The sequence below is a fragment of the Rosa chinensis genome, chromosome 5 (genome assembly GCF_002994745.2).
Source record: "Rosa chinensis cultivar Old Blush chromosome 5, RchiOBHm-V2, whole genome shotgun sequence".
Taxonomy (NCBI): Eukaryota; Viridiplantae; Streptophyta; class Magnoliopsida; order Rosales; family Rosaceae; genus Rosa; species Rosa chinensis.
In genome coordinates, this window is record NC_037092.1 from 14,117,354 (window position 1) to 14,182,300 (window position 64,947).

At 36.7% G+C, this 64,947-nt stretch overlaps 4 protein-coding genes and 1 long non-coding RNA gene across 6 annotated transcripts; all 5 read right to left on the reverse strand.

The window, feature by feature from the left end:
* Positions 1–2,720: 2,720 nt before the first annotated feature.
* LOC112165001 (E3 ubiquitin-protein ligase HEL1) lies at positions 2,721–6,319 on the reverse strand. 2 transcript variants are annotated; one of them, XM_024301377.2, is made up of 4 exons: positions 6,084–6,319; positions 5,221–5,835; positions 3,978–4,738; positions 2,721–3,401 (listed from the first exon to the last, which is right to left on the reverse strand). In XM_024301377.2, exons 2-4 carry the CDS (start codon positions 5,626–5,628, stop codon positions 3,011–3,013), a joined length of 1,560 nt encoding a protein of 519 aa, XP_024157145.1. In that variant the 5' UTR covers positions 5,629–5,835; positions 6,084–6,319; the 3' UTR covers positions 2,721–3,010. The 2 variants fall into 2 exon arrangements, with proteins under 2 accessions (XP_024157145.1, XP_040362258.1); XM_040506324.1 differs by lacking the exon at positions 6,084–6,319 and adding an exon at positions 5,950–6,077.
* A 12,744-nt stretch (positions 6,320–19,063) lies between these two features.
* Positions 19,064–20,755, reverse strand: LOC112201500 (fe(2+) transport protein 1). Its single transcript, XM_024342383.2, has 3 exons — positions 20,078–20,755; positions 19,590–19,739; positions 19,064–19,496 (listed from the first exon to the last, which is right to left on the reverse strand). The coding sequence occupies exons 1-3, from the start codon at positions 20,705–20,707 to the stop codon at positions 19,191–19,193; spliced, it is 1,086 nt and encodes a 361-aa protein (XP_024198151.1). The 5' UTR covers positions 20,708–20,755; the 3' UTR covers positions 19,064–19,190.
* A 6,866-nt stretch (positions 20,756–27,621) lies between these two features.
* Positions 27,622–29,393, reverse strand: LOC112166938 (fe(2+) transport protein 1). Its single transcript, XM_024303874.2, has 3 exons — positions 28,701–29,393; positions 28,213–28,362; positions 27,622–28,127 (listed from the first exon to the last, which is right to left on the reverse strand). Exons 1-3 carry the CDS (start codon positions 29,331–29,333, stop codon positions 27,822–27,824), a joined length of 1,089 nt encoding a protein of 362 aa, XP_024159642.1. The 5' UTR covers positions 29,334–29,393; the 3' UTR covers positions 27,622–27,821.
* A 12,247-nt stretch (positions 29,394–41,640) lies between these two features.
* Positions 41,641–43,295, reverse strand: LOC112167375 (BOI-related E3 ubiquitin-protein ligase 1). The gene is made up of 3 exons (XM_024304389.2): positions 43,054–43,295; positions 42,583–42,940; positions 41,641–42,373 (listed from the first exon to the last, which is right to left on the reverse strand). The coding sequence occupies exons 1-3, from the start codon at positions 43,116–43,118 to the stop codon at positions 41,807–41,809; spliced, it is 990 nt and encodes a 329-aa protein (XP_024160157.1). The 5' UTR covers positions 43,119–43,295; the 3' UTR covers positions 41,641–41,806.
* Positions 43,296–54,123: 10,828 nt separating this feature from the next.
* On the reverse strand, positions 54,124–55,150 carry LOC121049564. Its single transcript, XR_005800745.1, has 2 exons — positions 55,002–55,150; positions 54,124–54,889 (listed from the first exon to the last, which is right to left on the reverse strand). It is a non-coding gene; the product is annotated as an uncharacterized LOC121049564 (long non-coding RNA).
* Between the last annotated feature and the right edge of the window lie 9,797 nt (positions 55,151–64,947).

Here is a 64,947-nt window from a genome sequence, read left to right on the forward strand (position 1 = left end):
AGATGGGCTTCCTCCTCTTGTTCCCCACCGTCTCGTTGTTCATGTAGTTCTATAGCCAGAGGAAATGCTGCTATCACCTTCTCCGTCTCATGTCCCACAGTGGCTGCATAACTTGTTTCCTCTCCCAGACTTGCTCCAAAGTTTGGAGTTTCTTCCTCAACTTCTTCTTGTGCCACTCTGGGTGTAAATGGAACTACCTGAAGCTGTGCACTTCTGCTGCCTCCATTCAATCTTAGCTTTTTGGACCTCCTTCTTCGGTTCTTCCTTCTTCTTTGTCCCTTTTACTGCCTTCTTCCCTTTACTCTTCGGCAGTTGAACATTTCTCCTCTCCCTTGTTTCTGCTTGCCTGAATTAGCTTCTTCTTCAACTGTTTTCCTTTTTGTCTGTTGTCTTGTTTTTATGATAAACCTTTTCGTTGTCTGTTCACCTTGTGATTCTGATTTGTTTTCGAGTGATTGCTCGGAACCTTGATTGACCCCTTCTTCTGCAGATGCTTCATCGGTAATCTCTTCTGCCTCTTGTCTCTTCCTCTTTCTAATTTGGTTTAGTTTCTGCTGAAGTGGCTGGTTAAATGTACTCTCAGTTCCTGCATCGGAACTCTCCGAACTGCAGACAGATTCTTCAGAATCATTGAACAATGTGAATTTAGGTCTAGACATTCTGCGCACCAAAAAAAAACCAACATTATAAGATTTCTGGCCCTAAATAAATACAATATTGAGGCGCAATAATGTGTCTACTGCCCCCCAATAGGCCCCAAAGAAAACAGCAATTTCGATGGTTCACAGAGTGTTGCACATTTTTACAAGCAAAACAACAGATAACTTCTCAAATCCACAAATTTTTGGGAGTCAATAATGTGTCTATTGCCCCCCACTAGACCAGCAATAGACACACCATTTCAATCACTCACAGACTACTGCTATTTAATAAATGAAAAAACAAAAGAACACATTCCAAATACCTAATTACATGGGATAAATGAACCACATTTCAGTCATTAGTGGTTGGCAATAATCTCCCTATTGCCCCCCACTAGACCAGCAGATATATCTCCTTTTACATTCAAATAGCGGATTATAGTACTGTAATAAACAGAACAGTGATCATTGACCCCCAATACAAAGTCTACTGGGTGGTAATAGAGTTATGTTTTTATGGTTAGGACTTCAAAATAGGGTTTCAATCAGTCTGCATTACCACTCAATGGAGTGTTTAAAATCAATGAACAACTTCCCGAACAGTATTCCACACATGCAAATCAGAAACCCTAGTTCTCACGGATTTTCGTACATGCCAAGTCAATATCACTGATTTCATACATATGAACCAAATTGAAGCCATCAACAAGTTGAAATGCAACAAGTATGTAATAGATTCGGCAGAAAACATGAAAAACTGGAAAAATTAGTCGGAAATCGAATTTTTACCTCTTTCGATATTTCCAAAGCCGGAGGAACGTGAAGCGTTGCCGGACCGAGAAACTTGCTCGACCGTCTTCTGTGAGAATCGAGGTCGTTTCTCCGGGATTAGAGAGAGCGAGCGATCGAGAGGGGGGGAGAGAGAGAGTGAGTCGTATATGGAGGGACTTTGGAGTTTCAAACCGATTTGACTTGAGAGAGAGAGAGAGAGAGAGAGAGAGAGAGAGAGAGAACAGACACGATTTGAGACGTGTATTTAGTGGTTAGTGGCAGGTTTGTAAATCGTGATTTTTTCGGAGCCCATATGCGTCGTGTCACTGGTGGTTTGGGTAAGTGGGCACAAATAAAAGTAGGTGGAGTGTTTGGGGAAATGTTGGGCCAAATTTGGGTAAGTGGTCACAGCCCTTTCTTAATATACATGTATGTGTATTGAAAACCATAGTATATAAAGCTAATATTTAGATAATCAGTAGATTCGGTATTTACCAAAATCAAACCAACTTTTTTGGTAATTTTCGATTTCGGTATTATTGATCTCGATTACTAAAAAGTCGGTTTACCAAACCTAAAGTATCGGTTAGTATTCGGTCGGTTTGGTAATTACCAAACCAAGTGGCAGCCCTAAAAATAACACAAGCCATTCAATTAAAAGATTGTCTTATACTTTAGTCATGCCGTCTATATTTCCATTATAACATTAGATCGAGTGGCTTAAATCTCACCAAAGAATAGAAACCTACATGGGAGAAACACAAATACCACTCCCTAACCGAAGCCTTTGTAAAAGCTTAGACCCTATGGATTGTGGGGTAATTGCAGCAAGAGGAGATTGGCTTGTAGGCTTGTTCACTCGGATTTGACTTGAATTGAATTCAAAAATGCTGTAGTGCCAAAATATATGGGAGAAAAAAAAAAAAAATTGCAGATATGGTTACTGTCTACTTCAAGGTATCATAGAAGCCACTGCTCCCATTCCATGACAGAAACTTCCATGTAAATTTCATTGAAGCACTATTATCCCTCATCCAAAATAAGAGGTGTACTCCATTCGATTTCTTCAAAACCAATAACACCACCTAATAATCATAATGATGAATGGTTGTTCCAGTTGTTAAGTGGGGGAGGGTGGTCCTTTTCTATCACACATAATGTAATGGGGGGCAACTAAAGCTCAGTTCACATTATTCAAGCAACCATGATAAATGACATTTCAGGGACTTCTTGGTAATCAAAGAGAACAATCAAGTATTGATTTGATGAGTATTTACAGTGTTTCCAATCTATCTCACAGAGAGCAGCTTAAAATGAAAATATGTCTTTTCCATTCACTAACATGAGAAATGTTCTTCCAATTCACAATTTTTTTTTTGTGCTCTTCTTTCAAGAAGAAAGCGATTGTCAAGAATAGATGCTTCTCTTTGAGGTAATACAAGGGACCTTGATGGTCATGATGATTATGAATCTCAAGAGGACGAGAGCCACTAATTTCTCTATCACCATGCACTAGAGTTAATAGAGCGAGGAACTCTTTAACCACGTTTACAGTATTGTTGGGAAGCTATGCAGATTATTGTTGGAAGTCCTATTATTCATTGGATATATTCTTCATAGTAGTTATCACTTATAACAGAAACAAACCTCTCGAGCCAAGGAAGCTGATGGAGATCTTTCATGGCATCTACATAGGCATCTGTACAGCGAGGCGGAGATTGGGCTGGTTGGTAAGGGTGGTGATCACTTAAACTGAAACCCCCAGCTAGGAACCTTTGGATCAGTGCCAGCTGTGATCTCTCTTGCTCTGAGTATGCATCCATGATCATAGGAAGTGAGTTGAATGTTTCCCATGCCCATTGCTCAGATTCTTGCATAGACTGAGTGACCAAGTCTTCAGGGTTGTCTTCATCCCAAAAGGCACATTGACACGTCTGTTGACCATCTCTATATTCAGCACCACAAGCATAACAGAACTCATGGCCACACCTGAAATGAGCAAGAGGTTCAGTATAGATTCAAGAACTTCTATTTGAAAGTAAACTTTACACTGAGCATATCGACCATTGGTTGATTAGAGATGTGGTCACAGAAATATCACAGCTACTATGAATTAATTCATATTTCCTTTTTATGCAAGTGCCTATGCATAAAAGCATTGGATATTCCCAAAAGTTCCTAGAAGTTAAATCACTTCATCAAAATGATGCCATCCAAAAGAAAGACAGATGCTAACATGTATTAATTAGTTTCCATCTTTCACTACCCGTGTATTTGACTCTTTCAAGTGTAACATAAGAATTAGGACCATAGTAAATCGAGCCCATATTGCCCGAGTCTGCTCCGATTACAAGCTTGTACATCTGTGTGATCCTTTAAGTAAAGTATTTGCAACACATGCTGCTTAACATCTAAGTAACACATTACCACAAGCTACTAATTTCCGTTGCTCAGTTAGAGAATGATTCATTACTGGACTAACTTAACTGTCCCGATCTCTGAATCTGAATTCAGTAAATCAGTTTCTTTAAAGAAATCTTCGTATGTAAAAGATAGTGGTCTTACCAGCATGTCATGTGGTAGCAACCTTGAGTAAGCTCAATCATCCTACGGCACTGCTGGCAACGCCTCCAGCTTTTATTTTGGGCCAGGCGATGTAAGGTAATATCTGCAGAATCTCTCTCTTCCAGTGGGAGGTTTTGGAACTCCTCACAACTCATAGAAGAATGCCAAGGAACCCCACAATCTACACAGATGAACCTCTTGCAAACTGGGCATTCCATGCAGCTGTTATCTGACTGAATTGATGAACTTTCACAAGCTGAAGAACATTCAGAACGATCGAGCAGGACAGAACAATTTGGAAATGGGCAGTAAAATCTATCCGAATGTAGAATATTTGCTTCCTCAAGGGCTTTTTCCAATGACTCGAAAGAAGTGAGTGGAAGAAAAGATTTGCATTCAGCAGTGGAGATGTAATACTTGCATCTGAGCTGAGGGCACCTGATGGGGACTTGAGAGGCTTGTATCTTCCCATCAACATATGTCCTCATGCAATGCGAACAGAACTCATGAGAACATTTCATAGTGATCATCATTATTGATGGTTTATCATCACAACAGATGGAACAGTATTCAAGTGATTCAACGCCTTTAGCAGGAAAAGAGACAACTCCAATTGCCACTTGGGCCAATTTTGATGGTCGATCAAGATCTACAGTAGGGACAAGTTTCAGAACAAAAGCTTCAAGATTACCGGCATGTTCTAGGATCCTTTCCCTCAGTGCTACAAGGAGGGGAATATCAAGTTTCTCCTCATTTGATACCTGTCAAAAACTCAAGCCACTAAAGAAAACTTGACAAGCAATAAGAAGATTTGAATAATGTTGGCGCTATAACTCAAATGAAGAAAGGTGTACTAATCATCAGGAGCAATCACTCAAATGCCCTTTGGTAAAGAAAAAGGTATTACCTATCATTTCTACCTAGAAAAGTTTCTGCTGTTAAACAAGTATGAAAAGGATAACAAACTGATAAGAAGTAAACTCTTCATTTCCTTAATTAATGGACTCAAGAAGTGACATTACTGAAATTGCAATAGGTAATTTGGCATTAAACTTTTGAAAATGGGTGGACCGACAGTCATTGAAAAATTCCAAAATTACTTTCCAAAGTAATCCAAGATAGAAAAGAAACTTATGTAGCTGTAAGATAAAAAAAAAATTGGGAATACTCTTGGCTTCAAATTCCACAAAAGGAACCGAAAAATGACTGAACATACATAACTCCTTAACAATGAAGGACTCACCTGGTCATAGAGAAGCTCAGAATCTGTGAATGCGTACACCCGGCGAACATTATTCTGCACAGCTTCCACTAAACCATCCATCAGAGCTAGATAGTCAGCCACAGGCTCCTCCACATAAAAATCAAGCTTTTTCTGCACCTGAATTACAGGAACATGGGCTGCTCTTTCCATAACAACTCCAATACCAGAAAGCCCAACACTCGAGTCCCCAAACCCAGTTACAGAAATGCCCTTGAAGAACATGTTCACCGAAAACTCATCAAGATCATCTTTTGACTCCACCTTCACAGGTTCATCGTTCTCCTTCCAAACCTCATCATCTTCGCAACAACTTCGAAACTCTTCTTCGTCTTCCTCTCTAGGCAAATTCACAGGAATCTCATCACCAAATAATACCTGACCCTCCATTTTCCCACAACAGCTCAGCAATTCTAAAACTTAAAGCTGTAACTAATACCAAAATCCAATCAATCTGAAGCTCTGTAATTCAGAAGCTAAATCCCCAAAATAAAAAATGGAAAAATGAAATCTTTCTGGGCCTAACTACAAATAATCATACAAGAAAGACCCATCAAGGAATCGATCCAGAACTGCAAACTGTAGCATCAGATCCTCCTGAAAAAGTACCACATCAGACACCAATACTTCAGCTACTAATACCAAATCAAAAACCCAGAAAAAAAACCCATCAACGAATCAATCCAAAACAACCAAAAATCCGTGCTTTACCTTGTAGATAACCCCAAATCCCCACAATCAAAAAAATTTCAACATAAAAAAAAAAACAATCAATCGAAAAAGAGAAAATGAACGCTGATTTTTAATTGTTTTCTGGTTAAGGACGGACGGTCATATATACATACATGCAGAAAGAGTTGCAGGCAGAGAAGGGAAATGTGAAGCTTCCGAAGGGAATTAAAGTCTGTGGAATCAGATTCTTTTTGGGTTCTGAAATCTGAGAGACTGTGTTGCAATGATGAAATTGTAGAGAAGGGTATAATAAGAACCCTAATTTAACAAAGTTCAATCCTTTTGGTGCCTCAGAAGATGCTGTTTTTATTAGATGGAAGATTAGATTTATTAAGGGGGGATGTGAGAGCTGAGAAAGAAAGAAAGGAATCCTCAGTAAATTGCAGTTATTGGCGTAAGAGAAAAGTAACCTTGCTTTGCTGGCATTCTCTTCCTAACACATGTCTAATCCAACTAAAACTTTTTCTTTTGTTCTATAATTTTTTTTCTTTTTTAATAAGATACCGATTTTGGCATTTCATACTCTATCACATATTAATACTTACACTACACTTTAAAAAAATAGGTAAGTGTCAAATTCGCTATGATGAACAACAAAGTGTTAAATTCGTTATAATGATGAGTCAGGCCGTTTTACATTTTTTTTTTTTTACTTAGTTGTGATTTTAAAATCTTTTTGAACGATCTGCAAATATTATGAAGAGTGAAAATGATGATATGCTTCCATATATCGGAAGACGAAAACAAAGACTTGCAGATCTCATCTTCTTTGAGAAGTCAAAAAAAAGTATACCATTATCTTTTTCATGATTTCATCCCTACCATCTCTTATGAAATGACTAAAATCTGAACCGAACATTGATCAGTCAAGTCTTAAAAAAAATTGGTCCTACTTGGTAAATATGCACAAAAATTCAACAATTAAAATTCAATGTATCCCCCAATTTTGTCTATCGAAACAGTTTGGATTCAATTATTTATGTTTCGGCAGCTCTTGAACAATTTACTTGATCAACATCTTAAGTTGTATTTTTAGGAGTTTTTCTCTGTCATTTTTTTTGTGATTTTTTTTACTAGCACAATTTCAAGCAGTGTAAGTGTTGACAGAGTTAATTGTATTAAAATTTTAACAAATAGAATATCTTGCATTTGCCTCAACTATAAAAAGAATTGGGAATATATTATACATAGTTGTATGGAGGACTGTCTTAAACCGTACCTATGTTAGAATTCCATTAAAGAACCTAGCTTCCCAGCTTATGTTATACAATTCTTGATCAGTAAACATAAACTTTGAAGAAACAGAACCTCTGATTAAAACAAACCCCCAGTTGAGATTCTCAGCCAAAAAGCTGGCATGACTTGAGAAATCCCCTTGAGAAAACCTATGCAGGATTTATCTTGGTGCTACAAATCTATGCAGTCAAGCACATGGTGTTTGTCTCTTGGATGTGGAAAATGTGACTTTGTTTTTGACTTTTTTCAGCTTCCTGACAATATTTCTTTTGAATTGAAATTGTTAAAGATTCACCGCAAAAGTAGTATAGAAAAGATCAAAATGTTAATGATTACTAACCCTATCCTGTTAGTTGTTATAACTTGACTAATTAGACAATTAAACAAAAGGCACTGTATAACAGCATGAACAGATTCAGTAGAGTTTATTTGCTTAATTATAGGAATTTGGATTTATGGATATGATATTTAAGCCTGCCTTACTGAGTCATCATGCATCCTGGAATTGGGAAGCAACTCAACTCTGTTTCATAATAAAACTGTACTTTAGTGGGGCACTAAGAATAGTTAAACCATTGTTGGCAATAATTTACCAGAAATTAATACAATGTGGGCTATTATACTGGCAGAATATGAATGCCAATGCCTGGGAATGCTTCTCTTTCTGCTCACCTAATCACTTTCTGGTCCAGCATTTGCAGGCTACAATATTCATTCATCATGTTATTATTAAATAAGCCTCAGTTTGGTTATATTAGTTGGCTTTTGTCTCTAATCCCATCGTTTTGTGAGGGTTAGGTTTGGACGTTTGGTAGCTAAGGATCGTTGGACTAAACAAACACGACAAAAATAGGAGAAAGCAACTTAACTATCCCATTGCTATGTAAACGCTTGCAAGTCACAAATAAGTACTTGACTAGAATTGAGGTGTTTAAACAATAAGCAATTACAACTAGAGCTTCTTAGCTTCCAAGCTGCATGTCTCTCATCAATTGCTATGAAAGTGTCTATCTCCAATTTTATTTTATTTTTTTGTCGTGAAACTGATATTCATAGAGCCAAAAGGCATAAGGAGGCCCAAACAACACCAAGGGCAGGCAACATACCCCTCAAAGTCAGAAATTCATAAGAATTAAGACATGAATAGGATAATAACTAAAAACCAAACTAAAACTTAAAGGCCCAAGCAGCCCAAAAAAATCCAAACGCTAATCAAAGCTTCTTCTTCATCTCTAACTTGCAGCCGCCATAGCATATTCGTCACCGGAGCTCCGACGGAAATCGCGGGCGATAGAAAGTGTCTATCTCCAAGTGACTGGTCAGTTTTTTGACGAGTCACTTATAGCTGGATTGACCATTTGCCCTAGTATAGATTTTTTAGGTAATTTGTTGAACATCTTGTTTTGGTATTTTTGCACTCTTCTTCTTCCATATTTCTTTCAATGCAAGCTCTAGTCAAATATTCACCATTGGGAAAAGAAAAGAAAAAATCACATCAAGTTCTTATTATTAATCAACTTAAATTGAGGGAAGAAGTGGCGTGACAAAAAGTGTTTGAGCTGGTATTAACTAACACCTTAAAATTATAAAAACTATTTAAATTGTTGGGTTAAGCCTCCAAATCTCCCAAATGAGATTGGTCAACTACCTTATAAATCTTCTTTTTATGAGGAAAATAGACCAAGTAAGGTGATCAAGGTACCCTTTCAAATTTAGCACCTCTTATGAGACTATCTAAAACTAGAAAACTAACTGGATATATATATACAGATCCTATCCAGAGCGGAGCTCCGCTTTGAAAATTAACGTGTGAAGTTCGAGTTTTGGGTCACTTTTCGGTCGCATATCCACATCTCGACCGTTCAGTTTTTAGGTACTAGTGTATAGATCGTCTCTGCAAATTTTCAGCCAAAATGATGATCGGTAAGGCATTGATAACTGCCTTAAAGCTAGTACGGTTCAGGCCAATGGACGGACTGAATCTGTCAACCTGAACCGTACTTGCTTTAAGGCAATTATCAATGCCTTAACGATCATTATTTTGGCTGAAAATTTGCAGAGACGATCTATACACTAGTACCTAAAAACTGAACGGTCGAGATGTGGATATGCGACCGAAAAATGACCCAAAACTCGAACTTCACAAGTAAATTCTCAAAGAGAAGCTCCGCTTTGAAATTAATGTGTGAAGTTCGAGTTTTGGGTCACTTTTCGGTCGCATATCCACATCTCGACCGTTCAGTTTTTAGGTACTAGTGTATAGATCCTCTCTGCAAATTTTCAGCCAAATTGATGATCGTTAAGGTATCTAACTCGCTTAAACCAATGGACGGACTGAATCTGTCAATCTGAACCGTACTTGCTTTAAGGCAATTATCAATGCCTTAACGATCATTATTTTGGCTGAAAATTTGCAGAGACGATCTATACACTAGTACCTAAAAACTGAACAGTCGAGATGTGGATATGCGACCGAAAAATGGCCCAAAACTCGAACTTCACAAGTAAATTTTCAAAGCGAAGCTCCGCTCTGGATAGGATCTGATATACAGATCCTATCCAGAGCGGAGCTCTGCTTTGAAATTAATGTGTGAAGTTCGAGTTTTGGGTCACTTTTCGGTCGCATATCCACATCTCGACCGTTCAGTTTTTAGGTACTAGTGTATAGATCCTCTCTGCAAATTTTCAGCCAAATTGATGATCGTTAAGGTATCTAACTCGCTTAAACCAATGGACGGACTGAATCTGTCAACCTGAACCGTACTAGCTTTAAGGCAGTTATCAATGCCTTAACGATCATCATTTTGGCTGAAAATTTGCAGAGACGATCTATACACTAGTACCTAAAAACTGAACGGTCAAGATGTGGATATGCGACCGAAAAGTGACCCAAAACTCAAACTTCACACGTTAATTCTAAAGCGGAGCTCCGCTCTGGATCGGATATGTATATATATATATATATATATATATATATATATATATAAAAGAGAAAACTAACTAGCTACTAATTGAGACATGCATCAACTAGACAACTAGTATATAAAAAGATGAAATGTGCATGTCACATTCAAGTTGGACTAAATCATTTGCTTTCCTCAGTAAATATTGGTTCCACTTCAACAATCCAAAATGGTAAAATCTTCGTAATTGCTAGTAAAAGCTCCATGGAAGCTAGCTAGCTGCTAGCCAGGTCAAGTCAATTTGTAACAAGCTCTACACTTCCACATTATATAAGACTTGTCCTTCTTCCGATTCTTCATCCGTAATTTAGTCTCGAAATATTTGACTGATGCAACAGACCGGCAAGTTTCTCATTTTGTCTGCCAAGGCCGGGTCAGTCAATATTATTTTCTAGCTACAACTTTGACTTTGATTTATTTTATTTCCTCCATAAGTGCATCCATCGATCTTTACAAGCATATTAGCATCATATAGGGTTCCCAGTGCACATGAATTTGAATTTGATGTTGTTTAACATAACTTGTTCAAAGTTAAATTAATATATGTGATTTGATACACATTTACGCAAGCGTACGTAACATTGTCAAGATAGGGAAATATTATGCCCAAAGTTTATCGTACCACGGGGATTAGTGGCTAACACATAATCTTTAGGTAATCGGAAATAAAGACACTTAGCAAACAACGAAAAGAAAAAGAAAATAAATAAAAATGTTAATCTAAGGCACCAAGCCTTAGCAATGCTTGGCTTTGATTTTCACCAAAATCTAATCAAAACTAAGAGCCTAGTGATGAATATTTACAATGAGTTGGAGTTCAATATTTTGAGAGTTGATTTTAGATTAACAAAATGTAATGAAATGTAAAGCAATTAATAAAAATGAAAATAAATTAATAAAAGTGTAACCAAATAAGTGGCAATGTCGGGTGTTAGGGAGGTTCCTTCACCCAAATTTTATGTGTTGGAAGCTAAATATAATATTATAATGTAGATGCAAATCCCTACTTTGGCTGTAGTTGTATCCAAGGCGGGTCAAGGCTCAAGTACCGAAATTCTCTTTCGTGGTATTCCTACTCCGGTTCAAGGGTCATAGGAACTCATTTGGCATGAATTAGAGCCGGTTCAAGAGTCACTAATTCACATCAAGAGGCGTAGAGATAGAAGAATTAGACTACTAAGCGACTCGCCCGCGCAATCACGCAACGGGTGTAAATCACCATGCTTATAAGAAATTAAAGGTTTCTAGCTTAGGAATTATAGGGGGTCAAGCCTCTAACTCCGTCCTAGACATGCTCAAAATACACACCCTAGAATTGACTATGCTCCTAGACATGCATTTTAACCCAACAAAAATAGACATAAGCATTCATCATATGAAAATTGCATCATTACATTAAATTAAACATCTTTTACACAAAATTTGAGTTAGGGACACAACCCTAACCCCCAACAAGGAAATTACTCACAACTCATAATTATGAACATCAAAGATACAAAATTCAAGGGGAAAAAAGTATAGAAGTGTAGGAGAAAACAAGAATAATCACAAATAGCTAAAAAGCTAGCATGACTAGTCTTGAATTACAACTCCCATAATTACCCAAGTCTTGAATCTTGTAGAGGTAGAAGATTTTGATGAATTCTTGAAGCTTTGGGTGAGTAAATCCTTTAAATCTCTAAAATAAAACTAAAGAAAATATGGAAAATGGATGAGAAGAGGATGGGAGAAGAGAATGAGAGCTGCCCCCTGTTTTGGTGTAGTGGGGCTGCTGTAGGTCTAGGGTTCTCCTCTCCATGAGAATGTGTATATATATATGAGCAGTCCTGGACTGTTTGTGAGAGAGCAAGAAAAGTCAAGAGTTGGTGGTTAATTAGATGAAGACCACGTGTGCTAATAACTTTGGTAAGACAAGGAGACGAATGCCACATGTCAAGAAACTAATGGCCTGAACATAAACATAGGCAACCAGCCCATAATTCCTCACGTGCTGCATGCTTATGTATTTGTTAATTAACCAATCAACTTAATTAAGCTATCTCCAATTTTGTCCTTTTGTCGAAAGAGTAGAAAATAAGAACTCAAAGTATTTTGGAATGCTTCAATGATATTTACCTCACAGAATAGGGTTTATAAAGTGATACAAGAGTTTTCCTAATAGGAAACGATCTCCTACAATTATACAGAGAGATGTAATCTAAATGTACAAGGAAAGTAAATATTTACAGAATATTCTACACTCCCCCTCAAGTTGGTGCATAGATGTCAATCATGCCCAAGTTGTCAATCGAGTTGTCAAACACTTTCCTTGACACTCCTTTCGTAAGAACATCTGCTAATTGATCTTCTGTATGCACAAAAGGAAAACGAATAATCTTTCTGTCCAGATTTTCCTTAATGAAATGTCGATCTACTTCCACATGCTTAGTCCGGTCATGCTGAACAGGATTGTGAGCAATTTCAATAGCAGATGTGCTATCACAATGCAAGTCCATAGGTTTCTTGAGTTTAAAACCCAAATCTTTCAACACATTACGAATCCACAACATCTCACAAACTCCATGTGTCATACCTCGAAATTCAGCTTCAGCACTTGACCTAGCAACAACCTTTTGTTTCTTGCTGCGCCAAGTCACTAGGTTTCCTCCAACAAATGTAAAATACCCAGATGTAGACCGTCTGTCTATCTTATCACCAGCCCAGTCTGCATCGGTGTATCCCACAACTTCCAACTCTCCCTTCTTTTCAAACAACAAACCTCTTCCAGGTGCCATCTTAAGGTATCTCAAGATACGATATACTACATCCATATGCTCTTTATTGGGACAATGCATAAACTGACTAACCACACTCACAGCATAAGCAATATCAGGCCTAGTATGAGAAAGATAAATAAGCCTCCCTACTAGACGTTGGTATCTTCTTTTATCAGTTGGAACTTGATCCGGAAAGATGGCAAGGTTGTGGTTCATCTCGATCGGTGGCTCAATAGGATTACAGTCAAGCATACCAGTTTCAGCTAACAAGTCAAGCACATACTTACATTGGGACAATGAAATCCCCTTCTTAGACCTTGCGACCTCAATTCCAAGAAAGTATTTCAATTGCCCAAGATCTTTCATCTCGAACTCCTTAGAAAGATACTTTTGTAGAGCCTCCATCTCTTTTAAGTCATCCCCTGTGACAATCATCATCAACATATACTATCAGAGCGGTAATCTTACCCTGACTACGCTTGATGAACAAGGTGTGATCCGAGTTACTTTGTTTATATCCAAATGTCCTCATGGACTTGGAGAATCTTCCAAACCATGCTCTCGGTGACTGCTTCAAACCATAAAGAGACTTCTTCAATTTACAAACCTTCCCAGTATCATATGGCAAATTTTTTACTCCTGGCGGCATGTCCATATACACTTCTTCCTCCAAGTTACCATTGAGGAAAGCATTCTTCACATCAAACTGATGCAGAGGCCAATCTTTAGTTGCTGCAAGTGAAATCAAGATTCGAACAGTATTTATTTTTGCTACAGGGGCAAATGTCTCTTCATAATCAATTCCATAGCGCTGAGTGTAACCTTTGGCAACTAATCTGGCTTTGTACCTGTCAATACTCCCATCAGCTTTAAGTTTTACTGTAAACACCCATCGACATCCAACAGTTTTCTTTCCAGCAGGCATAGTCACAATATCCCAAGTCAAGTTTTTCTGCAAAGCCTCTAGTTCTTCATTCATTGCTTGAGTCCACTTAGGATCCGCCAAAGCATCCTGTACACTACTAGGAATAGATACAGTGGATAATTGATCAACAACAAGTGCATGTGACCCAGACAACCTATGGTTAGACATATAATTAGCTATAGGATACTTAGCTTTGGTTTTGATATCTGGTTCATATTGTTTCTTAGGAATACCCTTGGTAGCCCTCTGTGATTTCCTAGACTCAATATTACCTACCCCAGATGATTCGTTCGAAATTAAAGGTACCTGAGAAGGAACTCTCGCAGCGGATTCTTCAATTGATGATGTAGAGAGGGGGAAGGACTCTAACAGATGAGGGCTCTGAATTTTTTGTTCATTGGGTGCATCACAGTCGGACCGGTCAATGAGTACTTCTTTAGTTCGTGATGTTCCATATGTTCCAGAATGCGTGTTAGTCTCCTGGCGCGTAGGTTCTCTGTTTGACAAGTCAGTAGCACTTTGCGGCTGTACATTAATATGTTGCCGTGCTGCATCTATTCCTTCAGACAACTCATAAAAGTGGCTTGCATCATCAGCACTATTCAACCTGCTACTCGGTCGGCTAGAGCCAAGAGTGTGGCTGGAGCCAAGCCGTTGGTCATAAAAAAGTCCATCCAAGGACCCCACGGGTCCACCAACTTGTCTATTGTCTATCAGTTCACCTTCTACACCTCTATTGTCCATCAGTCCACCTTCTACACCTCTATTGTCCATTAGTGGCCCCACGGGCTGTTCACCATCCCCTAATTTTCCAACTTCTTTTTCGGTTCCTGCTGTGTCTTCTTTTTCAGTTCCTTTTTCTTTTTCGTTCCCAACTCCAAATTTTGTTTCCAACGCCTCTAATTCCTCGAATTCTTCAAATGCAAATTTTGTTTCAAATGCAAATAAATCCCGAGGATTTCCTTCACAATCTCTCTCCCCCTGAAGGGAACACTCGGAAACTCCCCCTAAATAATAAGGCTCAGATTCGCGAAACGCAACATCAAGAGAAACATGCATAGTGCCAGTTAGAGGATCATAACAACGATAACCCTTTTGAAATTCCGCATAACCAACAAATATACACTTACGGGCACGGGGATCAAGCTTGCTGCGTTGAGGCCTGGGAGTATGAACATAGGCGACGCATCCAAACACACGAGGTTCGAGGTTTGGTAGTGATGGAAGTGACAGGAGGTTCTGAAGTTTCTGCTGAGGATTTTGAAATTCAATGACCCGAGAAGGAGTACGATTAATGAGGTAGGTGGCGGACTTGACAGCTTCTCCCCAATATTCACGGGGTACATGCATGCCAAACAAAGATGCACGGACAACTTCAAGTAACTGTCGATTCTTCCTTTCTGCCAATCCATTCTGTTGAGGAGTATATGAGTTGGAAGTCTGATGTCGAATTCCATGAGATTGCATAAACTCCTGCATAGGGCCATTAACATACTCACCACCATTGTCAGATTGGAAGACACGAATGGACTGTTGGTATTGTGTAGACACCATTTTATGAAAATCTTGGAACATGGAACACACATCACTCTTGTTCTTTAACAGGGATACCCAAGTCATACGAGTGCAATCATCAATAAAGGTCACATAATACCGAGCTCTAGAAAGAGAAGGGATCTTGGCAGGACCCCAAACATCCGAATGAATCTTCATAAATGGAATGGGACTTTTATTAAGACTAGGAGAATACGAAATTCTATGACTCTTAGCCAGTTCACATACATCACAATGAAAATCTGAATCACTGACAACCGAAAACAAATGAGGTTGTAGTTTCTTAAGATAACTAAAAGATAGATGACCCAAACGACGATGCCATAGCCACACTGTTTCCTTAGCACTCTCTACTCCATTGACTTGATTCACTTGTCCTAACAACTGTTGTTCGCCACTATCTGTCAGATCCAAGTAGTAGAGCTTCCCCCTTCTAACACCATAACCAAGAATCCGCCGAGTCAGAGTGTCCTGAAACACACAGAAAGAGGGATAAAAGGTCACAATACATGCTAGTGCTAGAATAATTTGGCCAACAGATAGGAGATTATATGCCAAAGAAGGAACAACCAACACAGAATCAAGGGTTAATGTATTAGATAGGACAACAGAACCTTCCCCGGTAACCGGAGTTGGAGTACCGTCAGCAGTAGAAACAATATTTTGAGATGAGGGTTTGAGCTTTTCTAAGAGACTAGGATCATTAGTCATATGGTCAGATGCACCTGTATCAATTATCCAAGAACTATTCATAGATGTCTTACCCTTCATACCTGACTGTGCTACATTAGCGAAGGCACTAGATGGCTGCGTTTCCTCTGTAGTAGCCACCATAGCTTTTCCAAGGTTCTTTCGCGGTTTCTTGGTGAAATCCCACCAATCAGGGTAGCCAATCACTTCATAACACCGTTGCTTGCTATGACCCACTTCTCCACAAACCGGACACTTTGTATTTGCATATGAATTTGTTTTACCTAGAGTGCGACGTTGTGAGGGAGTTGAGAAGCTTGTGGAAGACCCCTGTTTGCGTTGGACGGCCATGGCAGAGGATTCAGAGGCATGTCCCATTGCCTGTCTCTCAGAATGCACCTTTCGAACATATGCATAGCTTTGCTCCAAGTCGAATTTCGGGTCTTTGCGCAGAATCTCACCACGGACTTGATCATACTCTGAATCGAGTCCACTAAGAAACATGTGAACTCGCATTCGTGCCATGGCAGTGGTCTCTTGAACAACTGCAGCCACTATATTATTCTGAGAGGCCATACGCTGATCAATCTCCTGAAACATCCCCACCAATTCATTATAGTAGGTAGGAAGAGTCCGACCGTTTTGTTTTGCTCCAAAGCACTTCTTGTTTAATTCAAAAATCCTAGTTTCATCAGAATCATCATAAAATGTCTTCTCAACCGCTTCCCACACATCTTTGGCTGTTGGGAGTCGGATATACTGATTCATGAGTGATGGTTCCATGGAATCAATTAACCAACTCTTTACTTTTTCGTTCTCTGTGGTCCAAGCTTCAAATTCAGCAGAATCTACATTTGGTGCAGCTTTAGCTCCAGTGAGATAGCCAACTTTTCCTCGTGCTCCAATCCTCATCTTCATAAGAGGTGCCCATATGGTATAATTGGATTCATTCAAGGCAACGCCAGTTGGAAACGCCGAGTTATCTTGAGCAGTAGTATGATAATGGTTAATAATTGGTGGCATGTTGTGGAGTGCAAGGGTGGCAGTGTCGTCCTCCATCTAGCAAATAAGGGCCTGTATGAAATCAATAAAGAATATTGTAGTAGAGCAGAGTTACTGTAGCAGAGCAGACGCAGAGTTACTGTAGCAGAACAGCAAAGTTTGTCAACTGCAGCAGTCTTTTCAGCTAGGAGGGCTACGGCTTGGCTCGGCTGCAGCAGGATTGTCAGTGGGGCAGGGAAGCTTGTCGGCTGTGCAAAATATGGTGGTATAAATTGGTCCCCACTTGATGTAGCTATGCGGCAATTTCAAGGTTGTCTGGTGTGGTGTTATTTCGAAATAGAATTGTGATGGTGGAACAGATAAAAAAAAAAACTAGGCTTTGATACCAAGTAGAAAATAAGAACTCAAAGTATTTTGGAATGCTTCAATGATATTTACCTCACAGAATAGGGTTTATAAAGTGATACAAGAGTTTTCCTAATAGGAAACGATCTCCTACAATTATACAGAGAGATGTAATCTAAATGTACAAGGAAAGTAAATATTTACAGAATATTCTACAGAAAGTCTTGAATTGCTTTAATTTCGTCCAATTTTCTCTCATTTCCGCAACTCCGCTTATTTTCTACAAAATAAATAAAAATATATTTATTACATATTAATTGACTCGAAGATTAGCTTAATTCTAGTATTTTAGATATAATTTCACGTATAAAAATGCGTGCAATCAATATGTTCCGCCTAGTCTCATTTGACCTAGTGACGTTAGTGTTTATTGTGTAAGTGGAATGGTCATGAATTTAACTCACGGATTAATTGTTGTACATTTTCAGTTGTTTATTGATGTTTCAATTGACTTTGCAAGACCGATGGAGAAATGGTGGAAAAATCCAATTGTTCAATGTTTTTGCAAAGACAACTTACACTCAAATCATGTCCAGCTTTGCGGATTATCAACAATGTTATTTTTGTGATGAAAATTTAATAACGTTTTAAAATGGAGTTCGGACTACGATTGGTGATGGTGGTGGCCTCTGATATAAGAGCATGTTTAGCAATGCTAGCCATTTTTGAGTCAAATTTTAGCTAAATTAGCTAAAAAGTCATTTTAGCTAGCCACTTTAGAATTACGTCTGCATCAATGCTCTCTATTTTAGCTAGTTTTGAATTTATATTATTTTTTAAATGAATATTAAATAGTTTAAATGTATTTATAAATTACATAAAATAACTTAAAATGAATGTTTTAAATTATAGAAAGCCTCATCCAGCTCTCTATATTTAGGAGCGAGATAGCTAAAAGTTATAATAGAGAGCCACTTAGGAGTCTGGTGCAGCTGCTAAAATAGATAAAAAGCTAAACATGCTCTCCAAAATAGCTAAGGAGCCACAATAGAGAGTTTGCTAAAGATGCTCTAAGACTATGATTTTTTATGACACATGAATAACATTGTGAGTTATCCCTATTCACTGCTACATGAATGGTTCGCGACTTTGAGCTCTTGATTTTCTGAAAGAAGGAATTTAAACCAATTTGGGCTTGGGCTTAAGAAAGTAGTTCAGCATCATTATAGTGTAATGTGGTTTGCAGCTGTTGCTTTTGTGTTCTAATCATTTGAATGAAAAGAATGATGCAAAGCCCATCGGCCATGTCTGGATATCTTGTCTATTTTCTCTCATTTCGTTTCAGTTTCCAAGTTTGTAATGATTATGATCCCCTTAAAGGCTTAAAAACATATTTGGGCCTCTTACGAGATAGAAGGAGAGCCTTGCTATATAAATAACCTATAGCCCACCAATATATTGCATGCATTCATATTGGAGTAACACGATTCAAAACTGAATAACAACAATGCTTATAAGTGATAGAATCAAAAATTCCAATGTAACAAACTGCAAAGAAAGGGATGAGCTTGACCACTTGATCCAGCAGAAAGTTTAACTATTTATTTAGTGCCCCTGAGCAAACAACATACAATACAAGATTAACAGAGGAAAAGATCGGATCATGAGCTTCCATAAGCTTGAGGAAACATGATCGATCTAGTTCATACGACAACAGTACATATGGTTGATGACGAAGATCTTTGCTACTTAAGCCCATTTTGCCAACAGAGACATGCCACCGGCACCCAAAAGAACCGCCATGTAAGACTTGATCTGGAGCTTGATGCTGCGTTGCAACTTTGGACCCATGAAGTCAGCAGAGAGAAGATCAACCAAAGCCATGTAGATGAGGAGCCCAGCTGAAGAAGCATTCAGCAGTCCTACTGTCACTAATGCACTTGGACTGTTTTCTTTGTACATTTTTGAAATGGCCATTCCCAGTGCAATTCCAAATGGGGTTGTTGCTGAGAAGAAGAACACCATTATTGCCTTCTTCATGAACTTATACTCAGCCTGAAACATTAACCAGCAAATGATGCTTTGAGTAACTGGAGGTGAACGAAAATTATATTTGTTTAGGAACTAATAGGCTGGATATATATGTACCTGGAGAATGCAACCACCAAGGCCCATGCCTTCAAACATTTGATGGAAGCAAAGGGCAGCTACGAGACCTTTAATGGTGCAAATGTTGTTTGAAGCTCCAAGAGAAAGCCCGATAACAACCGAGTGAACAATAATTCCCAGTTCCAACACCTGCCAACACAAGTTTTCAATTCATAAATATGCATACCTAATTTATTTTTTATTTTTTTATTTTGCAAAAGTCTGACATCTTATGTCACCGAACTCTATAACTTTTTTGCATAATCGAATATGTTGCCGAGTACACAACTACACTACGTATATATATACACCTATACTACGTATATATAGATTTATAATTCTTGTTGGTCAGTTAATTCACAAGTGATAATGTTAGATTATCAATTAATTGGCATATACTGATCTAGATACATGTCAAAAGAAAATCACTCCTCTTAATCTCTTATAATTGTTTGACATCGCCCGGCTAATATATATATACAACTTACCATGGCAACAACGCGATAGCGTGACAGCTGTGGCTCGCTTCCTCCTTTGACTTGATGATCATGTGAATGAAAATGTGCATGTCCGCCACCCGCCACAGCCATCTCTTGATCTCCCTCAATGGCGGCAGCACCAATAGTATCGGGGTTAACTCCGGCTCTGGATCTCCTGCTGTATATGCTAGTAGCCATGGAGTCCACCATCATAGTCACAATAGCGGACAACATAGCAAAAAATCCAGTGAAAGGGAACTTGTGCCACGGTTTCTCATCCAAACAATTCGAGGACAACATGTCAAAAGAGTCTGGCAAAACGTGCATGAACCCCGTGCCAAGAATAATGCCACCGGCAAAGCACTTGACGACCACGAATATGTCTCGATCGGGATGCAAGGCGGGTATGGTGCGAGTGACGAGTGGCAAGGACACACCGATCATGCTGGTGACCAGGATTGAGGCAATGGCTATGATTTTGAGTGGCACAGCTCCTGCCTTGTCGTGGCAGGAGTTGGTAGTTTCAGACTCGCATTCATCACTCTCGGATTGAGAATGAGCTTGAGGAATGAGTGCGGAGACGAGGATTATGACGAAGATTGGGAGGAGTACTTTGGAAAGTGAAGTAGTAGTGGCCATATTTGACTACCGTGATCTCCCTCTTTGGTGACCACTGAAATGTTTGTGTTGGAATATATTGCTGGGATACGTTTTATGATTTCCTCTAGGTTCATTATATAGAGGATTGTGACTGTTTTTGTGATGGTTGCAATGTGCCATGGTGCATGCAGAGGGAATGAAAAAATGATTCTTAATTTTAAGTTCCATATGTAGTGAAGATCAATTAATTTGATAGAATCCATGTTCACCTATACTTGGGGATTAAGAAATGTAATTAAGTTCACATTGGGAGATCATTATCCAATTCCAAATAAGACTCTTCTAGTAATGTTGAATCTTTGATTTTGGTGCAATTTTTTTTTTCGGTTGGTTATTCTTTTCGCTTGTTTGTTTAGAATAAATTTTAGTTTTCATGTCTCCCTCTCCTTTTTGTTTTTTTTCCTTCTTTCTTCTTTATTTTCTCTCTTTAGTAAAATATTTTTCGTTTGACTTTTGTCGGATTCAAATTTGCTCACCACTTTTATTTTGTGGTGATATCACCATCTTATTAAAACTTGTCACGTCATATAGAATTAATTGAATACTTAAATTATATTTTTTTAATAAAACATTATGATTAACTATAATTATATTTTATAACACATAACAGTTTTATATTGAGTGGTGGTGAGCAAATTTGAATCCGCTTTTGTCTTATGTTTTTCCCAAAAGGGGTTCCCCCCTCCCTCCTTCTCAATCTCAAGTTAATTAATCAAAAATTGCATGCAGCGGGGCAAAGAATATTTTGGTGGTAAGCAAATTTGAATCCGTTTTTATCTTATATTTTTCCCAAAAGGAGTTTCCCCCCTCCCTCCTTCTCGATCTCAAGTTAACTAATCAAAAATTGCATGCAGCGGGGCAAAGAACTTATTGCTACTGATATCAAAATATTCGAGTAGTAATAAAACCTATACTACGTGCCATTGAAGAATTGCAGTACCTCTACCGTACTTGCAATACCCATGCAATCATGTAATTGGGTTGTTTTGCAATTGTTAGTGATTTGATAAAATTGCAGGTCAACAAAATCCGTAGGAAAATTAAATGGTCATAATACTATATAGTTGATATATTTAATCTTTCTTAACAACAAAGTGATGTATATTTTCTTTTTGGCAGGAAAAGAGATTTCATTGAAGAATTGCAGTACCTACCCATGCAATCATTCAAATGTGGTATTTTCAATTAGTAGTGATTTGGTATTTTGGTAAATTTGCAGGTCAATAAAATCCATAGGAAAATTTAATGGTCATACTATATGGTTGATATATTTAATCTTTCCGAACAACAGAGAGATGTGTGTGTGTATTTTTTTTTATAGGAAAAGAGATTTCACTGAAGATTTGAAGAATTGCAGTACCTCTACCGTACTTGCAATACCCATGCAATCATTCAACTGGGGTGTTTTCAATTATTAGTGATTTGATAAATTTGCAGGTCAATAAAATCCATAGGAATATTTAATGGTCATACTATATGGTTGATATATTTAATCTTTCCGAACAACAAAGATATGTGTGTGTGTATACATATATATATATATATATATATATATATATTTTATATAGGAAAAGAGATTTCACCGAAGAATTGCAGTACCTCTACCGTACTTGCAATACCCATGCAATCATTCAACTGGGGTGTTTTCAATTATTAGTGATTTGATAAATTTGTAGGTCAACGAAATTCATAGGAAAATTAGATGGCCATACTAATATAATTGATATATTTAATCTTACTTTAAAGTGATGATGTATATGAACGCCGGCCATCTTATCCTCTTTTAAAATTTCATAAATTCCTTACCGAATTTTTTGTATTACTTGAATATGTCACTTGCGTATAGTGTTGAGTCACAAATTACTTATGTAATTGTGTCCCATAATTATGAAAATTGATTTGTCTTCCATGCTATTTTGCTCTTTTTAATTCATTTCCTTTTATTTGTAGGAAACTTTGCATTAAGAAAAAAATAACTATTTGAGGCTTAAAATGTGGAGATTTGAAGTTAGGGGAAGAAGACACGGAGATTGGAAGAAAATTGCAAATCAACTTTTCCGGCGATTTTTTCAACCAAACTTTACCGGTGATCCGCCACTCATGGAAGGTCTTTTCTCCAGCAAAGGAGAACCATGGTGGTGAGAATCTCCCATCACTTGACATTCAAATATCTCCCTACACCTTGTCCTTTTGTCACCTTGCCAATTTGGGACCATTTGGGAGACAATGGTGTAAGAGCATCTCTTGCACACTCTGGGACCAAAGAGGACACACATAGCTGATCAAAAACATGCCAAAGACTAATTCTTCAGCATTCTTGACTCCATTCAATCATTTTCATCCTATTCTAAGATCCATTTTTCTCTCTATAGAATACATCACCATTTCCACCACTACAACCTCCATTTTCCTCCACTACAACCTCCATTTCCTCCACCACTCAACACCACAACTCACCTTAGAGATCCCAAATTTCACGATTCTTTCCAATATCAAGAGCTTGGAGTAAGGAGAAAGAGGTGACTACCACCACATCATGTTCTTAGAGACCCATCTCCACCACCTCTTCCGACATCATCAATAGTCACCCTTTACTCCCTATCTTTTTATGTATTTGATGTTCAATAGAATGTTGAAGCTTGTGTATCTAGCTATGTGTGAGTAGTGAACTAGTTGGGGATAGGGTTGAAAGCCCTAGCCAAACTTGCTTGGATTGATGCTTTTGTTTATAAATTGATGCAAATTCATGTTGTCATTCTCACATGCTTAGTCAATAGTTGAATGCATTACTTAGACCTAATCAATTTGAGTTATGTGTTTACCATGACATGAAGTTTTTCCTAGAGATTGATTACCGTTAGGAAAAAATGGAGCATGAAAGCACACTATGTGTGCATGTGAGGGTAGTGAGCTAAAATCACCTAGAGATAGGATTGGTTTGCTTGCTTGGTTACCTAAACTCTAAGCTTTATGCATTTAGGGGCAAAGGATTGAGACCTATCCGTTAATTGAATTTGTCTCTAGGTAGTTAGCTCTAAACTTATCCGGTTAGAGTAAATAAAATGAAAGGGGTTTTAAGCCTTAGTAGTCCTATCCGGATGCTAAGAGGGTAGTTGGACAATTAGCTTTGCATCATTCATATTCAATTGCTTTAATTCTTGCAAGGGAGGCAAAAGGTGAAACTCGATGCCCTAACTCTCATCCATTTGATAACAACTTGTTTAGTTTAGCTTAGTTTATATTACTTGCTTTCATTGTTTCAATTTGAATATATAGAAACCAATCTCAAAATCAAAATCAAATCTCTACACACCATCTTGCACATACTCACCATGAACTTTGGTTCACTTGTGAGCCTTTGTTTTTAATTGTACATTTGCATATTCTTCTAGTTAATTTTTCCTTAGGTTTTCCCTAGTTAGGAAAGGATTTACCAATCCTCGTGGATTCGACATCCTTACTTAATCCCCTATTCTATAACTTGTACCTCTTGCACTTGAGGGTGGCTTTAATGCTAACATATAGATCTCAATTTTGTGTCTAGCCAGATCAATAAGGTGTGCATGCATCCCGCAAATCTATGGAATAAATGTTTCTGTATTGCTAATTAAGCCTAAAGGTTCTGATATATATATAGGGTTTGTTCAGTGTTCTATGTATAAAGGATATATTTCTATATATAGAAGTACTAGGGCTTCTATATTATTACTATTGCTTTCGTTCCTTTCTTCTTCTTTTTGGTCGAATAGAACTTCATGAATGATGAATATAGTGCATGCAACTTTATCCAGGGTTTGTTTAACCAGTGCTTCTTTCATGTAACTTTGTAATTCTCATGTAACTTTCTAATTCTATAGAAGCTCTGCGATGAAGTTTTAACTTTTAAGGGGAGAGAGAATGAATTAATTGCCTATATAGCTATCTAAGAAAAAAGTAGATCAAGAATTCAAGATCACTCAGAACAAAGACTTAGAACTATATGGAGAATCACACACACTCAATACTATCACTATGGAAGGGGAATTATTTTACTACAATGATTACATGCAATAATTAACATTTAGTACACTAATAATAATTCTAAACTAAACGTATCTACACATACTTAATCAACAAGAGGAACCCTTAGCACATAAATTTTCTTAATCCTCAAGTATAGGTGAACATGTATTCTAATCAAATTAATTAAGCTTCACCATATATGGCACTTAAAATTAAGAATCATTTTTCATTCTCTCCGCATGCAACATGGCACATTGACACTATCACAAAATCTGTGTGCTCATAGTCAATCTTCTCCTCTATATAATAGCCACGCCATTTCTTCCGTACAGCACCCAATTTCTCCTTACACATTGTTTTCTCTCCCTCTAACTTTTCTCTATATTTTATTTTTGTAACTTTTCGTAGATCATAATTTTTTATTTGTAACTCTGATTTTGAATCCGCAAAAAGCTACGGATTCTTCTTGATACCCTATTACCATTTTTTGAGGTTTGAGTAAGATTGGATAGTTAATTCTAGAAGACTCATATTAGGAGGCTCGGTTTTTTATTGGTATTCTGGGAGGCGATTCGTATTATTGAGGTGAATGAGTTATGATGTATTACAAATCTCACATTTATTTCTAACATTCTTCTCTCTTTTTAAAGTGAACCATGTTTATTCTTGAGATGAGATTTATTGTATATAATGTTAAGCAAAATTTTTGTTGTTGAGATTACCCATGAACTTCTTGAATGGTTATGACAACTTAAGGATGTATCACACGAAGGCCGGTATATTATAAATCTCACACCCATTTCTAACCTTCTTCTCTCTTTTTGAAGTGAAGCATGTTTGTTCTTGAGATGGGATTTATTTTATATATATTAGACTGATTTTGGTGGTTGAGATTATTCATGGAGTATGTGAACTTCTTGATTGGTTATGCCGACATGAAAATGTGTCACACCGAGGTATACTGCGAAAATTGCCAATATAGGTGCCCGTGGGGATCACAAAATTGAAGAATAACCAATAAGAATGGATGATGAGATATGATGCTATTTGAGATAATATATATTATTTTTATGATACGCATAAAACTACATGGCTTCACTAGCATATTACATAGTTTACTTACTAAGCGCGTGGTTTTGCTCACCCGCTCATTTTTAATATCTTTTGCAGGGAAGTATTAAGAGTTTGTCGAGCCGAAAAGGGATTTGACCAGCCTAAGAGGAAGAGCTCATTTACATTCTGCTTTGTCACACTCACATCCACCTCAAATTCGGGGTTAGATGCTTAAAATCTACTAGCACCTAATCCGGGACGTGACAACTATTTTCAAATTCTGACTCTGTTTCTAGTTATGGTAAGTTAATTACTAGACTCCGTTGTTAACTATTGATTGAGTTGCGGTCAATTATTAAGTCTTTAATCGAGATTAGGTTAAGTAGTGTAATCTAGGCATTCATTTTTATTCAGGAACACCACATACTATATTGTTTAAAAGTAGAAGAGAAGACTACTGAGGATAAATAAGGATATATAGCTGATGCTAAATAAGACATATCAACTACAACGAGTATATAAAAAGATGAAATGTTCAGGTCGCATTCAAGTTATTAGGATTAAATATAGATCTTATATAATTAAGTCAATTCTTGAGGGAATGGTTAAATTTTTGAAGTACCATATATGCCCTCACATACTATAAATATTAATAAACACATTATTTCTATATGAGGATAAGATAGTCAATAAACTATATTATATTGGAAAAAATCTTATATAATTAAGTCAGTTCTTAAGGGAATGGTTAAATTTTTGAAGTACCATATATGCCCTCACATACTATAAATATTAATAAACAAATTATTTCTATATGAGGATAAGATAGTCAATAAATTATATTATATTTGAAAAAATTGCAATACCATCCATGAAAAAAGGAGAAGCTTCCCCAAAATTAGGAGAGAAATTGCAATAACTTTTTAATAAAAAAAAACAAATAAAAGCCAATTGACATGTGCAGAGCACATGTTAAGGGGCTTAGTATCATCCAAAATGAATGTAATTAAATATTTCATAGTAAACTAATTAGTAATATGATTTTTTTTTTTTTGAAATATAAAAAAGCTGTAATATGATTTAAATTTACAATAAAGCAATTCCCATTAGCTGCTGCATCGAAAAATTTGAGTGCAACTGCAATTTTGATGAGAAGTAATGGCCTACAGGCAAGACGAATTGGCTTTTGCCTTTGGTTCATTAGTACATTAGGATATAGAAGGGCTTAAAATTCCATTCTATAGCCTATAACCCACCATAATGTTACATCCATATATTGATTTTTAATCAAACCGACATGAGAAAGGTGGATTCAAATTCAAGACCTCAAACCACGTGGTGTGGTGTGTTGGTCGAACGGCCTAGTCTGGAACCCCCAAGTCTAGCGTTCGAATCCCAGCCATCCATCCCGTGGCCAGCAGATTTGAGGGACCCTTTGGGTTCGTGTGTTTGCGGTGCAGTGGATTAGTCTAGCTTCGCCGCAATGTCGATGCAGGTGTCTTGGGGCTGGGATATCACTGCATGGGTATGTGAGTTACTAACAGCTAACTACCTGATCAAAAAACAAAAAAAAATTCAAGACCTCAAGTAAATAGTAAAAATCCTCCACTTGAGTTGATCTAATTGTGCCTATGTTTAATTAGTAAAGGGATTGATTCTTAATTAGTTACTGGAATCCGAGAATACTTGAAAATGAACCGCTCTTTCCAATTAATTCTTCTTAAGTTTTTATTTATTAATAATATGTGTTTGACTGTTGGAGCTACGAGAAAACGGGTTAAGATAGATTGGTTCGGTTAGATCAGTTGCCTTCTATTGTAACAAAGAAAAAGATGAGCTTGACTATTTGATCCAACACACATATAAAACCGACTTGAGCTAACCAAAGATTTTGTGAAAACATAAGGTTCATGATTTTAACATTCGAAAAAAGGATCATGAACTTCCATAAGCTTGAGGGAGACATGATCTATTCAAACCAAACATATATATATATATATATATATATATATATATAGTTGATCACATATGATCTTAATTAAGCCCACTTTGCCAACAGAGACATGCCACCAGCACCCAAAAGAACCGCCATGTAAGACTTGATCTGGAGCTTGATGCTGCGTTGCAACTTTGGACCCATGAAGTCAGCAGAGAGAAGATCAACCAAAGCCATGTAGATGAGGAGCCCAGCTGAAGAAGCATTCAGCAGTCCTACTGTCACTAATGCACTTGGACTGTTTTCTTTGTACATTTTTGACAGGGCCATTCCCAGTGCAATTCCAAATGGGGTTGTTGCTGAGAAGAAGAACACCAGTACTACCTTCTTCATGAACTTGAACTCAGCCTGAAACATTAACCAGAAATGATGCTATGAGTAACTGGAGGTGAACGAAAATTAATTTGTTAGGAACTAAAAGGCTGGTATGTACCTGGAGAATACAACCACCAAGGCCCATGCCTTCAAACATTTGATGGAAGCAAAGGGCAGCTACAAGACCTTTAATGGTGCAAGTATTGTTTGAAGCTCCAAGAGAAAGCCCTATAACAATTGAGTGAACAATAATTCCCAGTTCCAATACCTGCCAACACAAGTTTTCAATTCATTAAATATGCATACCTAATTTTTTATTTTTCATTTTTTTTTATTTTGTAGATATCTAATATATCGTTCATGTCACCGAACTGTAGAATTTCTTTGCATGAATATGTGGACAATTCTTGCCAAGTACACAACTACACTGCATATAAGTGTGTGTGTGTGTATAATTCTTATTAGTTAATTAATTTCACATTTTATATATTATTTGACCAGTACTAATAAGTAATTAACATATACTAAGCGAGATACCTGTGAAAAGAAAATCACTCATATAATTGTTTGACTTATTATATCGTCTGGCTGATGTATACAACTTACCATGGCAACAACGCGATAGCGTGACAACTGTGACTCGCTTCCTCCTTTGACCTGATGATTGTGTGAATGAAAATGTCCATGGCCGCCACCCGCCACAGCCATCTCTTGATCTCCCTCAATGGCTGCAGCAACACCATCAGCATCGGGGTTAACTCCGGCTTTTGATCTCCTGCTGTATATGCTAGTAGCCATGGAGTCCACCATCATAGTCACAATAGCAGACAACATAGCAACAAACCCAGTGAAAGGGAACTTGTGCCACGGCTTCTCATCCAAACAATTCGAGGACAACATGTCAAAAGAGTCTGGCAAAACGTGCATGAACCCCGTGGCAAGAATAATGCCACCGGCAAAGCACTTGACGACCACGAATATGTCTCGATCGGGGTGCAATGCGGGTACGGTGCGAGTGACGAGTGGCAAGGACACACCGATCATGCTGGTGACCAGGATTGAAGTAATGGCTATGATTTTGAGGGGCACAGCTCCTGCCTTGTCGTGGCAGGAGTTGGTAGTTTCAGACTGGCATTCATCACTCTCGGATATCGAATGAGCTTGAGGAATTATTGCGGAGACGAGGATTATGAAGAAGATTGGGAGGAGCACTTTGAAAAGTGAAGTAGTAGGGGCCATATTTTACTACTCGATCTCTCTCTTTAGTGATCACTGAATGGTTCTTAATTCTTATGTTGGAATGTTAAGTTCTGCATTTCCCGTATGTTCTTTATATAGAGGGAAAGCTTGTGACTATATGTACGCTCAAATTATTTGGTGATAGTATTAGTGCCATGGTGCATGCGAATAGAACGAAAATATGATTTAATTTATTTTAAGTGTAGTTTATTAATAGAATACAGGGTTCACCCTACAGATGAGGATTATCATATATAAGTTCGCATGCCTCAGCAGTTGATATATTTCGTCTAAATACTGTATGTACGTATTTAATTCTACCGTCAAGCAAAGATAAAATATAGGGGAAATGATCATTTACCTAATTTTAGCTTAAAAATTGCCAACTTGCTCCACTAACAGTTTTTTAACCCCATTTACCCAAAACACTCTAAGGGATTATTTTCCTAATACCTAATTAATTCTTTTTCTTTTTTTTGGGACTTTTTTGCCCTCTCCTTCTTTCTCACTTAGAGAGAGAAGTCATCCTCCACCTTACTTTGCTCCGGTGACCAGCGGCCGACCGCGGTCTCCGGCTACCGGTGACTGGAATCCTGCAACCGATGACCGGAATTCGGCTACCGGACTGGTGACCTGATTCCAGCGTCTGAATTTATTGCCCCCTAATAATACCCAGTAACCATAGTATTATCCCCCCCCCAAGTAATCATATTATTGCTCCCCAGTAACTATATTATTGCCTCACAATAATCATATTATTGCCTCCATTAATCATATTATTGCCCTCCAGTGAATTGCATAAACTCCCAAAACCAAAATGAATACACTACAGTCACAATTGATCAATTTATATGCATATTATTGCCCACCAATACTCATATTATTGCCTCGCAATAGACATGTATAACTACTCAATGAATTTTTTTTTTTCATTCTTCTTTCTTCTTTCCTTATATCCTTCAGCCAAATTTACCAAAAAAAAAAAAACATCCCAGAAACTATCTTGATGACATCAGCTAACACCAAGTCATATCGGAGAAGAAAACGCATTCCGAACCGAATCTGACACAGCAACTATCCAAGCCATGTCGGAAGAAAAGGAACCACAGATCGGAGAAGAAGAGGAACCACCGGTGGCTGAAGAAGAACACGCAGCCACGACCCGATCCGAATCCGGTGAACGAAACGCAGTCGGTCCAACCGAGCAGTCGTTGTCGATGGCGGGTTTGGTCTAAGTCGAATGGCAGATGATTAGTGGTTTTCGATGGTGGGTTCGGTCTGGGTAGAATGGAAGATGATTCGCTGCTGCTGAGATGCAATCGACGGGCTCGGGTCGGTGGTAGATCGTCGGAGAGGGAGTCGTCGGCGTCTGGGTGGTCGAGGTCAGCTTGTACAGGTGAGATCGAGGTCGTCTCTGGTGGCGGTGTGTAGGTGGAGTCGTCGCTGTGCAGGTGGAGTCGTCGCCGATGCTACGAGATGATCAGGTGGAGTCTTCACCGGTGGGTTGGAGTCGTCGTTGAGGCCACTGAGATCGCTGGTCGGCATCTAGATGGCCGGAGTCAGATGAGCTGATGGAGTCTAGGTCAAATCTGGTGTATGGGTATGGATATGTGTATGGCGGAGAGAGAGAGTCTGATAGGAGGAGGAGGAGAGAGAGAGAGAGAGAGGTGTTTGTAGTTTATTAATTAGATTGGGGGTAAAAATGTCACTTGGGTTTAAACTGGGTAAGTGGGAGTAAAAAAACTCTCAATGGAGTAAGTGGGTAATTTTTAAGTTAAAATTGGGTAAGTGATCACGACCTCTAAAATATATTGGTGAATTGTCGTACACTCGTACCACTTCCTTAATTACACTACATATTTTTGTAATCTAAAAAATAAAAAATAAAACTGGGTTTTTTTAATTACAGATTATGATCAGTAGATTCAGATTAGCCTAACTTTTTGTTTCTTAGTTATAAAGTCACTTTCAGTTCAATTTACATGTCAACGAAATTTATAGGAAAATGCAGTATATAATTGTTATAACTTATTACCCTAACAAAACAATAATAATAATAATCTATCTGAACATGTCATATCCACTTTTAAATTCCAAAGATTCCAAATCGAATTTTTTTTTTAATTCATGAAGTATATATGTCACTTGCGTGTGTGTGTGTCTAACACTCTTAACTTCAGTACGGCATGCATTTGCATTTTTGTCATATTTGGGGAAAGGCATGCATTTCGCCATATCTGGGTAGAAATGTGTCATGCCCGTTTATGCTTGTGTTTTGGTCAAGCATCGAATGCACGTGCGTGACTACTAGGGTTCTGAATTTCCTAGGGTTTCCTTGTATAAATCACCACTATACCTATTGCATGGGTTAAAATTAGTCACACACGAAAACCCATGCATTGAAACTTCATGAAGATTCATATTGACTCTTTAGTGAAGTTTGGGAAGAAACTAACTGCCTGTACCTAAGAAATTACAGGGGCTAGCTAGCTCACCCTAATTAAGAACAAATTAAGAACTACTCAACCCTAATTACCAAATTAGTTTTTTTTTTTTTGATAATCTGATATGTCATTCTTCACTAAACCAAGTTCAAGTGCACGCTTCTCCAAATAGATTGGCAGTGTGCCTAGCTGATGCCGGCCTTCATATAAACGATAATTATGTATTTTCTTAAGTAAATTGGATTATATAAATGCTATGTTATGCTAGTTAAATAGTGTTGACTTTGAGTATAAGATCGACAATATTGTTTAATGAATGTACTTCATCGTGTTCTTGGATCAATATAGGATTGCTTAATGAATTTTGATTAGATGCATTAATAATCCCTAGAGATTTTGCAAACTTTCATTCGTCGCTATTCTTATCTTCATCAAGTATGTTGACATTGTATTTTTGAAATATACAACTATAGAAGAAAGAATATGCTTTGCTAGCTAGCACTGTTATTTAAGTTAATTAATTGTTTTTGTAACAAGGAACGCTCCAAATTTTCGTTTAACCTCTTCTCATCCCCTAGTATAAAATATATTAATGATTGAAACGGTTCAAAATTTATTTAGTCATCTGTATCAGGAATAAACGATTAGTTATGAGCACCACTACCAAATGTGACCATTTAGTTAACACAATTATTTAATCAGAGATAATTAAGTAGAATAACAAAGAAGACTGAAAAATGAGAAGGTTGCCGCTGATACCTTACCTTGCTCGCTCATCAAATAATTTGATTAAAATGCTGAACTAAACTAAACGCATCTATACATACTTCATGAACAAAAGAAACCCTTAGCTTAGAAATTTTCTTATCCCAAAACTAATTAAACGCACCACTAATAGAAACAAGAAATGGTAAAACTGCTTCCTAAGCTTATATCTGAAGTTCCACACTGCCTTGCAACTCAAGCAGCATTTGCAACTCAGGCCGCAAAGAAATCAGATGCTAGAAGATCTACCACTTAGCCGTATAATTGAGTTGCCCAGCAGATCAGCCCTAAAGCTCATCCAGTGAAATGCTATCTTATTGTTTAATGAATGTACTTGATCGTGTTCTTGGATCAATATAATATTGCTTAATGATCGAATTTTGATTAGATGCATTAATAATCTCTAGATATTTATTAGTAAACTTTCATCCGTTGCTATCCTTATCTTCACCAAGTACGTTGACATTGTATTTATAAAATATACAACTATAGAAGAAAGAATATGATTTGCTAGCTAGCATGTTATATAAGTTAATTAAATTACTTTTATAACAAGGAAAATCTAATTTTCGTTTAATCTCTTCTCATCCGGTAGTGTAATATATATTTTGAAATGGTTCAAAATTTAGATTGTACGGATAAAGCTCAATTAAGGGGGGTGTATTGTATATTGAATTAGTGAAACTTTTAAAGAAATCTATGGAATTTAAAAGTCTTGAGGTATTCAATTAGGATTTTTAAAGACTTCATGAATTCAATCAAAATCCAGGGGTATTCAATTAGGACTTTTAAAAATAAATTAAAGTACAGAGATATTCAAAATATCATTCATACTTATGGAATTAAAAAATCATGGACTTTGTAGTGTTAACTATACATATCAAACTCTAATAATTTTCCAGCCTCCAGACCAAAGATTTCAAAAGGTCTATCAAAGTTTCCTCTTAAAAAAAAAAAAAAAGGTCTATCAAAGTTCTCTCTACGCACGAAAAAGTTTGTCCTTCATCATCTCTCTTTCTTAATTTTTTGTCTTTTCTCTAATCTTTTATGATATCAACCTTTTTGATACCCAACATGTTCATTGTAGTTGTTGAATGTGATTTTTGTTTTTTTTTTTCAATTGTGATACTTCGAACCCTAATAGCAATAAAAATGATTTATGAAACCCTAAAACTCAAATATTGTGGTCTAACCCTAAGACCTTGAACCATACTAAATTTTATCTTATTAATTAATTAATTATTCTCATTAATTTGAATTTATATTATGGTTCAAAAAAATGTTGAACAATTGAATTTCAATTGATTGATTATAGATCAAGACATTGACCAAATATTGCTACAATATATGTTAATCGGCGAAAACAAAATTGATGAGAATAATTAACCATAAACATCAAGTGATCTATATTGTATATTTATGTTGTTGGGAGATTAGGAATGAGAACAAACTCGCTAGACAGATTAACAATAATTTATTTGAGTCAATTTCTATTAGAAGATACTAGAGCATTGAAGAGACAACAAGTTATTATTTTGTTTTATGTTTGGGCTGCATTTGTTTTATTATTTTTTTTTTGTTTGCTTGTTTTTATTTTTATTTTTATTTTTTTATATTTTGTACATCCTATGAAATCTGTAGAAGTCATTCCTAATAATTTTCATGAATCAATAAAAGTCTGTTGCTAAAATCAATGGTTTTAAGAAATCCATAACAGTCTATCAACTTTTTAAAGAATCTGTGAATTTTTCAAAAAGTCTACACAAATCCAAATACAATACACCCCCTTAAATAAGAAATTATTTAGTCATTTGTATCAAACAAATAAACGATTAGTTATGAGCACTGCTACCAAATGTGACTATTTAGTTAAAACAATTATTTAATCAGAGATCAGTAGAATAGAATAACAAAGAAGTAGGAAAAATGAGAAGGTTGCCGCTAATACCTTACCTTGCTCGCTCATCAAATAATTGGATTAAACTGCTGAACTAAACTAAACGTATCTACACATACTTCATGAACAAAAGAAGCCCTAAGCTTAGAAATTTTCTTATCCCAAACTAATTAAACGCACCACTAATAGAAACAAGAAATGGTAAAACTGCTTCCTGAGCTTATATCTGAAGTTCCACACTGCCTTGCAACTTAGGCCACAAAGAAATCAGATGCTAGAAGATCTACCACTTAGCCGTATTATTTAGCCCAGCAGAACAGCCCTAAAGCTCATCCAGTGAAACAGCTTGAGCTAGGCGTGGGTTATGTTGGGCATGAATTTCCTCGGACTCAGCCCAAGATGGTCCAAAAGCTTTGCGGGCTTTGGTTCAAATACTGAAGCTATAGTAGTACAAGTTTCAACTTTAGTACATCTAATACTAACAAGTTTTGTATGAATGCATGGAAGACAACCTTTGGGGTGTTTATCTTTCTTTTCCTTTTGATGAGACTTTTCTGTCACTCCCTTAGATCTTTCAGTTTTTAAGTATGTGTTTCGGCTCTGAATGGCGTCAAAGCAAAGCGCCATGCCACATGATCATCACGACCTCCCCGCCCAAGCCCTAAAATTGCCTTCCAATAGCAACATAAGATTACTGCACCGACGTTCTTACAATTAAGCTAGAGAGTACAAATACAAAAGTTATAACCCTAGCAACTACGTACGTGGCCGAATTTGTTAATTTATCTCGAATTACCTTTGAACTGGTCATATACTAATTGGGCTTGTCTCTGTCCAATGTAAAAGGTAGGAATTCATGAACCCATTAAAATCATCTTCATAATCAAATTATAGTTCATCTTAATCTGTGTTATTGCCTTGATACATACATTAAATATCTTAATTTCACATATATATATATAGACTAATTTTATATAATGGTAGACTAATTTGGTATGATCTTCAGTCAATATACGATGAAATAAAACTTTAAATTGTTGTAGAAAACTTTATTATTAATATAACAATCTATTAGTAATTTAATATACAGTGAACTTTCTGTCGAATTATGTTCTTGAACATGTACAACAAATTAAAAGTAAAGAATATTCCCAAGAGACATGATTCAAGTTAATTTGGGAGTTTGGTATCTGCACTGACTGTTAGCAACTTAGCATATGGGAACTATTCCACGAATACTGTATACATTAGTGGATTGTAAGTATAAAATTACCCATATGTCCAATACCCTAGAAAGAGTTAATTGGAAAAAGAATAATATATAATATGGGTATATAACCTGTACACACTACTCTGAATTTCTTCCTCGTTTTTTTAGTTTTTACTTTCCAACAGCTCTCTTCCTCATAGGGTTTTGAATCTGATAATAATCATAATACATAAAGCGTGTGGTACTCGATGATCACTAGCATATTACCTTGCTTTTGCTCCACAGTTTACTCCACTATATAATGCTCCCAAAGCCATGGATATAAATAGCCAACAGTTGTAAGCGTCACGAACTTGAAAGTTGTCATATATAATTGCATGTTGGCCCATTTCATAAAGTTTCGAAAATGTGCTGGAGAAGAAGGGAAGCATCGACTGAATCTGAACATGATGGGAGAAGGACCACAGTTTTTTAAGACAATCGAGGACAGAGGAGTCTAGGGTTCACATCTTGGGGCCATTTGACGGACAATGTTGCTGGGCAACCCCATTTATAGAGGATGCATGCATATCATACATAAAAGAAAATAATAGGGTTCGTTGCGTCTTTATCGATCGGGCTCAAACCCATAACCAGTCGTCGATCTCTTTGTGATTATTGCTGCGAAAGAGTCTTGAATCACAAGGACACATAAGTTGGTCTGCTGCACTATGTCAGATACAGAGCGAGAGTTGGCAATGTCTATCTACGGCCATGTGCCCTAGAATAATGAGCATATAATTATCAAATATCGTGATATTGATGATAAAGATGGTTGATTCTCGCAGTACCCACGACCTGTCTGTTCCAAAGTTAACAAACGACACCATAATTATGTGTCATCAACATTTCCATTCAATGATTTGATCCTTAACATCTAAATAATTCAAGAGTTTATACATGGATACCCTTCAATAACATTAGAAAAATATAAGACAAATTGTAACTATAATAGTATTTAGATGACCTGCATTTTAATAGTACGTACTCAATTCAGCTTATTTCTTGCAATTCAAGTTATGTTATCGTGTTTCTACAATGGATCTAAAAGAAAAAAGATGGGGACTTCCTATGCAAGCTGAATGACTCAAACTTAATTAGACAAAAGATGAGTTATCTTAATCATGAGGGGCTACCAGTGAAGGCGTTTCCTCTCCTTTAAATCAATCTTTCAAAATCACTACAGTATTCAACTACTTCACTAGTTTTATAGGCATGTTTTACGGTTGTGAGACTTGTGCAGTTGTGCATCATGAGCGAGAGATATAGATGAGCAAGTGAGAGATGCAATCACACATGAAACTAAAACAATGTGTTCAATAAATTGTTTTTAAAAAAAAGAGTGATAACCGATATAGAAACTCGGAAGTGAAGTTCCGGGTCTATCTTATTATTGGAATACTTTACCATTCATCCCGATTGACATTTGGACTTTTATCTTCTTCTTTTTTCCCCATGGTGCTACAATTGCAAGTGGTGTTTCGATAATATGTTGACTATTGAGAATCCATGTAGGTCGTGGGACTGAGTGGGAAATGACCTGCATGAGTACATGGGTGGAAAAGCAGAGACATTAAGTTTAACGTCCCCACAAAAATATGCAAAACCTCTTAGCTATAACGTGCGGATCGAGCTTCACAGAATCACAGGACAATCCTTTTATGAAGTATAGACACCCCAAAAACCAAAAAACCAACCCCACACTCCCAAATCTTCATATATAGCTCACCACTTTACTTCTCTGCATCACACTTCAATGGGGTCTTAGTTTCTCAGATTATAGTTGTTGGAGTCTTCTGGGAAAGTAAAGTCGGTGGCATACGGTAAATATATATATATATATATATATATATATATATATATTCACTAGTACTGTATTAGGGTTTATCACTACGACCAGAACACAGTGGTTCAGCCCTGCAACTCTCATGAAATTGTCGGCATTGTACCCACCATCTTTGCAGTAACCTCTGTCTTTTTCTAAACCCTAGCTAGTTACCCTATTTAGCAGATCGTAGCAGTAGTCGGGTTACTTGTTTAATTACCTATAATATGTTAAAAACGAGTATATTATATAATGTAAAAAGATACTTGGACTGAATCACTGACACACAGCCATTGACGTACGTTTTCTTCTGATAAAGGCTTTTGCGTATTTTTAGGGTTCTCGATCTGGGTTCTTTTTTAGGGGGGTGAATAAGTTATTCACAGAACCCCATGATGATGATGACCCAAGACATTGATGAGAGTAAAAGCTTGGTGGGGCGCAGAGGCAAAATCTGATCACATGTTGTTTGCAACATCAAGATCAAGAGTAGTACAACTCTTTCTCAAGTCTCTAGTATCGACCTTTATTTTTTGTACCTAACATCATCGTCACCACCATCATCGTTCTTTGTTTTCTTGTCTATTTTCTTATCGATCTTTGAAATGGAAATGTCATCATTATAGTCTGCGCAAGTGGAGTGCTTGCAGATCTGAGATCCCTGATTTTATCAGTAAAAGAAAACAGCCGATTTTCGAATATTAATCATGAAAAATATTCAAATGTAAATTGTCATGCCCTACAAAAATTTTTAAAAAATTCCCATTAATTGCGAAACCTGTTACTACTAACGGATTTTCAACTCGGTGATGATATAAGTGATAGATTGACTTTTCTGTTGGTAAAAATCTCACTAATTATTAAAAATTTGTAGTGATAAATTACTAGCAACGCTCAATTTTGAAAGTAAATTGAGTTAGAAATTGGAGTTAGAATATATTCAATGCATATAGATAGTGGGTAAGCTTAGATCCGAACACTATGTTAAAAGTTTGAGTATCCCACCAAAGGTTAATTGCAAATAGGATCGAGAGGCTTAGGGTCGTAGATTAAAAATTGTAGGGAATGCAAACAATTGTATATCCCTTAAGTTCAACTATCGCATTAGGTTGAATAATTAAAGCTTGAATCGCAAGATGGAAGAAATTAGGTTTGCATATGGATTGGTGGTCAAATGTAAGGAAATAAATGTGTACGTCAATTTCGTGCATGGTGCATGCATTATTGTTTCGTACTAACTCCTTTAAGTTGGTAAAAAGTAAAAGAAGACAGAAAAAAAAATGTCATAAGATTAGATGCATACACAATAACAGAGAAGAACTCACTTATTACCATAGGTAAAAGAGGACTCTGATGCAATCTGAAAATAAGGAAGGGACAGTAATAACATAACTGAAATGCATGTACTGGCCCAAAAATTAAGGATCTTAAGAAATTAACCTAAACCATGCATTTTTAATGTTCATAAGTCCAAATACATTTTCGGATTTTCCTATTCTAATGTATACTCCTCATGTCAAATTCATTTTATAGGGCGCTTTGGAAATTTTCAGCTTTTGACTCCTATTTTTAGAAGATTTTTCGGTTTAGACTTCGAGTACATTTAAGGTCTCTAAATGCAGTCATATTCAATTGCTAATGTCCGACATGTGTTCGGCTGGCCACCGGCATAGGTGGCTCATCTTTAGTCGACTGAGTCCTCTGCACATCGTGATATTTCTCCTTTCACCATCCTAAAAGCAAATCAAAATTAATCCACAAATCAGGGACCCCAAATTTGACTAAGCTAACGAGATTTTGTGGACTGCAATCATGTATTAATTAGTAGGTACTTGGTTATAGTTGAGGAGTCTTGAAGAAATTCCATTAAAACTATGAGTCCGAAATATCACCAGCTAATCACCTTAATAAAAATAAAAACCTAATTCAGCATTGGAGAAAGCTCTATTTCTCGTACTGATGGTGATGCACGCTGATGCCGTGATGGATTGGCGTGCAGGTTCCACATTGGGCTATGCTGATAATAGAGCTACCAGACAGAAGAAATTTATTTTCTCTATTTCTCTCTTATAATTGTCTTGTTGTCACTGCAACACGTACACACAGCGTGGGAATCGGTTTTTCCCTTCCTTCAATTAAATATATACGCACAGTCGTCGTCTCGACCCTCTCGACCTTCTGTAGTCAAAAATATTGTTTAGGTATCAATCTCTGCACTATTCTGCAGCATTGTCTCAACTATCAACTCCTCCTGCTCATGATGATGATGAAGAAGATGATGCTCATAGATCACTGAAACCCAGCAAGCAATAACTTAACAATAAGCCAATGGCCATATGCGGTTTGGGTCCAGTCACGGTCCCCAGTATTATATTATCAGTACTGATGTATCAGTTCAGCAATTGCACTTTCGTACGTCACTGCAGCGGAAACAATCTCTCCCACCCACCTCCGCTTTGGAACTTTGTGAAAAACAGCAAACCCTAATAATATACATGTTCATCGATATCTTTAATAATACTGGTTTTCACTGCATGGAATAATGGTAGGGTAAAAACGGTAAAAACAAAACTACGGCAACATATTAATTCAAAGAGGGATCGGAGATCGATCAAGTTAGACAGAGGAACAGGTTGGTGAAGTTAGCTAGGGTTCATATTTCAAGTAAATGTGCTTTTAGATTTGCTTTGCAGGAAATGAGAGACATTGAAGGAAAGAGAACACATAAAAAGAATCGAAAGCTAACATGGAAAAGGTTCAAAAGGAAAGGGAGATGAGGGGGGTCGTTGAAGATTATCATTATCGTATTGTTTTGTTTCGTTCCGATTAAGAAGTACAACAAGATCACGCTTTTTCATCTTTTATTTGGAATGATAGTCTAATAACTTTATTTTTTTACCTAAAAGAAAAGAAAAGCAGACCTTAATGTGTTTGGCATGTTCGCATTACAGTAACTACAATAAGTGAGTGAGGTCTGGATCTTGTCATACACTAGTTGGAAGGATCACTATAAGCCATTATGGATAAATAAAGTCTGTGAAAGCTAAAGTTTTCGTGGATTGAATGATTGGATAGACTAAACTTCAAACCGGACATGGACCGATGATGGACATATATAGTCCTAGACGGAGTATATTAGTCGCAGATAAGTCTTAGATTACGATTCGATAAAAATTGAAATAAGGGAATTGGGGTCGCACTCGTTTTGGGTTAATGGCCCGACCAGGAGCAATCAAAGGTTGATTTGGATTAGAACTTGATAAAAATACGTGATTGAGTTCATCTCGATTTGGTTGTTCTCACATGCTCGAGAAGATGTAGTCTAAGTTTTGAGTTAACTTAATTTAAACCACTATTTAATATAGAAAATAGGGGAGTCGAATTCAACACCGGCCTAACGTAATCTTTGTTGTTCATCTAATAGTGAGTTTGTGAGACAACATCTTTGAAGCTTCATGCAACCAAAGTAACTTAAAAGTGTAAATATGTATGCTGAAAAAGTGAAAAGGGAAATAAAGAAAATGAAGTTGATGACTAGAGGTCCCAAGAAAAGAATGAAATACTCTCATAAAGCATTCAATTCAATTCATCCATCAAGAAAAGAATTGAACGGTGAAGATGGGAAAAGATGAAAAAGAACCAATGAATCCAGGTCCCCCCACTTTGTGGTAGATGAACCATCATGATTGTTCGCTGAAATTTGACATTTCATGATTTGCACACTATGTTTACCTTTGCCTTTATCAAATTTTTACCTCTTTCTCGACTTTAGGCACTGTTGTCTATGCACGAACCTAAAGATAGAGATGCCCCATAAATAATGCATCCTGTCCTTCATATTCAAACCACACCGCCTAAGAAAAAGTTTCAAAAGCTGTGGATTCTTTACCATACCAAATAGGAAAAGTTGAATTCGATCGATTAAAGAAAAAGGACGGCCAAAGTTAAAAATTGGGTTGTGCCTTGTTTGACAATATTAAGATACTAATTCAATTGAGACTCCGTGTGATTCAGATGGCAATATATATCTAAAGAATAAAAAATTTGATGATATATAGCTCGGTTTATTCCATATTCCGGCATATGAAAATTCCGATTCATTTCTACCGTCAAATCCATTGATAAAATAAAACTAAAGATGCAAAAATCTGAACTAACCATCAAGCAAATATGTACACTAAGGTAAAAGAGAAAAATAATAAACAAATTGTTACACTATTCTTTCTTCTTCTTCTTGTTCTTCTTTTTTTCCAAAATGTATTTGACAATATTCTGTCTATTTGTAATTAAATTCTAAGAGAAATTAACATGCACGCTGGCATTCATGACAGAATCACATACTGGACAATTCTGAAGGGTGGACCCACACATTGTACAAAGGCAAAGATGCCTGCATGGCAACAATAACACCTTTGACTCTCTCACGCCACACCTCTTGCACATCCTATCGCCACCGCCAACCACCGTGTCGGTGCAACCAACTAACCCCCCATCAGCTTCGTTTTCATGCCCGCAATCGTTGCTACCGCAACATGACTCCGCCTCATCTTCGGGCGCAGCTGCAGCAGCAAAATTTCCCATCTGGTGGCCTTCTTCGCTGACGTGCGCTAGGACTTGCTCTAAATTGGAGCGCAGAGAATTGGCCGCGGCTTCGTTTGATTGAGCCAAGTCTCTCCATATCTGATTTTCAACGAATAGGCTTTTCACCCTTTCCTGAAGAACCCAATTAAGCTTGCTCATCCTCTGTATCTCGTCATCTTTTTCTTGTAATTTCTTCACGATTCTCTCTTGAATTGCCGAGACTAACAATCGTGATTCTTGCCTTCTTTGTTCCTCAAGTTCTAGTCTCACTTTTTCCGTCTGTCAAATAACACATTAAATCTAAATCAGTAAAAGAAAAAGATAAGAATTTATTCAAACTGAAAGATTACGGGTAATAATTTGATTAGTAAATTTGTCAAACATTTTGTTTCTCAACCAAAACGAAAACAAAACAGTGAATTTTTCAATACCAGCACGCCTAAAACAGAGGAATAACATATTAGAAATGGCAGGGACTTAAAACTTACGTGTTGGGCAATGAATCGATCAATCTCCGACTGCTGCTGTTGGATCTGAAAGGCAATGTCTTGGTCGAGAAACGATGATGAAAGACCGGACGAGAGTTTCTTTGGCTGAGGAACCGTAAAATTGTTAAACTCATTCATTAACGAGTCTCTCGACCGCTTTCTCGGAGCAGATATGATGTTGTTGTACGTGAGACCGCTTTCCGCTTGGTTCATCGATGTCTTAGCTTGATCACAGATAGCCGACTGATACAACGGCATATGATTATTTTCCGGCATTGTTGCTGCCGCCAAAAGCATACCGGAATCCATCTGGCTATTGTACATATTGCCGTTTGCTTGATTAGCCTTAATGAAATCTCTGCAATAAAAAAAAAATTAAAAAAATAAAAACCAAACCCATGTAAGAAATACGAAGCAGAACCAAAACCCATCATACAGAAGATGATTTTCAGGCTTTAGGTATGTAAGTACCTATTCGCCATCAACTGAGATGGAACAAAAACAGAGTGGTGGTGATGCTGAGCTTCAACCGCCATGAATGAGTTTGGTATTGCTGTGCTTTTGCTGTGAGTTGTAGAGTGAAATAGTATGAGATGAGATAAGAGAGCTAAGGAAGATGGGATGAGGGAGAAGTTTGAAGAGAGAGCACGAAATAGAGGTGGCGACCAGAGAGACTGAATGAATTTATGCAGGGCCTTTTCCTGCTTTTTATGTGTGGGAAAAGTGGAAGGTCTTCCAAATCCATTTATTAATACTTTCTTTTTATAAAAATAAAAAATAAAAAGTTAATAATGAAAACATGGGTGGTGACCAGATTTTGTCAGATTTGGTGTTATTTAAAATCCTGGTGTTGGGTTTGATATTTTTCCCAAATCCAGAGAATAACCTCGCATTTGCTCTTGGATTTGGTCTGGGATTTACTTTACCGTAATAAGAACAATCTCCCAGGGACAGGAAAGGAAATATCCAGAAAGTGACAGCAAAGATTTTGAACGAAGAAGAAAGAAAGGGGCTCTGATTCCCTGCAGTGAATGACTTTTTTCCCCAACATATCCTCCACGTACCCAACCCCCTTCAGCGGGTGCCGCGTCAGCACCGGAGACTTACCAAAACCATCTCTCCCCGTTCAACGTGACCTCTAATTATGGAGGGTCGGTGGGGCCCAGAGAAACTGTCGCACGTGCGAGGCGCGGGTGTGTGTGTGTGGGAGTTGCGGGACAGTAAAAGCATTTGACCCCACTATCCCAAACGTCTCCGTGGGGACCACTCTGTCTATTTTGGCTGTGGGGTGCTCTCTCCCTCGTTTTGCTACCTTTGTCTCCTTTCTAACTGGTGGTTCTCCGTGTACGGACAGATGATGAGGGATTCGGTGCGGCGCGGGTAGGGAGGTTCCGGTGCAGTGACGGAGACGGAGTTAGGAGTAGGTTTTGTTTATGATGGCTTTCAAGGTTTTTGTTAAGCGTGGGATAAGTGTGTTTTAGTCAAATGGTGCAATATAAATCTATAATTAGCGTTGAATAAATAAATAAATAAAATTTATTTCTTTATTAAAAAAGCATTTGGTTATATTTTTTTTTCTTTTAATTATTGGTTACAATGTGGTTAATTGAACCACTTGCTTAGGGTTTACTAGACCAAAAAAAGGAACCACTTAATTAGGAAGAACAGCTATGCATGATTAAGTGCATGCCAAATTCCGCAATTAATTATTTGCTTAAGCCTTAAGGACCATGTGGATTTCTTTTGGGTTAAGGGCTAATAACCTTTTCCCCTTTGTAATGGATTGCCCAACTCATTTACTATTTAAGAATATCAAGCCAATTAATTATCTCGTTAATTATTTCAAAATTGGAAAACTAAAAATAATTAGGGTGTATAATTTGGGGGTTAAGGTTCATGAATCGTGGAGGGTGAGTTTTAAAGCTTTTACAAAGTTTCCCTTTTTAAATCCAATTACATACCATTTAAATTACATTTATTTTTAAATGAAAAGGAGAGAACAAATTGGACTTGTCATAAAAAGATTCCCATAAAAAATATCACGCGGTGATGCTCATCTCTTTTGTTGTAAAACACACATGGGACAAGTTGTGGAGTACTTTCCATTTTTTTCCATTCTTATCTTTGCCTCTTTGGTAAGTCTAACAAGTACTTAGGAGATAATTAACCTACCTAAAATGGTCTCAAAAGTCAGGATTGTTGTTTCCCATTAAACAAATTTGCTTACTGGATTAGTACAATTTTCTTATAAGAGTACTTTATCATATTTCAAAGTATCATGTGTGTTAGATTTTTTAGTTATGAGATTTCTTTTTTAACTGGAATCAACAATGGTAATGCCAGAGTATTGTTTACTTTGGCCGACCAATATGATGAAGTTTTAAATTGATCGGAAAATCCGAATCAAATTAAAAATTCTGGGAGTTTGTGCATGAGACCGTTTAGGTTTTTTGAATTTCAAGTTTCACTAGTCTTTTTGCTTTTCTTTGTATTTGGAGCAAGTCTCTTCAATGTTGGTTATTATTTGTACGAGGTGATTAGGGTTTGTCATTTCCTTGAATATGTACTTCCTTATGCTATTGAGGTTCGCCAACGGAAAAAAAAATATGTCGAGTTTTGAACTGTTGACTATCCTTAATGTTGTTCGAGAATGTGGTGAACGCTTTTGTCAAAAACGGCGTTGTCTTATCATTTTACAGTCCCACAAAGACGGATCACTGTCGGAATGTCTTCTTTATATTTGACATTCTTCATCTACTAAAAAATAATTATATGTATATAAGGTCACAATTATTGACTTGAGTTTTATTAGTTAGAATTTATGTTATAAAACACATATAAGTTAGCAATTCTAATGTGATAGTACACTACATTATAAGAAAACCAAACTCAGTAATTTTATTGTGTCTTCACATAGTCGAGTTGTTGAATTTAGAATTATGAATAGATTTACGAGAATTACAATTTTCTTTGTTTAATAAGATATGTGCTTTACATTTCCCGCTAGTTCTCTTACCTCACGAGTACTGGAAATATTCATTGCATCTTGTTCTTAATGTCCGACCAATTTGTGGAGAAATGATTAACTTAGGGTCAAAGTCAATAGGTTAAACAGCCATGGTGGAATTCATTATTAGCTTCTAAAATTCTTCAAGACTCCAAAATTGAATTATTGGACCATAACCATATTATGGGGGTATTGACCAAGTTGAAAAAAATTAGATAGAACAGTATCCCCACCTTGTCTGAAACTATCTAACATATTCTTCAATTCCCTCACAAACACGCACAATTGAGAAGGAAGAACATAAATACAAAGAAAGAGAAAGAAAAAAAAATAAAAGAAAAGGAGTTGTCACCAAAGTGACCAAACACATAACAAATATTAATGTCGACAGATCGATATTTCGATCGATCATGGATTCCCATATCCACTATCTCTCGATAGCTACATCAGCTTTCTCTGTTAAATTTTCTTTCTTTTTCTTTGCATCTATTATTGCTTTGCTTCCATCATTTCCAACTGGGCTACCAATCTAGCTCACCCTTCAATTCAAACGTGTGCTTCACTTTAACCCCCTCAAAAGAAATTAGGGTTAAAGAGAGGAACAATGAAAACAGATTAAAGAGAGTGATATATAACAACCCAAATCATGCATTGTATTTAAGTTCCTAGAAACCTAAACGTAAGGACATCGATTATGAAAAGTATAATAAAGTTAGTAATATGTAAAAATATGGGATGGGAAAATGTGAACTAGGGCATAAAACTAAATATAAAGATATCGACTATCTCATAGACGTGTCTTTGATTTTTCTATACAGGAACATAATAACAAACCCTAGCTTCTTGCACATGAAAGAAAAGGCTAAGCTAGCTCTGGATACTCTGATACAATAATTTTCTTTTCTTTTTTTAAACTTAATCAATACATTTTGCTTGCTATAGATAGGGAACATGCATAGTCACATTGTCCAACTTTGTGTTTTTTTCTTTGCATTATGATTTCTACTAAACGTGGACGCTGTGGTGGTTAATGATCACTGTTTAACTCCCATAATTAAATTAGCATTCTACAGGGAACTTGCACAAGAGCTTCCAAGGAACTTCGTAGATGTTGATATCGATCACTCATTTTAGACAGAGATGACTAGAGGAGTAGTGTTGCAAGCATCAATGGCCACTACGGGCCAGCCATGCCGACCCTTTTGCTTTTTTATATATCTGCGGAGGTTGGTTTTATTATGCCAACAACCACTTGGGAAGATCCCATGACGATTCTAAAAAGTAAACAAAAGTATCATGCGTGATGTGAGATCGAGAGCATCTCTCTCTCAGTTCAATATATCTACAGAAGTGGTACTGATAACCAAGAGCATATCGATCTCCTTTTTCTAATCTTAGAAGCACTATCATTACTTTCCATTTAGGACCATCTAGCTCCTTCAAAAAAGCTAAAAAAAGGTTCCGTATGATATAATTATGAAGAACAATGAACTCACGTCTTCTTTTGGCTTTATTGGCCCCTTAATTACGTGGTATGTGTGTGAGTATATATATAAGCAAATAATTTTTTGGCAAGTATATAAGAAAATAATTGAACATAGAGTCACATACATTTTAGACTGTTTTTAGTTAAGATTAAGCTAATTAAATTTGAATAGCACTTTTACAATGACAGTTAAACTACTTCAAATGTGTCAAGTGTCATTCAAAACATAAAACGTTAATCTTGTGTCTAAATTATTAATTTTATTTTTAACGTCTTACTCCAACTGCATGCATTGTATGTGTACTACTAGCTTTTGTTCTTTTGTTCTTTTGGACAATGTGAATGATAAGAGACCTTATACTTTGTTTCTTAATGATTAATAATTTATATTGGTAATGTGATCTTCTTCGAACAAGATGAGACCAGAGTGCTTTGTCTGAAGTGGATGGCTAGCTGAATGATCATAGTTAGTGAAATATTAGTCATTGATAAAGAAGTCGTCCTTTTTATAGTAAAGTAAACAAAAGGAGCACTTTGATCCTACTCCGAAAGTCCAAAAAATCCGTAATTGGAGGAGTTTATGATGAAGTAATTGTGAGTAACAACCTAATTGAAAAAGAAACAAACCCAATTAGTGAAGAATTAGGTCGCACATTGAGATCAAGTGATTCGACAGCACCCCGTCTTGTTCGATCATGAATGCCGCCGCCTAGATTCTTAATCAATGAATAAATGTGAAGCTTTTCCTTAATTAGCTCAAATTTCAATACTGCTCATGAACTTGTTTCACGTTATATTAAGTATACAATTATGCATGGCCAACGTAACACGCAACTTATGAAGAGGTAATTTTATGTTGCCAAAAAAAAAAAAAAAGGTGAAGACCATTACATCTTATTATATAGATTTTAATGTTAATTTTATAACTTTTTGAAGAAATGATTCTTCGATAATTTACCGTTTTAGTGACAGTGAGCATGCAATCACAATTGTTTCTACGCAAAGTTATATACATTCATTTCATCTCTCGTAGGATACTATATATGATATTAATTGTTCAAATATTGTATGGGCAAAAAAGAAAGATATTGAATTTGATTATGTTTTGGTTTTGAAGAAACTATGTAAACATGAAAATTATTTTCGAAGGATAAAGTTCCTCAAACACTAGCGGCTTTAGTAAATAAGGGTGTTAACTGATAAAAATCAATACAAAAAAAATCCTAGGAGAGTTTTCCTCTCAACTTAGTCTTCAACGGCACCCTAGCCTCCTTTTCTAGTTTCCTGCTATTGCTCTCTTCTCAATTTCTCTCCATCGATCCAATGGCTTCCATTGATGCTGTCACAACAAGCTTCACTGCTTCCCTTGCCCTCGCTGAAGGAGGCAGTGCTCCTGACCTAGGAAAGATTGGTGGTGGCCTCATTCGCAAGTCCTCCCAACCTTTTCTGATTGGAAAACCTCTGACCAGCAAGCCGGTTGATCCAAAGGCAGAATTTAGGGTTCAGAAACGGGCTGGAGATTTATTCTTGTTCTCCTTTGAATCAGTGTGTGAAACCAACAAGGTACTCTGAGGTGGGGGTTGGTGTTTTGATCTAGCCCTGGTTTGCTTTGAAGAGTATGACGACATTAAACCTCTTCATGAAGATCTTGCAGCTATTGGTACTGTTTCTAGCCCTAGAGACAAGGGCAAAGGAAAGTTTAAAACTCTCCTGGTCTTCTTGCCTAATACTAGAAGTATGGTGCTCTGCTACTTTCATCTTAGTTTCTTTAGTTGTACACGAATTGAGGTCTCTAGGCGACTAGGTTACTGTACAAAGAGAGGTCAGTAGTGAGGATTTTGTTTCTTTGTTGTTAGGCTCAATAAGTGAGCGTATGTGTTAACAGTGAGGGTCACCTGTTTTTTGCTTGGCAGCTTGTGCCATTTATGATTTTGATATGAGACAACATCTGATGTACGTATTTTCTGGCCATAGATAAGCAATGAAATTATATATTCTTAAAAAAAAAAAAGTAAAAAAGGGTGTTAATTACTATTGTGCTAATAAACGAAAGGGGAGTAATTCTTAGATAATTCATCACTTTCAAAGGCTATATTGATTATGGTCCTCGAGACTAATTGTCAATTTAAAATTGTTAGATTAGATACAATGGCTCAATCATTTTGAATGTCTAATCGACACTCAAATATTGTAGTTTAGGTGAATCGTTCTCAATGATCATTACATTCTTTTCTTTCTTAAATTTATTGCGTTATTGGTGAAGAATATTTGAAAAAAAAATTGAAAAATCATTATATCCAACGAATTTGCTTCCCAACTTTAGACGCACCTTAAAATGTTTGTCAAAAAAATAGTTGAAATATTCCACTCATCCTTCTTCCCTTAAAAATATGAAAGCATAAAGATAAAGACATTGACAATCCATTTTTCAATCGTTTCATGTTATCAATCAACTAAGTATTTAGCTGAATAGGTTATTCATGTTATTCTTGGCCGCAACTTTGTGGCATTGCAGGCTTCCACTCAATTCTATTCTTAATTGGATTTGTGAAATTGACAAGTTAATTGATTAACAATTGCATCAAAGTAAAAAAGAAAAAGACGAAATCTCTTTGACAACACAAACAAACACACCAAATGGGAACCAAAAACCAAACTGATTGAGACATGGCATATGTCACTTTCTTTGGAATTTCTCTATTGGAGGCTGCTGGACAAACATGGATTGATAGTGAAAATTTGTGCATATTATAGAGAGCCCTCTGGTGTGGTCACTATTAGTCACGTACTCTTTATCGAAAAAATGATGTCTACCCCTCAAATCGTGGGCCAAATCCTTTGCTCTCAACCTTTCAATTATATGATTCTATAATAAGGTGATTCCCCATCTTTGGGTCTAGTCAAATTTAAATTGATGTAGCTTTCTGTCTTTTCGAAATGAAACCCTAAGCCTAAGGAAAAGAGAAATTTCCTAACCCTTTGTTTGTAATTTCTTCATGTATATTCTTTTCAAAGCATAAACCTAGCTCAATCTAATGTCTCTTTCTTTGACTAGGAAAGGCTTAACTTGTAATCACAAGCCAGTTTTTGTTTGTTTAATTGAGTGTGCCTATTATGTCATTATGTGTCCCCATCTTTACCACTAATTATATATAACTCAACTTTCAACTACATTCTGCAAACTCATCGAAATAAGCCTCACAAAATACACGAATTTGTTGTTTTATATATCTCTCTCTCACTCGCCTGCACCCCATTATGGCAAATGTGTCATTGTTAATCAATTTTGTTTTCAGAAATCGGGACCCTTTATTTAGAAGATATCTTATACAATTTGGACATGAATTAACTAATATAGATGCGTACGGATATTAGTATAGATTACACTAAGTAATACTTTGGAATAAAACCATTTCGAAAGGTAACGCACTTACCCACTCTGGATTTAATCGCTTTAGGTGCGAGACACGTCAAGAAAAGATGCATTGCATATATATGACATAGTGTGCTCGAGAAAGAGACCAAAGATAAACCTATCTTTGTTTTTGTGATGACACCTTGATGGGTTGGGTCTACCTATCCATGCTTCTTGTGTCACCTTGTGTTTAAAGAAGCCAACGGTAACATTAAGAATTGCACAAACTTGATGTAACAACAGGATAAAAACTAAAGAACATGGAAATCTACTTTTGGACCGGAAGACATTAATAAAGAACAAGTAAATTAAGCTAACATTCACATGGGGAATATTATATTGTTTACTTTTCCTTCCTTTTAGTAGTCATTGAGACTAATTAAGCTTGGTGATGCACTTGGCAATGTGGATTCAAACGACACATACGTTAAGAAACATTTTTGTGCCACTTATCTATTTTCTTCTCTTTCCATTGAAAATATATTGAATTACTATCTTAAATGGCGAATTTTCAAGCTATACACATAGACAACTTTGGGTGACGTGGAGCCTATGTGGCCGTTAAGCATGCACACGTGGGTAACCTGCTCTGATACCATGATAAAGTAATCTAGGGTTCACATCCAAAACCAATTGGCAATGGATTGAGTGACCCAAACCCTTATAAACTCATGGACAATGTCCCATTTTTCTCTTGTGGGATGTATATATTCTCAACAGGTGGTGCGACTTGCTTGATGGGATGATAATAGGTGCGTTGGTGGGGTGGCTTCCAGTTGATGGTGGCTGTGGCTTCAAGGCTTGTTAATGGCGATGACGGCGAAGTAGGCATCATGCTGCTTTGGTGTTGCGTCAGCGGTGTTTCTAGTCTTGTCGTTGTTGTTGGGTTTGGTGATTGGGTTGTATCCTCCAGGCCAGGTCTTTAGGCCTTGTTTGGTTGGGTCTTTAATTTTCAAGTTTTATTTTCTTTTTTAGTTTTTGTTTTAGCCCTATTTTCTGGTGGTGCTAGTGGGTTTTGTCCTATTCTAGTTTTTTCGCTTGCAAATGGACTTTGGTCTTTGTCGGTTTAAGTCTTAGTTTCTTTAGTTTTACACCATTAAGAACTTTAGGCGACTAGATTTACTATTAAGGAAAGTTAGGTTGTGAGGATTTGGGTCCTTTTGTTTTTAGGCTCGAATAAGTGAGCTCATTTTGTTTGCAATAAGGGTTACTGGTTAATTTGCTTGGTGGCTTATGCCAACTATGACTTTGATGTATGTGCCTTTTGGCCATAGATAAGTAATGAAATTATCTATTCTCTAAAAAAAAAAAATACATTTTCTTTTTCGAGGACATTGTCTCAAAATTGAAGATGATAAATACAAAATTTTAGTCTCTTGGTTTATTATTGATCAGTAAATGATAACATTGCCTTTATTATTATTATTATTATTATTATTATTATTATTATTATTATTGAAAGGTTGGGGGTGTCAATCTATTAAGAGTAAACGTAGTAACTAGTAACAACAAAAAAACCCAAAAAAAACAAAAAACAAAAAAAAAACAAAACAAACCAGGACCCACCATATGCGGGCCAACGTTAATGTTGAGTCATGTTAGGCTATCATAAAGCAACCTAAATGCAATTGCCCTAGCTTGAATCACAAGTAACCGAAGATAATGTTAGGGTTTAGGATCGAAGTCCGCCCCAACTTATTCATAAAACTTTGGACCGACTCACACAGAGGGGGTTTCCCCAAGGTTATTGCTAGCTGAAATCCAAAACTTGATTGCACTAGGGCTATCAATGGGTTGTGTTAGATCGAATTTGTATCGAGTCAAAGTATTTTTCTTGTCACAAGAGACAAATTCAAACCCAACCCATTTAATCAACGTGTTAAAATTTAAACCCAAACCTATTTATTAAACAGGTTACCCATTTTCAACCCGCTTAACCCACTTGATAAATAGGTTGTGTCATGTTGGACAAAATGACTCATTTAAGGGTTAACACTGACACATTTAACTAAAAAAATGTATAAACTGATTAAATTCCCTAGAGAATTTATAGTGTTAACAATGAAGTGGTAACCCTAATTTAAATTGAGAAAAAGATTTATTCGACCCTGATAGATATATACTATTATTATTTTTAAATGGGTCGTCTACGCAGGTTATATATAATATATAACCCGGCTCGTTTAATAAACGAGTTATATGGGTTCACTTTGTGCTGGCCCGTTGACCTGCAACCAAATCGTTTATTGAATGGGTCATGCCAGGTTGACCCGCTGTTGACCTGACTCGCTTTTTAATCTTGTGGCTTCGTGCAAATTTTGAGTCTTGTTCGAATTGTCAGTCCAAGATTGCACCACCTAAAGTACTTGGGCCTACTTGTAGAGCCAAACCCAAACCCATGTTCAAAGGAAGCAAGCCCAACCACGACACCCTAGTGCTCCCTACACCTTCCACCAGCCATAAGACAACCGGCGACAACGACCACCTGCACCATTACTAGCAAGACCATAACCTTGCACTCCACCACTAATGTTGCCCTTCATTTACCAGCAGCCCTAGACCACCAGCCTGCAAAGGCAAAAACATCACCTATATGAGTTGTAAGGCTGCCTTTACCACTGTAATGACCAGGAGCCAAAACCTCAAGAGGAAAATGTTGTACCGCGTGAACGCCACCGTCCTAGGTCATCGAAGAGAACCTTGGAACCCAGGCCACCTTATCCAAAGTTCTAGCCTGAGTCACCCGGAACATGAAAAGCAGGAGCTCGATGAAGAACACCGCAAACAAGAAGGAGAAAGCCAAGGTCTTTAATTCCAAGGATAGCCAAATGCATATCCGTTCCCATCACCCTCATTAAAGCCCAAAGAAGAAGTCAAGATTGCATCCCGGAGCACCGATGTCAAGCCGCCAATGAGAAAACCTAGAGGAGAGCTTCGAGAGAGAGAGAGAACATTTTTCTTTTTGATTTGTTAGTATTAATTCTCATATAGTTGCATGGCTAGCTAATTCAATAAGAATTCACATTTTGGGCTGGGTTGTTTGATCTAGACCCTATTTATTTTGTTTAAGTCAGTTTTGTCTCAATGATTCCCTATTTTCAGGGATTGTCTAAGCATTTGTGTGCATCTAGCTTTAGCTATTGGTTTTGGTCTTGTCGACTTAATTCTCAGTGTCTTTAGTTGTACACCAATTGAGGTCTTTAGGCGACTGGATTACTAGGTAATAGTCAGGTTGGGAGGGCCGAATCCTTCTAGCGCCTCCGGCGTAGTACCAAAGGGGGCTTCCATTATGTTCTACGTATTTAATTGTACAATGAGTGGTCTATTTCTATGTACCACTATGGGTACTACCACTATCTTCTTGTCTGTCTGATGGCAGCGGAAGAGTATGTAACAGCCTATTCTGGCTTATGAATATATTTTCTCGCTCGCTCGCGCTTCAAAAAAAAAAAAAGAATTCACATTTTATTAAGGGTGCATTTGGATGAGAAAATTATGAAATCCGTAAGAATTTATAAATGATGAAATCCTTAACTCTATCAATCAAAAATTTCATTAATTATAATATCTATTGTTTGGTTGTATTTATTTATAATTTAGAATGTGTAATAAATTGAGAAAATTTATAACAAATAAAAAAATAAAATAGAAAAAAATCTTATTTTAGGAATGAAAATTGATCTGGAACTCAAATTAATATCTTAATGCAAGTGGTTTCTACAATCTTCTTCTCTCTCTTTCTCTCTCTGTTTTTTTTTGGTTGCCTTTCCATATTGAAAGAGGTCAGTGAAGTTTGTTAGGCCTGGGAATTCAAAGCCGAGAAACCGATACCGATCCCGTCCGACCCGCGCCGAAACCGATCGACTCGGTATTGAAAGGCAGTTCTCCGGCATCCCGATCCGAACCGTACCGAAAACTATGTAAACGGGTCGGCACCGGTATGGGTGTAATACATACCGAATTGTCCAAGCCAAGCCGAAAGCAGATCATGACCTCCGGAGCTCCGCTGCCCGTGGCGGTTCTGTCTCGGATTGAGTCGCTGGGATTCGTGGTGAGCCATGAGTACGGTTTGACGGAGACGGCAGGGGTGGTGGTGTCGTGCGCGTGGACATGGTGGAGCTGCCATGATTGGTCTGAGACCAATTATTGAGGCCCATGGGTTGATTCTTCTTCTTCTGCTGCTCCTTCTTCTTCATCTTCTTCTTATTCTTCAACTAATAATTATTAATTCCCACATCTTTGTCCCAATCCACGTCTGCACCTACAGCAGACCCACCTTCTTCCTTGCTCCAACCCACATCTCTTTGTCCCAACCCACCTCTGCACCTACAACAGACCCACCTTCTTCCTTGCTCCACCTTCTTCCTTCTGCCTCTCCTTCACCTTCTTCCAATCCACCCTGCACCACCAAACCAAGAACCCAGTTCACGAAGTGAGTTCAACGATAAAAATGTGGAAGATCCAGATCGTGAAAATGAAAGTGTGGAAACCGATTTGGACCGAAACTGTACCGAATCAATCGGTTTCGGAACTAATCGGTATCCTCGATAAAATTCCGGCATCCCGAACCGATCTGAGCCGACTATAAAGTCGGTATCGGTCTCGGCATAGCCTCAATCCCGAGCCGAGCCAAACCGATCCCAGGCCTAAAGTTTGTTAATTTTTTCATATATATAGGAAACAAAAGAAAGTTGTATGAGAAAAAACACTTTTATTTTTCTTCTTTTAATACAACGTGCTTTCTACATTAGCTATGGACGCAACGTCATTTATCTATTCTTGAGATATTGGTCAACAAAATTATCACTTAGAACTGAAATATATCATTTAGACATGGCACTGTTGAACTTTAGGGTATTGGATAAGACGTGGTTGCTATAAATATTTGATAATAAAATGAGACAAGTGTGTATGTGTGAACGAATTAATATATAGTCATCTAAAATTATTTCAACTATAGGAGTTGATATGTCTAATTCAAAGACTTAATATAGGACAATATTACCTTGGTATCAGCCGAAGATTAACTAAGAAGACAAAGTTGTCGGCCCAATTATTTGGATAAATATCTGAAATGTCAAGTCAAATTGGTCATGCCTTTTTTTAATTAACGAATTGATAATACATGCACTTCATGCAATAAAAGTATTATTCACGGTTGAAACAGAAGACGTACGCTATTGTTAATTGTAGGTGCAATGATTTGATATTGAATTGTACATTATATATGAATGGATTATACAAATATGACAGAGCCACATTTCTTTTTTATAAATTAAAGATATCTGAAATTTGACTCTTCTCCAAAATCATTATCTAATATCCAGAAAGTACAAAACTTCTACGTAGTTTATTGTCATTGAATGAGCTTCTAACATCACATGTGTGTTAACTGTGAATATGGGTTGAAAGGAAAAACTGAAAATACTACATAGTCCATAATTTAGAATTTTTTTTAAAATACGATTAGAAAATGAATGTGAAGTGAATACTTAACGTCTTAACTTTTTAGTTGGAATCAATCACTATAAATTAATACAGCACAAACCACATTAAATTTGACGTGCGAGTGAAAATGTATATATTTAAGTAAATAGCGAATTTTAATTGCTATTATCGGCCATTTATATTGCCGAATAAGCCAAATTTTATATATTAATGAAAAGAGTTGTGTCTTGAGCGCTAACGAAAATTCATGGATACCATACTCTTCGTGATTTGGAATGAATTAGGGCAAAAACTTATTTCATATATTATTATATTTAATGCATGCATCTACATAAGACTACATTCCATTGCTATGATTATAGAAAGACATAATTTGCACGACATAACTAATCGAATACAATGGCTTTTGTCGGCTACATGATTCGTATATAATGGAAAGTTAATTAGTCATGAACACTTATAGTTTAGAGAAAGATATGTCATTATGCCTCATCAATAGCTAGCTGTCAGTTCGAGGCTATATAATAATGAAATAATCAGATCGGTCAGTAATCAAGGGATAGCCTAATTCAGATGCACCGTCAGCTACTTGGCCCTAATCAAATCTCTAATTATTTATTACCATACCTAAACCTTCGTACATTGCACATGGCTTTATTTGATTAACAGCGAACCGGTTGTTTATTTTTTTCATGTGTTTTTTATTTTTTTTTTATTTTGAGGAACAATCATAGGTCGTGTTAAATTTAGTTTCTATAGAATGTGGAAGTTCATGTCCCTCTTTCATGATCTAATGGTGTATCTGAGCAGATGATTATTAAAATACTGTGATGGATATGCCAGGACTGTTTTGTTTTATTTTTAGGGTTTAGGGTAAGTGAATAAAATAGCTCGCTGGAGATGACTGGATCGGAATCTTTTGGTTCCATTTGATGACCAAATTTCATGAATTAGTGATTTATTAGTACAAGGTAATGAAAATAATGCATGAGGTCATCATTATTTTGTCAATGAATGCAATGGATTAGCATAATATAAGTTAACCCTAAACAATGGGCTAATTGTTGGATGAGAGCTGGTAAACCACAAATCACATAGCGAATGCACAAAACAATCTATATTTCTTATTTTTGATACAATCGTAAATCATATGATATTAATAAAGATCTGGAATTTCTAATGAATTATATATTTATTTTGATTGTACTCGGTCGTGTAGAGTACTATTCAATCTTTTGTCTAGGGTTTGTTAATCCCACATGGTTTAACTAAGGAGCTATTTAACGAGATCACTCTTTGTGCACCCATTATTGTTATTCCTCCAAGTGCTTGAAGTTTAATGATATCCGTTTTGTGATTAAAAAAAGGTTAGTGCCGTGTGATGCAATCATGCAACAAGTTCCTACACTGGTGCGACTTCGATGGTAACCTTCAAATAAACAGAATTAGTGGCATTAATTAATTATGAGACAGCATTTGAAAACTGAGGTTATTAATTAATGATTACTTTTCTTCGATAATAAAATCACTATTCTATTTACATCTGAATTCTATAATTAAATAAATTACAATAGTCGAGAGTATTTCCGTTCCATAATTAATTAGGTATATTTTAGCAGTGGCACTTGGCATGCACTTGCTCCAAATTGGTGTAAAAGAATAAAATTCCCAGGAAAAAAAAAAACACAAATTTCATTGATTAATTTATTTAATTGATGGTGTACTTGAAAGCAACAATTCATGACGCGGATTCATTGTGGGAATTTGCCAAATTTGGGTTTTTGGACCCATTTATTTGGGATCTTTTGTCCCTCTGTGACCAGCATGAGACTTTTTGAAAATGCGAGTTTGATTCTGTATTATTTCATTATAGTAACCTTCTCTGCATGCATGAAGGCATGAAGCCATATAAATATAATCAAAATCACCAATCTTTGTCAAAATTCCAAATTAATCAATAAGCATGCTTCGTTTTCTAATGTATTTTGTTATATTTTATATTCCTGAACTGGATGGTGACTGTTAGTCTGTTACCATATACTCCTTTTTAATTTTCTGGGAATATGTATGGTTCTTTCTTTGACTTTATCCATTATTTAAAAAACATGTTTATATTTATATATATATAAAGAAACTCCTAGGAATCATCACGAGCAGCTAAGCCTTGTGATCCAAATTAGATTTTTATTGTTTAAATTCTTTGATATCGTGGACGGTCTTCTCACGCCATTGGAGCACAAATGTTGCTCCTACATTAATAATGAAGCATGATAGATGAAGCTGTATATACCGAAGATCGACGACTATCAATGGCACCAAGCATGCATTCACAAGATATGTATGAAAATTTGAAAACGAAGTTCCTAGATTAAGTTACTTTTCTCGTTTCTGCTAACAATGAAAGCGAAAGTTGACCTGATTAGTAAGACCAACCCTAACAGGTCAATCTGCTTTAATCTTTTCTTAGTCATCCCCGGCCCGAGCACCTTTGTTTCCAGTCCAAATTGTTTTTTTGCAGTGTGGAATAGTTTCAGCCGAAATTGTTGTGGATAATAATAGAAGAGAAAACTCGGTCATATAATCGATGATTCTGCCGGAACATATAAAATACTGCACTTAGTTATAGAATTTCACAACCAGAAATTCCGCCATACGTGTGTTGTATGGTAGAAGATGGCTTATAGAAGAAACAAAAACTGAATGAATAAGTCAGAATCTGTAGAAGGCAACACCAAGAAGCAAACGAACTACTCAACGTGGATCCCATATATGATGTTGTTATCACCTACTGAAATGATTTGTATTAATTATATATATATATATATATATATATATCAGAAACTAGGTTTACCCAGAAAAGGAAAATATTTCTCAACTCTTTGATTGACGTAATGGATGGCAATTAATTAGGTTGCTTTCAGAACTTGAATAAACAGCCTTGAAAAACACTATTGAATGATCTAGCACACATTAACAACCACCGGTCTTCACGTATAGGTGTTCGAGACATTAAGGCATACAAGTAGCCCCAAGAAATCGACGTGTGAAAGGGGGTTTTGAGAAAAAAAATTAATGGGATTTGGACCTTTAGCTAGATCTTCACTAGCTTCATGCCAAATTAACCTTTATTAAATCCTCAAAATTAACTAATACTTTTCCTTTGGGGGAGGCATGACTCACTTTCTGTTGGTCCATTCTACATGATCATTCAAGCCCTTCGTGGCGGACCACTGAACATAAAAATGCAATGAATCTTTGGTCTTTATTCTTGCGTGGGGGTTTTTTGGCTATGACATTGTTTTTAAGTACAAGATGACATTAACAAATTAGTGGCATCAACCCATCACCCCCATCCCGTTGTTGTCATCACAGAGATATGAACATGTATATTTATGCGTTGTTAAATGTCGACACGCATCACAGATAAGCAGTAGCTATTACGCGGTGCACCATTTTTGCCTTATATATGTCTAATATCTGGCATATTGTGTTGTAAATTCATTTATTACTGATCTAGCATTCCAAACTAAACAAGTTATATGTCAGATTTCCTCTTATTGTTAGTTAGATGAAGATTATTATATATAGGAGGAGCTCTTAACTATTTTTAGTTTATTATTCTTAGGGTTTGCTTTCCTTGGTGTGATGTAGTAGCGATTAAGAGAAGCTAACCCGCCCTATTCGTCACCTTCGACTGATAAACTAACAGAGGAGATGTAGTGCGAATAAATTCAGTACTAAACTGAACTAACCAAACCGAACTTTGTTGCTTCTCATACCATTCTTGACCAAAGAATATGTATCCAATCAAAAATTGGTTTTTATGTCACAGAATTCAGAATCACATCTTTATCACACTGTCATACACATGGCTGTCTAAAACTGAGTTCTACTAACTCCAGAAAAAAACACATCGATCAGTTGGAGTAACGTGCAACCCTGCACCAATTAGTACGTATGCTATAGGTAAACTGAAATTAGTTTTAATTAAAAGCAAACAAATATAAAGCTCATTTTCTTTAGTTTTCTGGCCTGGTCAAAGAGAATCCTAACATATATTACTGCATAACCTACTCCTAATTAGATCAAGTTTTCGGCTGTGATTGCTGTACCTTCTGAGGCACAGCATAACTTAGCATAAGTTGAAAAATAAACCCAGAATAAGCTAGCATTGTTCATATGAATATATATATATATATATATATATATACATACACACTGATATATTATTGTTGTTCTCAAGGAAAATAAATATAGTGATTGATGTTGAGTCACATTCAAAGAAAGTGGTGGATAAGTGCAGAAGTACTTTAATTTTCAGAGACCCACAAACAAGAAGAAGATCATCATGTTCTTGATGACACTAGAATTCTGAAGAAAAAAAGAAAATAAACAGCTATGTGAATTTGACAACAATAATATCATCATGCTGTTTACAATGTGGACAATAACACAACATGGCTATCAGGACAACCGATTAGTTCAACCCACATGGTCTGCTCACTCGACCCTACTGATCTTTCTGTATTGTCAAACAAGCAATGAAAATGACCCAAAAATTAAAACGCTAGCTATCCCCACTCATTTACTTTCATAGTTTTCTGAGTCTATCTGTCTATCTATCTAGACCCCATCTTATTATAGTGCTTGATGCTTGATGCTTGATGCTTGATGCTTGATGCTTGATGAGGCAATTGGCCCCAGTTTTGAAAGATGTTGAGAAATGGAAAGGTGTGTCATAAAGAAGTAGTAGGAGTAGTAGGACTCTCCAAACTTTTGCAGATATAATCTATCCAAATATTCATTATTCCATGCACATTGACAAAGGTGATGGTAGTGGTGGTGGGATTTTGATGGTGATGGAGTGGACAAAGCCTGGCATAAAAGAAATATGGATCTTGCAGCATATATGTAAAAAGATGTGGGTTCCATTGGCATGATGTGTTTATAAAATGTGGGTTGGGAGGCACAATCCAGCTATCTGTCAATTAACTAGTCTATCACCTTAAAATTTGATGTTGCCTCGCTCTCCTTTATAAAAACAACATTGTCTTTGTCCCCACTCATATGACAACAAACCCTAGAGAGATGAAGAGAGGGTCTTAGAATGATGGCCTTTCAAATAGCATATATCCTTTATGTGGGAATTTTGAGGACTGTCATTGGTTACTTTAGGAAAATGGATTTGGTAAAGATAAGAGAGGAGAGGGATGGAATGGTGGAGTAGAAGTAAAGGTAAAGGGCATAATATCCCAAGGGGATTTTAATTCATGTTTGAATCAAAATCCAATAAAGCTGAAGTTTCTGAAAGTAAAACTATTTACTATATATGCACAGAAGCGAAACCTTTACTGTCCATTCTTTTTCATTCATTTGGAAAGATGCCTTGTATATATACACACACATGATCTATTCCACAGACAAGAAATTCCATTTTGCTAAACCCTACGGAACATTTTCTTTCATCTCCATAATTTGATTTGGAAATAACAAATAATTAACATCCATCACCTTCATTTCTCCCAAATTACTAGCTTAAACCTAGAAGTCATAGGGAAAGAAGAAACTTAGAAGTCTTAATGGCTCCCAAAATAACCTAATTATGGGCATATGACTAAAGTGGCATTACTTGAGTTGGAGAAAAGGGAAAGAGACCGATTCTTCAAAGCATGGCTCAAGTAAAGGTATAGAGAAGTGTGTTGTTCTTTTTTCTTTAAGGAAATGATGGTAATGCATAACTTTTAAATTAGGGTTCAAACACCGACTTCATTTTTAAAGTCGAGTATAAGAATATCTTATTAAATTGGGGACAACGGCTATAACATATGTGAAAATGCATAAAGTTGTCCACTTGCAATCTTCCCATTCAAATGCAAAAGAGAATAAATGAGAAAAGAAAAAAATTCTTTACACTCGATGGAGAATATGATATTTGGGTTGCTTATGTTAATGGTTATTATGTGATAATAAAATAAGAATTAAATTTAGTTTAGTCCCCTGAACTTTAGGGGTAAAATCAGTTTGGTCTCTCTTTCTGAGAATTAATTTCGTTGGTCCCTATTCTCTAAAATGATATCACTCGAATCCAAAATTTAACTTTAGCTCCAAAAGTGACGTCAGCTGCTGAGTTGGAGCCAACATAGTGTCCCACTTTTCAATTTTTTCAACCCACAAGAAGGGCAAAACATACATTTTCACAATAAAATGATTAAAAAAGAAGAAGAAGATGCCTTCGTCTTCTTCCAAACCTCCAATTCCCTTTCCTTCTTCTTCTTCTTCCTCTGAACCCATCAAAAACCAACCATCCTCAAAGAAGTTCAATTCTCATAACTGTATCACTCAATTTCTACATCTAAACACAACATTGATATCATATTACAAAGAAAAGCAAATGTCACAGAGTGATCACCTGCCTAACAACATAAGGAAGCAGAGATTTAGGTATATATGTAATACTCGTGAATCTCCAAACTGGTCTTCTGCCCACTCCAAACTTTCCCAATATAGAAAGTCAAAATCCTCTTCCTCCCTATCACAGCCTTGGACCCCCGAGCTCTGATATCACACTCTTTCGCAGTAATTTTCCAAATCCCCCTCTCGGTGGCCCAGTTGTCCTGGCCCTGTTTCTTGCCGGACTTGTAATCCGATCTACTGAAGTAGAACCACTCCTCATCATCCAACCTTATCAGCGAAAATGCTAACACACCCAGTTTACATAATCTCAGTCTTGACAAAACAAAACATTTTGCCAAAAAGAAGAAAAAGCAGAATTGAAGCCAAATGGGGTTCAGTTTCGTTACCAGGCAATGCAAAATCCGGCCACCATCTCATATCGCCCCAACCACTCGAACTAGGACACAAATCTGATCAAAGCCCAAGCTTCTTCACTGCTGTGCACCGTTGTTTGCCTTCATACACGATAACCCTCGTAATTTCTGCCGTCGATTCTGATGACAAGCAAGGTGAAGATGTCGGGTCAAATCGAGGCCTTCATGATGTCATATCTGATCGAGGCTTTCATGACTTGGGTAAGGCCACGATTTGGGCTTGATCGAAGGCCATGTCTCCTTCGACGAATTGGACTAAGACCAAGGGATCGAAGACAAATTGGACTAGTAATTTCTTAATTTCGCTAGGGATTGACAGACCCATTGAGTGTGGGAGGAGGATTGGGCGGCGGAGAGGCAATTGGGGCTGCAGAAGGCGTGGAGGGAGCATGATTGGTAGAGTGAAATGGGGGCAGTTTGGGGGTTTTGAAGCAGTGGAGAACGAATTGACCGCCTTTGAGCTCGATCGGGGTGGGGGGGAAGGGAGAGAGAAGAAGAGAGAGAAAATATAGACAAAAAATTTTTAAAAAGAGAAAAAAATAATAGAAATGTCTATTTTGCCTTTCTTGTGGGACCATATGTCAGCTCCAACTCAGCAGGTGACGTCACTTTTGGAGCCAAATTTAAATTTTGGACTCGGGTGATGTCATTTGAGAGAATAGGGATTAGGGACCAACGAAATTAATTCTCAGAAAGATGGACCAAACTGATTTTAGCCCTAAAGTTTAGGAGACTAAATTGAATTTAATCCATAAATTAATCAAAGGCATAATAATAAAGATATAATTCATATTTTAGGTATAACAATATACAGTTAAGATAATGTTTTCAATATAGAATAATAGACAACTTTAAGCATTGTTTGCAATAATGTTGTGTGTTTCTAAGAGTTACTTCAAAGTCGTGATCAACAAAGGTAAGAGGTTACAAACAAATAGGGAAACAAATATACTCTTTGCATTCTGAATTAACTTCCAACTTTTCTTCCCTTTGAAAGAAGCAAGTTTAGGGTTGAAGATAAAGAGTGATGGCATGGAAAGTGACATAATCCTAGACTATATATTAGGATTACCACCAATATCAAACACCAATAAATATGAATAAATCTTTAAGAGCAAGAAAAATGTGAGTGATACTTTTAGGCACAACCACCATGAACACCAAAATAGGTTTTGAAAGAGTAATGTCACCCATGCCATCATACTTTAATTATATATGGACCATCCCAAGTTCCCAACATTGCATGTCGTAGCTCCAAAGGCATCAGAATTCTATTACACTAGAAGAACATGGTCTACAATTTGATTAATTTCTATGCAAAGACTTTACCTCTTATTTATTTTTCTTGGGATGCATGTGACTAAATTTATAGGCAGATGTGGTGCAAGTTTTAAATGGGATCCTATTATTCAATTTGCTAAGGCCGGTAGACTATGCCATCACTATAATAAAGTTGGTCTAACCATATTTGTTCCATAAATTCAATTATCAAAGCACCATGTCAAAGATGGTGAGGTTGTCCTATAGGAGATATCAATTGTTCTAATCGGAAAGGATGTGCACCAACTATTGTAAAAACCACATGTATAGATGAGGTCACAAATGCCAAAATGGAACCATAAGAGGAAAATGAAAGCTAAAAGAGATGTGAAATTGTATGAGACTATGAGTGACTAGCAGGATCATCGAAGGGTTGGAAACAAAACTAGCCCAAAGGATATGGTCTCAAAGTAATTATCCTTTGCACATTTCATTCTTCTGAGCAGCCCAAACCCCCAAAGAAGATGGGCTCAAACTATTATCTTTGCAAGTTTTCTTCTTCTTAGTAGGCCAAGCCCATCCATTCACTAGACAAAGTTTGGCCTTTCAAGTCTGGATAACCCAACAACTTCAACTTCTGATTTCACATCCCCAAGCACTTGTGTAGTTTTATTGAGGCACATTCTGCTTGCATTCGAAGATCTGGTCGTCTTTGGCCTGTTGAGGGTAGGATAGTTCATTGTAGGAAATATATTGTTTTCCTAAGAGGGCCTTAACTCCAAGCTCATATCATATAGATAGGCCAATCATCTACTTTTCCACAACTAAAACAAACTACAAGACTCTTATAAATTTAATCTACACATTTAGGTGAAGAAGTTATTTCTAGTTTGGTCCGATGAATGATCTTTCCCACGACCAT

What these genes read in the sequence shown, in the direction of transcription:
- LOC112165001 (XM_024301377.2), bottom strand. Translation starts at nt 5,628, where the DNA reads ATGGAGGGTCAGGTATTATTTGGTGATGAGATTCCTGTGAATTTGCCT. An exon ending in CTGAGCTTCTCTATGACCAG is followed by an intron (nt 4,739 to 5,220) that starts GTGAGTCCTTCA and finishes AGTTTTTGACAG; the next exon opens with GTATCAAATGAGGAGAAACT. An exon ending in TGCTACCACATGACATGCTG is followed by an intron (nt 3,402 to 3,977) that starts GTAAGACCACTA and finishes TGCTCATTTCAG; the next exon opens with GTGTGGCCATGAGTTCTGTT.
- LOC112201500 (XM_024342383.2), bottom strand. Translation starts at nt 20,707, where the DNA reads ATGGCCACTACTACTTCACTTTCCAAAGTACTCCTCCCAATCTTCGTC. An exon ending in GCTATCGCGTTGTTGCCATG is followed by an intron (nt 19,740 to 20,077) that starts GTAAGTTGTATA and finishes TTGTGTTGGCAG; the next exon opens with GTGTTGGAACTGGGAATTAT. An exon ending in TTGGTGGTTGCATTCTCCAG is followed by an intron (nt 19,497 to 19,589) that starts GTACATATATAT and finishes TTAATGTTTCAG; the next exon opens with GCTGAGTATAAGTTCATGAA.
- LOC112166938 (XM_024303874.2), bottom strand. Translation starts at nt 29,333, where the DNA reads ATGGCCCCTACTACTTCACTTTTCAAAGTGCTCCTCCCAATCTTCTTC. An exon ending in GCTATCGCGTTGTTGCCATG is followed by an intron (nt 28,363 to 28,700) that starts GTAAGTTGTATA and finishes TTGTGTTGGCAG; the next exon opens with GTATTGGAACTGGGAATTAT. An exon ending in TTGGTGGTTGTATTCTCCAG is followed by an intron (nt 28,128 to 28,212) that starts GTACATACCAGC and finishes TTAATGTTTCAG; the next exon opens with GCTGAGTTCAAGTTCATGAA.
- LOC112167375 (XM_024304389.2), bottom strand. Translation starts at nt 43,118, where the DNA reads ATGGCGGTTGAAGCTCAGCATCACCACCACTCTGTTTTTGTTCCATCT. An exon ending in TCTCAGTTGATGGCGAATAG is followed by an intron (nt 42,941 to 43,053) that starts GTACTTACATAC and finishes TTTTTATTGCAG; the next exon opens with AGATTTCATTAAGGCTAATC. An exon ending in ATCGATTCATTGCCCAACAC is followed by an intron (nt 42,374 to 42,582) that starts GTAAGTTTTAAG and finishes GTTATTTGACAG; the next exon opens with ACGGAAAAAGTGAGACTAGA.